This window comes from Zingiber officinale, chromosome 1B (genome assembly GCF_018446385.1).
Source record: "Zingiber officinale cultivar Zhangliang chromosome 1B, Zo_v1.1, whole genome shotgun sequence".
Taxonomy (NCBI): domain Eukaryota; kingdom Viridiplantae; phylum Streptophyta; class Magnoliopsida; order Zingiberales; family Zingiberaceae; genus Zingiber; species Zingiber officinale.
In genome coordinates, this window is record NC_055986.1 from 67,174,544 (window position 1) to 67,246,632 (window position 72,089).

The window sequence follows — 72,089 nt, forward strand, 5'->3', positions numbered from 1 at the left end:
AAGCCTATTCAAAAATCTTTGAAAAATCTTTGGAAAATTAATTTCAAAATACTTTGAAAAATACTTGAAAATCTTGCTCCCCTAAATTTACGAGACTTACAAGAATATGGAATTAGCCCTGAAGGAAATGGAGATTTAAGCTTGAGCATGCTCATACTTTAGGGCTCTGATACCTGAACAAAACAATCTTGATAACTTAAAATCTATTTAACCTCATGCTTGGACTTAAAGACCAACTAAAATAAATAACCTAAATTAAACATTTAGTCACTCCCTCTTTATCAAAAAAAATATATATATATAAAAAAAAAATAACAAATTCTTACTCCTATCTTTTCAAAATTAAGTTTTAACGCTAAGTACCTTTTAAACTGAACCTACATTCTCAAAATTCATTGTTTGCAAAAGGCTTAGCTAAAGTGACTCATATAGCAACCTTCAAACTTTCTCAAACTTAGCCACCTTATAAATTTTAACTCTAAATGCTAAAATACTTTTCTAAGTTAAAAAGTATTAAAAAGCATATTTCTTTACTTGCAAAATTTAACTCATGGCTTTCAAAAGACTTTTGCTAAGTAAATTGAGACTTCAAATTTCTTTACAAACAATTTGGCTCCAAAATTTTTTTTAAAAAAAAAAATCTAGCTAAGTTTTTCTAACTTTAGTTAGGTATGTCTTTCTAGAAACAACCAAGTCTCTAAAGTGGCTAAAGGCATCATTCGAAATCATCCATATATTAGCCTTTTAAACTTAGGTGAAAATTTTTTCGTTTAACTATGTTTCACAAGCCTTCTTCTACCTTCTCTCAAAAAGATTGTTTTCTTAAAATCTTAAATCTTGCTTTCAACTGATTTTTTATATATGGCAAAGGGGGAGAGTAGAAGAAAATTCAAAGAATTAAATAAAATTCAAAGAAATTCAAATTTTAAAAAGTGAGCTTTTATTAAGGGGGAGTCTTTATATAAAGGGGGAGCTCTGCACTTAATTTAGCTCTGCACTTAACTATAATTATGCTTGTATTTTCATGCTTATCTTTTAATGGCATTATTTTCTTAACTTTGAATTTTTGTTGCCATAATCAAAAAGGGGGAGATTGTTGGTGCAGGAAGCATCCGACGATCGAACCTAAGTTTTGATAATGGCAAAGGGATTCAAAGTTAAGATTCTCTGTTATCTAACATATTGAATGAGTATTTCAGGAAAGTCCTAACTGCGGTTAGGCAGGTGAAAACCCTAGGGGGTGGTAACCCTAGGTCCTAGGGGGTGGTAACCCTAGGTGGAGAAAAGTCCTAGCTGCGGTTAGGCAAAAGAAAAACCCTAGGGGGTGGTAACCCTAGGTCATAGGGGATGGTAACCCAATGCGGAAAGTCTTGGAAGGTCGATGGCTTCAAGAAAAAGTCCTAGGGGGTGGTAACCCTAGGTGGAAAGTCCTGGTGTCGCGAACCAGGTGAAAGACTAGACTAGACGAGGAAGTGGATGTCCAGCAGAAAGTCCGGAAGCATCGAGTGCTGAGCAAAAGTCCAGTCGATCTGGAGGATCGACTGGCAACAAGTAAATCTCTTGAGTGGAGTAGGTGAGGATGCGTTCCCCGTAGAGGGAACAGTAGGCGTCGGGTCGACCTAGGGTTTCCGGTCGGAAACCCGAAGTCAGACTCGGACAGTCCGGAGACTGTCTATACTTCATTTATCATGTTTATTGTGCTAACTTTGTGTTGTAGGATATTTTTTGGGACTAACGTATCTTGCAGGTGCAAAGGAGCAACCTAAAGCCTCGGATGAACAGTGTCCGAGGCGCCTCCATGGAGCTTGGAGGCGCCTCGGGTGCAAAAGATGAGCTGGCTGCGAAAGTTCATCGAAGGCGCCTTGAAGGGAGTATAAGGCGCCTTGGAAGGCGCCTTGAGCAGGGTATAAGGCGCCTCCAAGGGATGAAGTTCGACCAGTTCAGATCTGATCCACGCGGAAGACTAGGCAACATGGAGGCGCCTTGAACAGCCTTCAAGGCGCCTTGAACACCCTTTATAAGGGGGTTTCGACCAGCATCTCAATGAATAAACTTCTGAGCTTTCCTTCTTCAACGTGCTGCTAACAAAGTCATTCCGAAGTGCTGTTGCAACATTCCGATGACCCGGAGATTCGTTTTTCTCTTCTTTAAGTTGTCGGTACAAAGTTATTCTAATTGTTGTTACATTTTGTAATCTGTAATTCTTATCGAGCTTATAGTTGTTGCCCACCGGAAGCGATCAAGGATCGCGGGCCTTCGAGTAGGAGTCGCCTTAGGCTCCGAACGAAGTAAATCCCTTTGTGTCTTTGTGTTTATTTTATTCCGCTGCATTTTAATTACTCCGATAGTTTTCCGATAATCGAACAAATAGCCACGAGCGCTATTCACCCCCCCCCTCTACCGCTTCTCGATCCAACAACATATTCCTTGTGCCACTGTCTATTCAGAAATCGGCTACTCTTGCCCTTTTGTTTAAAAGCCTCACAGAATAAATTTCAGAACTCTTTCAAGAATCAACATCCTTCATCTTCAAATTCATTCTTGCAGATTTTCCATATCTACAGCTTCTAGCTCCTTATAGAGTTGCAACAACATGATTTTAAAATTCTGAAGTTACTGGCTTCTTTCTATACTTCTGATCACCTACTAATGGCAGGCATGATAATGAAAAATCAGATCCAATTGAACTCTTTCTGTTTAGAAGCTTGCAACAGAATCTACCACATGGCATATTAAAGAAACAAACCATAGTAGCAAATTGGAAACTTGAAGATCTTTAAAATTCTGCATTTTCAAGTCCTGTGTTCTTTTTAATTTCCAGATCTCATGACAATCCAAATTTTCAATTCAATGAAGGCTTGGAAAGAATGACACAATTATCACAAATCACTCTACACAATTTTCAGCTTCAATACATGTTATTCTTCTAGCTTAAAAACTGCTTTTCCACTGCTGAAATTATCTTGATTCCAATTGCTGAAACTGAAATCTGGAAAACTAGAATTCAGCAAAACAACTTAGAATCTGAAACTTCTAGTAACAAATTAGAGGAACAGAAGGAACCATAGATGGTTCTTAAACTTGAATAGTCATTTGGCACAAACAATTCCCAAAATGGCACACTCCTGTCACTTTTTTTTTCATTCCACTTCTTAATTCCTTTACTGTCCATTCATCAAAAAGTATTTCTAATTATTTCTTTACTTCAACAAGAGCAAGGATAATCTAATTGCATAAAAATTTTAGCTCCAAAATTTCACTAAGCAACTCAATCGTCAAGTAATTGTGCCAAAATATTCATCATCTCATCATCTCTCCCCCACATTAAAACCTTGTCCATCTAATCAATCCAACTCATCAAGATAGTCAACCAAAACCCTCAATGAAATGGACCAAGCAAAGATCATCAAGAATTAAAATGCTAGAGGAGAATGTATAAAGAAAATTGTGAGGAAAGGAATTTGAAAGTATGAAGGGAAACAAAATTGACAAAATCCTCAATTTCCATACACACAAATGCTATTGTGACTTTGAAAAGAAACTAAGCAAGTTCTAGAGTTTCAATTGTTGTAAGTGCATGTCACACAAAAGAAAATAATTAGGTAAAGGCTTTAAGTGGTCCTCTCTAGGTATTTTCATGCCACCAACTCAATTAATCAAATTGGAATCCACTACCTCATTAACTAATATCATGTAAGAAAAGCATCCACTCATGTCTCATGACCTAAAATTGATGATCAAATTTAAGAAGCTTTTACCATCTTAAAAATATTACTAAAACAAATTCATGGAGAATTTTATTCAAATAACATGCTATGTATACCAAACTAAATGCAATGTATGGAAGCAATTGTGGAAATAAAATGTAAAATGTAAAATCAAAGTGCAATTGCAAAGTATGAAGCCAAAGAAACGTATAACGAATTTATTAGACACAAAACTAAACACAAAGCATGAATTAAAATGCAAGAGCAAGCAAAATTGGAACTAACTCCCCTTTCATTCTCGGTGGTTGAAGAAGGTTTAGAAGAAGAAGCCACCCCGGAAATGGAGTAATCATGGTTCCACTTAAATTCTTTTTATTCATCCTTTTTCCCTTGAAAACTTTTTCCGGAGGTCGTAGACGGTTCAGTTTTAACACCCACTCCGGAAGCTTAATTTCTCCTACCACATCAATAAAAGAAAATACCTCCCATATACATGTGGGGTAAAAAGAAAATAGGAGAATATTAGTGTGGGTAAAATATATATCAAGAAATGAATCACAACTAATAAAATCAACAAATGGTACCTCTATAAAATTCTCTGAAAAATTATACAAAATACTCACCTTGTCATCTTGAGAGGTACCTAGAGTGGTGATTGTTACCTCTTTTTCATCAAATAAATGCTCAGACTCCAGTTCAGGTGAATGTACAACTTCATGTAGTGATTCTTGGGTGCTTGGCTCCATAGCACAAGTCCCTACACTTACATCTTCATCATCATCATCAAAGTCAGCTGACCCTTGAGGTATTGCTTCCAGTAAGCAATCCCCTACACTTAAATCATCTTTTGCAACAAGACCTGCATCATTCACATCTTCTACAGCAACATTATTAGTAGAATCAGAAATTTTAACAACTACATCATCATCACAAATAATTCTAGAAAAATCTTGCGAAGAAATGGAAGTAGGGGCAGGCCTGACAAGGGCTCCACAATCCATCTCCTCACTGGCGTTTTGTGCTTGTAACTAATTGATGGATAATGCAATCTGATCTAACTAACTCTGAATATTCTATATCCTTGCAAATTGTTGCTCTTGATGCTCACTCATTTGTTGCATAACTTCATTACATTCCCACATTGATTCTTCAATTTGTTCTTGTACTTCCTCATACCTATTCCGCTGCTCCATAGGTGGGTAGTACTGAGTCTGAGGCTGAAAATACTAAGTTTGAGGCTGATAAAAATAACTCTGACTCCAATCTCCAAAATACGGATAATATGGATCCATGGTTGCTGAATTTCCTGTTCTTACACTGAAAAAATAGCAAATTAAATCAGAAGACTCAGGAACAAATAAAATCAACACATGAATATATAATCATGAAAGCAATCAAAACAACAATCCTAAAATTACTAAACATTACATATTACAATTTCCCCGGCAACGACGCCAAAATTTGGTAAGGCGAATCTGTCACATCCGCTAATCAAATTGTACAAATGTATTTTTCCACTGAACCCCTTAATTTCACAATAACGTTGTAGTAACGAGCCCAGGATCGCTCTCGAGGAATCAACAGTATGATGTAATCTAGGATTGCCTTTTTATTCCTATTTTTGGGGTTTTCGATATAAAAATGGAGTTGGGAGTTTTAAAGCTTTGAATATAAATCTACAAAGGAAAACACAGCAGTAAAGAAATTAATCTAAAGCATAACTAAAACCTACCTATGTGCCAATAATCAAACCTTAACACATTGTCACTCCTACATTGAGATTAAATTATTGACACACTCTTAAACTAAGCATAAACAACAAGACATGAATGAATACGTTCTAAAGCAGAAATTAAACCTTAACTATAGAAACTAAAATATTTAACAGTGATACAACTTAAGCTAAGCAAGATTAAGAACAATTTCAAACTCAATTGAAACTAATTATCTAAGACACTTGAATTAAAACAATTAAGCTAAAAACTATGATTACTGAATCGAAATAGCATAACTGAATTCTAAATCTTTCAACAATAAAATGAATGCAAAAATTAAACCCTAAACCATCTCAACTCCAAATCTCTTCTCACGACAATTTCTCCTTACCGTCACACAAGGAAACAACGGAGAACACTCCAACTATAATCAGAGAAGACAACCTCAGTAGCTACACTCAGCTCAGCCTTCACCAACACCATCGGAGACCACTCCAAACAGAACTAATGAAGATCGAAGCTGCCAACTCCAGAAATCTGCAAATCTGCGAACTTCGTTCTGATGTAGAGTCGATGGTGGATGAAATGTTGTCGGAATGGTTGAGTAGCAGTGGAGGAACACCGCCAAAGCTCTCGGATGGAAGCGAAACCACCGATTGGAGGAACATCTCGGAATCGGCGGCGCGGTAGAACAAAAGTTTGCAGACACAATTCTCGCTGTAGGACCACCTTGGAGCGAGGTCAGATCGCCGGAAGCTGAACGCTAGTAGTTGGGAGCATCGTCGCCGATGAATTCGCCGGAAAATAGATCGGGAAGAGGAGATGGTGGTCGGAATCTCGGAGAACGCCGCGGGACGCGAAGAATGGCGCTGTGGAGAATCGACACTGGAAAACACTGTAGCTTCTGTGTTTTGAATCTGTTCCAGATCTGAACCGACGGCTGGGATCAATTTGGAGCTAAATCAACGGTGAAAGTTTGCCCAAAATCTGATCTGAAGGTACTGATCTTGATCTAGGATCTGGATCTACTCTCCCTTAGGTCGGATCGTCCAGATCATCACTGGATGGTCCAGATCTGCCCAGTCTTCAATGAACGGTCCAGATTTGATTCGGCTTGATCAATGGCTAGATGAACTCAGATCTGGATCAAAACTTCTGGATCTTCATCAATGGCTCAGATCTGCTCCCCATTAGGTTGGATCGTCCAGATCTTCAACAGATGGTTCAAATCTCTGCTATTCTTGATGAACGGCCCAAATCAACCCAAAGCTTGATCTTCTCGTTTAAATTCTGGTTCGAGCCCAATTTCGGTCCAAATAGATCCAAATCTAAGATCCTTTGATGCCTACAAAATAAGAATCAAATATTAGCATCAAATAGCACAAAAATAAGATAATTTGCAATTAAGTCCAAAAATACACACTATGCACAAAATGTGATGTAACCATGATTTTAACCTATGAAATCAACATCAAACCATGCATATATGAATCAAAATAATGCAGTAAAATCATGGTTATCAGTAGCCCTAGCAACAGGGGCAATTAGGGAAGCCTATCTGGTCTAGTGGCTGAAGATCAAGCCGGAGAATTTCTCAGGCACCAGTGAACCATGGGATGCTCAAGCCTGGTTCAAAACACTGGAGAGTACGATGGAGCTTCTGGACTGGCCAGAACAGGAGAAGGTGAAGTGCGCCTCTTTCTGCCTGACTAGAGACGCACGTATGTGGTGGGAGAAAATTAAAGCGAAGCGCCCAGTGAATCTGATGACATGGGCTGACTTCGAAAGGGAATTCTTCGAAGAGTTTTTCCACATGTGGGTCACAAACCGCCACTACGACGAGTTCACTGAATTTCGTCAGGGCAACCTTTCAGTCGAATAAGCCGTGAGGAAATTCAACAGACTGGCTCGTCTATGCTCCGAACTAGTCAGCACTGAAAGAGAATGAGTCCGGTTGATGCTCAAGATGTTAAGGCCGGAAATAGTAATGAACGTGGCCAGCAGTGTCCATAGGTCGCAGACTACAGAAGAACTAGTGAGCAGTGCTTTAACCACCGAGCATTATCAAAATAGTATCAAACAGCAGAAGCAAGTCCTCTCAAAGTCGAAAGGCCAAGGAGGCTCAGGTACTCAGAAACACCAGGGCCACAGCTCCCACGGCTCTAACTGGAAAGGGAACTCCAACAACAAACGCAAACCAGGGAGTTACCCAAAAGGAGGACCAGCTAGTAAACAACCCAGCTATCCCAAGTATTCCACTTGTGGAAAATTTCACCCAAGAGTTTGTCGCAATGGCACCCGAGGATGTTTCAAATGTGGCCAGGAGGGACATATGGCTAAACAATGCCCAAACAAGACCAGCCTTCCTCCACCACAGCTGATTCAGTACGAGGTCAAGCCAGTACAGTTGCACCAGATGCAGGCTACTTTAGATGGTCCACACATCAGCCAAGGCAGACTGGAAGCCCCCTCAGTCGCGACAAATGCAAGGATCTACTCACTGACCAGAGAAGACGTAGCGAATGCCTCGACAGTTGTTACAGGTCAAATTAGTATTTTACAGCAAAGTGCAACTGTCTTATTCGATACTGGGGAAACCCATTCTTATATATCCAGGGCATTCGCCGAAAAGATAGCAATACCCCCAGAGGTATTCAGTGGTCAGTTTATGACGACGCTACCCTCGGGAGAAATTATGGCATCTACGCACTGGCTTAGAGCAGTGCCAGTCATTATAGCAGACAGAGAGCTTTTTGGCGATATGATAGTGCTAGATATGGCTGACTACGATGTCATCATGGGAATGGACTTTCTGATCAAGTACGTTGCTTCCATAGAGTGTCGTAAACAGAAAGTTATATTCTAACCCGAAGCAGGAGTGCAGTTTGAGTACAGAGAGAGCCAAAGAGAAGAGCCAAGAAGTTTCTCTCAGCTCTGAAAGCACAGAAACTACTGGATTCAGGATGTATGGGATTCTTAGCCCATGTAGTCAGTACCAGCCAGGACAAGGACCGAAAACTAGAAGAGGTCCGAGTCGTATGTGACTATCCAACTGTCTTTCCTAAGGAATTACCAGGCCTAGCACCAGACAGGGAGATAGAATTCGAGATAGAACTTATTCCTGTTAAAAATCCCATCTCTAAAGCACCCTACCGCATGGCTCCAGCAGAACTGAAGGAACTTCAGGAGCAACTACAGGAGCTGCTTGACAAGGGCTTCATACGTCCTAGTCACTCACCATGGGGAGCGCCTGTATTGTTCGTGAAGAAGAAGGACGGTAGCATGCGCCTGTGTTTAGATTACAGAGCACTAAACCAAATCACGATTAAGAACAGGTATCCTCTTCCCAGAATAGATGACCTGTTTGATCAGCTAAAGGGAGCAGCAGTGTTCTCTAAGATAGATCTCAGATCGGGATATCACCAAGTGAAGGTTAAAGAGGGTGATATACCCAAGACGACTTTCAGGACTAGATACGGACACTATGAGTTCGTAGTCATGCCCTTTGGCGTGACAAATGCTCCAACTACTTTCATGGACCTCATGAATAGGGTATTCAGGGAATACATAGATAAGTTCATTATCGTATTCATCGATGACATCCTTATCTATTCCAGAACTTAGGAAGAACACGCAGAGCACCTGAAGATAGTACTGCAGACCCTTCAGCAGAACCAGCTGTACGCCAAGTTCACGAAATGTGAATTCTGGCTCGATCAGGTAGCCTTCCTAGGTCACATTATCTCCAAGGATGGTATTATGGTAGACCCCAGTAAAATAGAAGCTGTGAGTAACTTGAAAAGACCCAAGAACGCTAGTGAGATCAGAAGCTTTTTGGGACTAGCAGGTTATTACAGAAAGTTCGTAGAGGATGTCTCCAAGATAGCCTCCCCACTAACAGCTCTTACCAGGAAGAACAGAAAATTTCAGTGGACAGAGGACTGTAAGAACAATTTCATGGAGCTCAAAAGAAGATTGACCAGTGCTCCCATTCTGACGCTACCAGAAAACACAGATAGCTTTGATATTTATAGCGATGCCTCTAAATTGGGACTAGGAGCAGTACTGATGCAAAATGGCAAGGTGATCGCCTATGCCTCCAGACAACTCAAGGACTATGAGAGGAACTACCCTACTCATGATCTTGAGCTTGCAGCAGTCGTTTTTGCTCTCAAAATTTGGAGACACTACTTGTATGGAGCTCAGTGTAGAGTGTATACAGATCATCAGAGTCTGAAGTATTTCTTCACTCAGAAGGATCTGAATATGCGACAGCACAGATGGCTTGAGCTAGTCAAAGACTATGACATAGACATCCTCTACCATCTAGGAAAAGCCAATAAGGTGGCGGACGCACTTAGCATGAAGTCCAGTGTAATACCCACTAAGCTTGTAAGATAAATATATGAATGTGGGATTTTGCCTTAGAAAATAATAGGAAGTGAGTTGAACCAAAAAGGAAATAAAAATAAATAAAAATAGGAAGAGGTCAAGGATTGAACCATGAACCTCTTATATTATATTTCATAGAATTAATGGGTAATAACCAGTTGGGATAGGAATAAGATATTGATAGCAAAGGAGGGAAACTTATGATAAAGGTAAGAGTAAAAGCTAGCCAAAAGAAAATAAGAAAAGAGCAAGAGAAAGGCAACTTGCCTTCCTCCCTTCCTCTCCCTCTTCCTCTTTGATTTTGCCGAAAATAAAAGAGGTTAATTAAGGGGATTCATTCCCCCTTATTTCACCATGAATGATGAGGATGTCCACTAAAGGGAGTCTTGGTCATCTTACATAGTAGGCATGACTCGCATGTCTCATATGATTTAAAATCAAATGAGTCCAGCAAACCATCTTTATGGAGTTGGGATAAGCGTTTGTCATTTATATGACATAAGCGACAATGCCACATATAGGTTTGGTTCATGTCATTTGACTTGAACCTCTTGGTACTTATGTTATAGATAGAGTTCTCAAGGTCTAGAATATAGGGTCCGTTCATCAGAGGTGCACTACAATAGAACATATCATTTAAATAAACTGAACAACATTTGTTCTTTATTATAAATGAAAAGCCTTTCTTGTCTAAACAAGAAACTGATATAATGTTCTTAGTCAAAGCAGGCACATAACAACAATCATCCAATTCTAGTACAAGCCCAGAGGGCAGAGATAGAGAATAAGTTCCTACAACAATAGCAGCAACCCATGCTCCATTGCCTACTCGTAGGTTCACCTCGCCCTTCGTCAATGCCCTGCTATTTCTCAGTGCATACACATTAGTACAAATGTGAGAAGCACATATGGTATCTAATACCCATGATGAAGAAATAGATAGATTGACTTCTATAACATATATACCTGAAGTGGAAGTCTCACTTCTCTTCTTCTTAAGATCTTCCAGGTAGATTTTGCAGTTCCACTTCCAGTGCCCGGACTGACCGCAGTGGAAGCAGGTAGCATCCTTGGCGACCCCTCCTTTGGGTTTCAGTGCCTTGCCTTTGCCCTTGGCTTGGGACTTTCCCTTACCTTTAGGCTTGCCCTTGCCTTTGCCCTTTTGCACCATCAAAATGGAGTTGGGCTTAACCTTCTTAAGGTTGATCTCAGCAGTTCTCAACATACTCAGAAGCTCAGGCAGTGACTTGTCAATTTCATTCATGTTATAATTTAGAATGAATTTGTAACACCCACGAAATATTTGAGCTATACATATGTAACGCCCGCCCTCCCTGCAACTCAAAGGGACGGGGCTACTTACTTACTTAACTATTCCAGGATACATGCATATTTAAAATTTCTTTCTTATAACATAAAGCAGCGAAAATGTCATAAAGTTATACTGGAATGTAACATAAATACAATGGTTCATGTCAAACATAACAAAACATTATAGCAGGTTTTATTTGTCTCAGCCGAGCCACTGCCACACACACCTCCTTGCCTCTCCTGCAGCTCCCTTAGGTCTTCCATCCCTTGCCTTTATCTGTGGTACAAGAAAGTAAGCTATGAGCACATGAGCTCAGTAAGATTCTTTCCTACTCACAAAAACCGTATCTCAAGCATAATCATATAAGCATATCATCATTGAAAACATAATCATCTATCAATATGAAATGTGAGCATAATTTCTGATTATGACATATCTTTATAAACCATGTTTCTAACATATCATAAATAAAGGAATCATATGAGAAGAGTCATGAGAAGCATAACATATCATCAGATTACATGAAACATAGAAAAACCATATCATATATGAATGGGTGCATTATGCAAAATGTCCTTTTAAAACATATTCCATGTCGAGTGCAAGATGTTTTTAAACATATCTTTTAATACTTGAACATAATATCATCATCATGAGGGCCCGGCTTGTACCACATACATACATAAATGCGCGCAATCCCTAGGATAGGGTAGCTAGCCCCGAACCTACTAGGGATCTAGACCCGTTCATAGTCTGTCGGCCTAGGGGCGTACTTAGGAGCCCATCCCTTTTTACTAGACTCGTTCATAGTCCGTCAGTCTAGGGGCGCTTATGGAGCCCACCCTTGGTACAGGCCATACAAAGTAAAGTACATGTCATGCATATCATATCATCATAATTGTCATATCATATCATCATAGATGTCATGCTCTTGTCTTAACATGAAGAGTGCTCTTAATCCCAACTTAAGGGAAGCAACTCTTTGCCATTTTCTTATCATATCATAAGGCATACATTCTTGGCACATGGCCATCATATAAAACCATTATCATGCTTGGTTCATAAGCTTACATAAATGAGTGTGCAACATATTTGAAATCATACATGCTTGAGTACATAGTCATCATAAGAATCATATCATGCATAATTCATAACATACATAATCAAACATGTTACTGGTCTTATCATAAAGCATGCATACTTAAACATAAAATATATCATAAGGGTCATCATCATGCATAACTCGTGAGCATCCTTAATTAAGTACATAACTTATCGTAGGCAACCATAATCATACATGGAAAATATTTACTAGCATCTCCTAGTTCATATTCTAGTATGTGAGACACCTAGCAAAGTCATGATTGGGTCTCTAACCCTAGTTTTATATGGTGGCCGAAAGTTACCATGCTTAGTTTTAGGTTACAACAACATATAAGCATGTGAACCTTAGATTAATTTCATATCATAAACTATAAAGAATATCATGAGCATAGGTAGTAGGTTCTAAGCTTCCTAGGCCTTTTAACTTGGTTGTGGCCGAACCTTTAAGTGCATGAAACTAAGTTCTATATGAGCATAAAACAGCAACTACTTTCATGTCATATCATAAAGAAAATTCATGGCTTGCTAAGTTTAAGTTAAACTTTCTTGAATCCTGGGTTATAGAGTTCATAACAAAAGATAACTTTTAAGCAACATACACATGAATACTTAGCAAATTTCATAACATATCATAAGAAGTCTATGAACATATTAAATTAGGTTTTGAGTCTCATGAACCCTAAAACCACATTATAGCCGAAACATCATATAACAAAAAGTAAACTTCTAAGCAACATATGAACATAAATACTTAGCCAATTTGATAACATATCATAAAGAAGTCCTATGAGCATGCTAGATTAGGTTTTGAGCTTTATGGAACCCTAAAACCTTATCATGGCCGAAACTTCATAAGTCAAGAATATAAACTTCTAAGCAACATGTAACATGAACACCTAGCTAATTCCATCATATATCGTAAAGAAGTCTATGAGCATACTAAATTAGGTTTGGAGCTTCATGAACCCTAAGAATTCATCATGGTCGAAACTTCATCAAGTAGGAAATGAACTTCTAAGCAACATATAAGCATGAGTTTCTAGCACATTTTACAACATATCATAAAAAGTCTATGAGCATAGTAACTTAGGTTTTTGAGCTTCTTGAACCCTTAAAATTTATCATGGCCGAAACATCATACAACAAGAAGTAGACTTCTAAGCAACCTTTGAACATGAATACCTAGCCAATTTGATAACATATCACAAGGAAGCGTATGAATATGCTAAATTAGGTTTGGAGCTTTATGAAACCCTAAAACTCTATCATGGCCGAAACTTCATAAACTAAGAAGTAAACTTATAAGCAACATGTAAACATAAATCTCTAACTAATTTCATAACATATCATATGGAGATCTATGAGCATACTAACTTAGGTTTTGGAGCTTCATGAACCCTAAAATTTCCATTGTGGACGAAACTTTCTCAAGCAAGAGTTAAACTTTTAAACAACATATAAACATGAATCCCTAGCTAAATTCATAACACATCATAAATAAATCCATGAGCATGTTAAATTAAGTTTTAAGCTTCATGAACCCTACAATTTCATCATGGCCAAAACTTCCTCAAGCAAGAAAATGACTTCTAGACAACATATAAACATGAATCTCTAGCTAATTTCATAACACATCATAAATAAGTCCATGAGCATGTTAAATTAAGTTTTAAGCTTCATGAACCCTACAATTTCATCATGACCGAAACTTATAAAAGAAAAGAGAAGGTCAATAAACATATTCATAAGAAGATCAAGCTTAAAACATCATACACATAATTTTTTTATAACTAAATTCATATCATAACCTACTAAGATTCATGAGCATGGTTTCTTCTCTTTTTATTTTTAATTTCAAGAGTTCAAATCTTTCGAAATACCGTAAGCGACTTGTACCACAGGTGAGGGAATACTTACTTCCTTGTTTGATTTACTTAAGGGAAATATCTTGCTTGTGGAGCCTTCCTAGAGAGGGGTCCTCCTTTGTTTTTGGATTTCGGCAAGGAGAGGTGAGGAGGGGCTCTTGGTCACGGTGAGGAGGAGGAAGAGGAGAAAATGAGTTTTCTTCTTTAAATTTTCTCTTTTATTCATCATGAGAGAAGGAAGGGAAAATGTACTTTTCCTTCTCCTTTCTTTTACTTCTCCTTAATGAAAAGATGAAGCAAGAATCCTCTTTTCTTTTGAGAGAGAGAAGGCAACTCTAACTTCTCCTTCTCAATGAAAAAAAATAACTCTTTTCTTATTCTTAACTATATTGTCACTTCTTTTTTTAACAATAATTTTTCTTGGTATCTTGGTTAACACATACATATATCTAGTAAGAGATTCAAGGTTCAAGCCTTGGTCATCTCTTTTTGGTTCTATTTTATTTCATTATTTTTTTTGCAATTTTACACATAAGCCTATTATTTTTATTCATGATAAAATATATTTAAAATCTTGCTAAGTACTCCATGGGTGTTACAACATATGGGTATTCTATTTTAGAGTAAAAAGGGAAATGGAAATAGAATCAAAAAGAAAGAGAAGTTAAGGCTTGAACCATGAACCTCTCATAATAGATTTGTGTATGATAACCACCAGAGTAATGAATGATATATGAATAACAAGGAATAGAAATTTTAGTTAAAAGTAAGAGTATGATTAAGAAAGGGAGCAAGAGAAAATCAAGTGGCTTTCCTTCTCTTCCTCTTGGTTAAGAGAAGAAGCAAGCAAAAGACAAGTTGTTTTTTTTCTTTCTTCTCTCTATTTTCGTGGGAATGAAGAGGGTGAGAGAATAGAGGAGTCAAGGGGATGAATTGGGACATGTTTTATCCTCATTGAGAATAAATAGGAATGAGAAGAGAAAGGAGAGAAAGTTTGGCTACTTCTTCCTCCTTCTTCTTCCTCCTTCTTCCTCCTCCACCGAGACCTAAACCTCTCCCTCTCTCATTCCCGAAAATCAAAGCTAAGGTTTTCTTGCTAAGAAAACTAATTCACAAGAAGGAGTCCTCAAGATCTACTCCTTACAAGCAAGAGAAGAAAAGGGAGAACTAGGAAGAGAAGCTTCTTCTTCCTCTTAACAAGATTTCTTTATTTTAAAAACTAAGTAAGGAGTTGTAAGTATCCCCTCACCTGTGGTACAAGTAGTTCACGTGTTTTTCCATGAGGTTAGATTGCTTAAAAACCTAGGGTTACTCCTTGAACTTTCGGCCATGATGAGATTAAAGGCCTAGGAAAGTTAAAAATTTGATTTAACATGCTCATGACTTTCTTAGGATAAGATATGAAGTTAACATGATATTCTTATGCTTGTATGTTGTTTAGAGCTTAATTTCATGCTCCTTGAACTTTCGGCCATGATGGAATTAAAGACCTAGGAAAGCTTAAAATTTGATTTAACATGCTTATGACTTTCCTTAAGATATGATATGAAATTAACATGATATTCTTATGCTTGTATGTTGTTTAGAGTTTAGTTTCATGCTCCTTGAACTTTCGGCCATGATGGGATTAAGGGCCTAGGAAAGCTTAAAATTTGATTTAACATGCTCATGACTTTCCTTATGATATGATATGAAGTTAACATGATATTCTTATGCTTGTATGTTGTTTAGAACTTAGTTTTATGCTCCTTAATATTCGGCCACAACAAGATTGAAATACCTAGGAAGCTTAGAACCTAAACAAAATATGCTTATGATGTTCCTTATAGTATATGATATGAAATTGGTTTAGGGTTCATATGCTTTTATGCCACTTGTAACCTAGGTTCATGCTTTACAAGTTTCAGCCATAACTAGATTAAAAGACCTAGGAAGCTTAGAACCTAACTAAATATGCTCATGATGTTCTTTATGATAAATGTTATGAAATTGATTTAGGGTTCATATGCTTTTATGTTGCTTGTACCCTAGGGTAATACCTTGCATGTTTCGGCTTCCCTATGGAATTTGGTGATTGAGATCCAATTATGATTCATTATGTGCCTCACATGCGATGATATGAGTTAAGAGATGTTAGTTAATGATACCATGCATGATTATGTTTCCCTATGATATGTTATATGCTCATTTATGTATGCTTATGAACCATGCATGTTAATGTCTCTTATGATGTGCTATATGCTCAAGTATGCATGCTTTATGATATGACAAGTAATATGCTCATTTATGTATGCTTATGAACCATGCATGATAATGTCTCTTATGATGTGCTATATGCTCAAGTATGCATGCTTTATGATATGACAAGCAAAGGCCTAAGAGTTGCTTCCCTATTAGTTGGGACTAAGAGCACTCTTTATGATATGACAAGTAAAGGCCTAAGAGTTGTTTCCCTTCTTGTTGGGACTAATAGCACCTTTCATGATATGACAAAATATGATATGCTATGTTATGACATGAACCATGATATGCTATTTTACTTTGTATGGCTTGTACCAGGGATGGGCTCCTAAACGCCCCTAGGTCGATGGTCTATGAAACGGGCCTAGTAAAAAGGGATGGACTCCTTAGTACGCCCCTAGGTCGATGGTTTATGAAACGGGCCTAGTTCCCTTGTAGGTTCGGGACTAGCTACCCCGTCCTAGGGATTGCGCATATTTATGATATGTGGTACATAGCTGGGCCCCCTCATGTTAAGATTATGTTTAAGTATTATATGATATTATTTTAAAGACATTTTGCACATGACATGATGCATGTTTTTAAAAGACATCTTGCATATACTCTTATGATATGATATGATTGACATGATGCTCTTTTATGATATTGTATGATATGATATGATGCTCTTTTATGACATGATATGATATGACATGATACTCTTTTACGATATGATATAATATGACATGATGCTCTTTTATGATATTTTATGATATGATATAATGCTCTTTTATGACATGATATGATATGACATGATACTCTTTTACGATATGATATAACATGACATGATGCTCTTTTATGATATGATATGATGTTTTGTTTGTAGAATGTTATGATATGTTATGATGCTCTTTTACATGATATGATGTTTTAGATGATTATATCTGCATGCTATATGCTTATGTGATTATGCTATGATATACGATTTTTGTGAGTAGGAAAGGATCTTACTAAGCCTATGTGCTTATAGTTACTTTTCCTTGTACTGCAGATAAAGGCAAAGGATGGGTGAACTAAGGGAGCAGCAGGAGAGGTAAGAGATGTGTGTGGTAGTGGCTCGGCTAAGGAAAAGACCTGCTTATATTAATTTATGCACGATATGAACTATGTCTATCTTATGTTAATGTTTTGCATGATTTCTTGACACTTGTTCATGTTAATGATAGAAATTGACTTCATGACCTCATTCACTTAGAGGTATACAAGAATATATAAATAAGTACTTCCGCTGCTTTAGAAAAGAAATTTTAATATGCATGTATGTTCCCCGTACAGTAACCCCGCCCTTCTAGCAGGAAGGGCGGGCGTTACAGAATTGACTATAGCAATCGGGCAAGGATTGCAAGATTAGGTCAGTGGCCAGCTCTTGGCAAAGCGGGAATCCCAACCTCTGTAGGTTTTCTATGTACCCAATCATTTTGAGTACATAGGGGCCTATAGGAGTCCCATCTTGCATCTTGCACTGAAATAGTGCCTTAGAGATCTTGAATCTCTCGTACCTCGCTTGTTCTTGATATAGTTGACGAAGATGTTCAACCATATCATAAGCGCTCATCAACTCGTGTTGCTTCTGAAGCTCAGAGTTCATGGTCGCGAGCATAAGACATGACACATCTAATGCGTCATTGATAATGAGCATTTTTATTGATTGTTTTGGCTCTTAGACTTAGCATTTTTACCTTCTCACATGGTTAATATTGTGTTTATATTACATTTTGTGAGTTGAATATATTTTGGACTTAATTGCAAATTTCCTACAAATTATGAAATTTAATTTCATGTTTTTATTATGTGGTTTTGTAGGAAATTCAAAGAGCCATGGATTAGGGTCGAGCTAGATCAAATTTGACTTGATTTGGAGGTCAAACGGAGAAGATCAAGCTAAATTAATCTGAACCGTTGATCCTGATCTAGAGAGATCTTGCTCCTTCATTCAGATCTAAGTGATCCAGCCCTTCATCCTGATTTAAAGCGATCTGGACCGTTGATCGAGATCAAGGCATCCAAGGGTTCATCTAAGAAGTGGAGCTCCAATTCAAATCCAAAAGCCTACTCTTCAAATTCAATCTTCAAGCCCAATCCAAAAGCCCATTTTTCAAGCTCAATTTTAAAAACCCAATTTTCCATCTCTTATTGGATCCGGATCCCATCAACCAAATCCAAAAAACCTCACCTCCTAACCCAAACCCGGCAACCCGTTAAGAAACCTTTTCTCACCCGCACGGCACAGTACCCACGCCCTCTTCTTCCCGACATCTCTCTGCTCGCGTCTCTTTCTCGCGTTTGCTAGGGCACAGCGCCCCTTTCTCTTCTTCTTCCTTTTCTCCGGCCGGCGGCTTCTTCTCTTCCCTTGCCGCCGGCCGGCCAGCTCTTCCCAACCTCCTCTTCTGCGATCTGCTCCAAGCGGCGACGGCAGCAAACGCCGGCGGCTCCTTTGAAGCAACGACCTCAACTAGGGTTTCTATTCGGTGAGGAGTTCTTCTCCGGCAAGCATCCCTCTTCATCCCTTCCTCAGTGTAGCTTCTCTTGCGGACGGTGTTCCGAAAGCAGCGGGTTCCAACAAAGGAAGCCGGCTGTCCCTTCTTCTCCGGTGAATTTCTTCTGCTTCCATCACTGAGCAATGTTTTGTGGCTTCCTGCGGACGGTGTTCCGAAGGCAGGAACTCCAGCAACTTTAGTCTACAATTCCGGCAGAAGCAAGTGGCATCTCAGTGTGTCAATTTACAGTACATCACTGTTCTTTCTTAATTTTGTGTGGCTGTTGAGAGTTGTAGATCAAAGGTTCTGTCATTGTGTTGTTGTCCACCGGGGCTGGTGTTCCAAATCCGGGTCTCCATGTGACGACGGAGGTAGTCGATTGATGGTTGATCGCAGGAGAGTGGTTTGGATAGTTTAAGTTTACTTTCCTTTTGAATGTTTTATGTTCAGTTAATTTAGTTTACTTTCTTGTTTAACTTAGGTGTTCTTTTCTTATCTATGTTTGATTGTTTAGTTTTGTATTTCATTTATGCATGATTGTATTATTTTTGAAGATTATTTAAGTGTAGGGGAATACCTACTGGAAGCATTACCTCAAGAATCACCAAGAGTTGAAGATGTAAGTGTAGGGACTTGTGCTATGGAGCCAAGCACCCAAGAATCACTACATGAAGATGTACATACACCAGAACTAGAGTCTGAGCCATTAGTTGATGAGATAGAGGTAACAAGCACCACTCCAGGTACCTTTCAAGATGACAAGGTGAGTATTTGTTGTAATTTTTCAGAAAATTTAATTGAGGTACAAATTATTGATTTTATTAGATGTGATGCATTTCTTGATATATGTTTTACCCACACTAATATTCTCCTATTTTATTTTTATCCCACACGCATGTGGGAGGTGTTTTCTTTTATTGATGTTGTAGGGGAACATAAGCTTCCGGAGTGGGTGCTAAAACTGAACCTATTAAGACCTCCAAAAAGAATTTTGAAAGGAAAAAGGATGAATAAAAAGAATTTGTGTGGGAACTATGATTACTCCACTTCCGGGGTGGCTTCTTTTGCTAGACCATCTTCAACCACCGGGAATGAAAGGGGAGTTAGTTCCAATTTTGCTTGCTCTTGCATTTTAATTCATGCTTTGTGTTTAGTTTTTCTCTAATAAATTAGTTATACATTTCTTTGGTTCTATACTTTACATTTGCACTTTGTTTTTACATTTTGCATTTTGCTTTCATACTTTACATTTTGTTAGTGCATAGCAATTCATTTGAATAAAATTCACCATGGGAATTTTCTAAGTAATATTTGTAAGATGGTAAAAGTCTCTTAAATTTGACCATCAATTTTAGGTCATTTAACATGATTGGATGCTTTTCTTACATGATATTGGTTAAAATGGTGGTGAATTCCAATTTGATTAATGGAGTTGGTGGCATGAAAATACCTAGAGAGGACCATTTAAAGCCTACAATTTATTTAATTTCTTTTGTGTGGCATGCACTTACAACAATTGAACTCTAGAACTTGCTTAGCTTCTTTTCAAGGTCACAATAGCATATGTATGCATGGAGATGAAGGATTATTTTCATTCTTGATCCCTTGTAAATTCCAATTCCCTACTTCATAAGTTTCTTAAAACATTTTCCTCTTGCATTGTAACCTTTGATCATCTTTGCTTGCTTTATTTTGTTGAGAGTATGGATTAATTGCTTGATGAGTTTACTCGACCAAGAGGTGGATAAAGGTTAAGTGTGGGGGAGAATTGCATATGCTTGAGATTCATGGAGGATTTTTTTTTTTTTTTGGAAGTTCTTGAACTTGTGAAATTAAGTTGATGGCTGCATTGCTTGAGGTTAAGGATGCTTATCAATTTTGGAGCAGAATTCTCAATTCTTTTTGCAGTTTAATTGAAATCTGAGAAGTTGCTATTTAGAATTCTGCAGAAAATTGAAGGTATCAAAATTGTGCCGGAATTCAGGAGAAGTTTTGAAACCAATGTGAAACTCAAGTTAAGTGCTGATTAGTGCTGTAAAAAAAAAACTATTCTAGCATCCATGGCATCTATAAACTGTGTAACAGGATTTCAGAATGAGGAATGACTGAACAAGGCAGGAAATTCAAAAACAAAATAAAAAAAAGTGAGCCTTTGTAATTACTGAAAGGTGATTTTAATAGATCAAAATTCGGAATTCAAATGGTGGTAATTATTTCATCAACAAAGTACTTTAATATAGTATCATTTCCTTTGAGAAGGTGAGAAAAAGGGCAGCAATTGGAACTTTTAACAGTGAGGTGATAAAGCTGGAAACAGAATTCAGAACATATGGAAACAAGTTGAGCAACTTTTTCATTATCAGCCTTAAGATCTTTGGGAAGTTATTGAAACTCTTGCATTTCCAGCAGCAAATGTGGATTACTTTCTTTCCAATCCTCTACAAATTTGCTAGATAGGAATTTGAAAGTATCAAGTTGCTGGAATTCTTGAATTGCAGTAAACCTTCTAAGTGATGCTATAAGCTGAGATAAAATGTGAAATGAGGCTATCATTTGACTTAATGATTGAAAAGTTCTATGGAAATAAATTGTTCAAGCTTGTAGTGAAGCTAATTGCAAAGATGAGGGAATAGGTTGATAAATTAAGGATATGAAGGGAAAAGAGATCTGAAACATGTTTAAAACAGTGAGGTGAAAAACAGATTTCAATTTTGAATTGTATCAAGTGTGTGTCCACTTTTATCAGCAGGCTTCAAATCATTAAGAAACGTAAATGAAGATCTGGTATTTTCAGTAACAAATGGTGGTTAATTTGGTTATTGTTGTGCTCTATTTTTGGCAAGAGAATTCTTCATGTAGCATACCTACATGGCTGCTGAAATGGAAAACTGTAAGTGCTGAAACATGGATCTGCGGCTGAAAACCTGATCAAAGAGCAGGATTTGAACTTCAATTAGTGATTGCCATTCAATTCAAGAAGCATTCCTTATGATATAATAAGGTTTTTAAAGGAAAATTGGAACTGATGTCAGCCAATTGATACTTAAAGCAGTAAAGAGATGAAGGCTGAGAAAAGTCTACTTTAAATCTGTGTGGAATCAAATCTGTTATTTTCAAATCACAAATGGGAGCATGTTCCAGCTAATTATGAGAGGAAGCTCAGCAGATTTAAAAGGTTGTGTGTCTTGTGCCAAAGATTTCCGAGAGTTCTATAGATCAAAATCCTGAAATCTGAAATCTGTAATCTGTGTGCTGCTGGAAGTTGTGTAATTTCCAGAACCTAGAAAGACTTTAAAGATGTAAAATTTCAGTGATTCAATTCAGAGCTGAATGATACTCTTTGTCAAATTTGATTCTTCATGTTTCAAACAAATTCCCTCAAGGAAGAGTATCAAATTTCTGAAACTGCTACTCAAATGCAGAAATCAGGAGTTGATGATGTTGATTCAAAGAGCTGTGTGCACTGTTTCTTAACAGATGCTGCTGTAGTTGATCAATGGAGCTAATGTGCATGAGTATAGAGCAAGAAAAGTTAATAGTAGGGAGTGTTCAGGTTGACACAGGAACTTTGAAATTGCAAATTCAGATAGAGCAGAATTTCAGAGGTTGAGTATTAAGTTGAGGACACATTGTATCATGATTTTTGGATAGCTATCCAATTGAAGAAGATGTCCCTACAATTCTGCACAACAAGAATCTCTGAACCCAGCAATGGCTTGTTCTGAAAAGAAGTTGTCTGCTATTAAATTTCAGCAATTCTGTTTGCTGAACTTTGCTTGTTATAGACAGTTACAAGATCCTGAAATCTGTGGAAGAGGTTTATTGAGAAAGGAAGAAAATTACAAAATGAAGTAATGAGAATCTGTAGAAAATTGAGGCTGCAGTAATATGTAAATGAAGAGCTTAGTGTCAATGTTGTGCCAAAGATGTATGCTCTTTTCAATCAGCAGCAACATGAAGTTTAACCTCTACCAATTCAGTGACAAAGTGTGGTTTTCTTTTAAAGGAAGCTTTGCCCTCTCATTAACAATTAGAAGTGATGAAGTGCAGGAATGCAATGGTGTAAAATTTTCTCTGATCAGGAGCAAGAAACTGAAACTGTAACACAAAGAAAAGGCTGTGGAAATCTGCAGAATTGTAGTGCAGAGTTGAAAAATCTGTATCAGTTTTGTATCAAGATTTGGAAGCAATATCCAAATGAGTGGAGGCTTAATTGAATATTAAGAAGGTGCTGAAAACAAATGGTATGCTGTCTTTCATGCAATCTGCAAAACAAGGAAGGATGATTTCATACAGAATTCATCCTGGACACAAAGAAATGTCAGGACAGGGGGGTTGTTGTGGCTACTGGAAATTGATCACAATGGACTATAATGGGGAATTCAATTGGTGGTAATTACTTCTTCAAAGAAGCACTTGAGTGGAGTATCATTTATTTTGAAAGTTGAAGAAAAGGGCAGCGATTGGTATTTTTAACAGTGGTGAAAATGCTGGAAACCGAATTCAGTTTACATGATTTCAAGAGTGTGTGTATCAAGTGTGTGCAACTCTTCTTTATCAGACCTTGGAACCCTTGGGGAAGAAATTGAACCTCTTGAATTTCCAGCAGCATTTGTTGTTTAACTTCTTTCTATTCTTTTCAAACCTGTTGGATATAATTCGGATGGTATCAATAGTGCAGAATTCTGAAATTGCAGTAGCTTTCTAAGTGATGTTATTGGCTGAAACAAGATGGAAATCAAGCTATTGTTTGATTTAATGATTGTAAAAGTTCTATGGGAATAATTGATGAAGCTTGAAGTGAGAAAGCAGTAACATCAGATGAGAATATTAAGTGTACAAATCTGAAATCCAGAATTTTGTGGGGTGCAGAATTATGCAATTCTGATAAGCTGAAAGCTGTAAAGTTGAGAGATGAGTAAAAGAAAATTCAGAAATGAAACCAAGAAAAGGAGAAGCTTACATGATGTTTTGTAACGTGAATCAACAAATGAAATTACCACTGAGAAGCAGTAAACCAGGAAATGCAGATTTTGCAAAATGAATTTGGCCTTTGTGTGCCAATTTGAGAATTGAATTTCATGAGCTAGAGCTGCTGAAACCTGGAAAGCTTTTGAGCATGCATTGTAAAGGGTATTAAGAGACAAGATGAAGAAGTAATGAAATTTCTTGTGGCTAAACAGTTACATTTTGATACAAAGTCTAGAAATCTGTATTTTACTGCATAAATAGAGTTCAAGTAAATTAGTTCATGAATAAGTCGAAATCTAGCTGTTATTTGAGTGGTGATTAATGAACATCTTGCTTCTCCAGAGATACAAGACTCTTAGACAAGAAATTTGATACCAAACAAGGAAACAAAAACTGAAAACTGAAGATTGAATTAAATCTACAGTTTTGGTATTAAAGCTGTTATTTGGTATTGAAGCAGCAGAAAGTTAAAGTTTAAGCTGAAGTTTTGTGCCATTGCAGTAAAAGAGGTTACTGCAAGTCAAGTTCAGAAGAGGAAGTTGCAGGATTTTAGAAGCTATACGACTCTGCACATTGATGTTAAATGCTAATGATAGAATAGATGGAACTTGGCATATGTTAGAGGAGGAAGAGATGCAGGAATGTTAATTGCATCTAGTAATTGTTAGTTAGAGCCCTAGAGTCAATCATTTGATGATTGTATGGACTCATGTATATCATATTCATGTATATATATTAAGGAATTTGGTTTTTGGTTATTATGCTTATTTGTATTAGTGCCAGATAAAATAAGTATAGTAACGTCCTAGAGTAGAAAGGTTCTTACCTATATCAATCGATTGGTTGAATCGATAGTGAGATGATATAGGGAACACTACTCTAAATCATTCCTAGTCGAGTATTAACATTAAGGGACAATGTTAATACAATAAGACTAGCATGTAGGTCAGCTCGATGACTTGATCTCACAAGTCATGGATATAGAGATATCAAGCTGACACATGAGTATGCATTAGAGAATGTATACTGAATGACCCGCCATGAGAAAGTATCATGGATCGTTATATGAGTGTCATATACTTTCTCATGTGGCTATTAGTATGACTATTAGTCCTTTGACCTGAAGTCACCATGGATCCCTACATAAGGAGTTATGTACTTTGGTTTCATCAAACGTCACCCGTAACAGGGTGGACTATAAAGGCGATTACTGGGTATGTAATAAATTATGCAGAGGGATGTGAGTGATGTAGATGGGATCTATCCCTCCCATATGATGGGAGCGACATCAATATTCTTGATAGAGTTAGACCACGAAGTGCATAGCCATGCCCAAATGAGTCAACATGAGATGTTGAGCTCATTTGATCGAGTGAGTCTACTTGGAGTTCAAGATTTAGATTGATTAGAGGATGATCAATCTAGATGTCAAGGATAGAAGGACATTTGACATATTTTGTGAGGAGTCACAATTGGTAGTCACAAGGTGATGTCGGATCTCGACATTCTTGTAACTTGGGTAGTAATGATGTATTGCTAGATACCGCTCATTACTTATGCTCCTAAATGGGTTTAGGGCATTGCCAACGTTACAAGAACCTATAGGGTCACACACTAAGGACAATTAGATGGAGATTTGGTTCATATGATGAACCAAGAGGATTAGATTCATTTGATGAATCATATTGGATTAAGAGTAATCCAAATTGGGCTAATTGAGTTGGACTCAAGTTGATTCATGTATTCAATGAGTCTAATTTAGATTATGACTCATTAAATCAACTTAATTTAATGAATTAGATTCATTATATTAAGTTGGCTTGAATCATATGGTTGGATTAGATCAACCATGAGAGAGATTTGATCAGGTTTGACTTGATTTGAGAGGAAGAGAAAAAGTCATGTTTGACTTGACTTCAAACATGACTTTTTGCCACATCACTAATTAGTTGGCAAGATGTGGACCAATAGGATTGCTCCACATCATCAATGTGTGCCACCTCATGGAGGTTACAAGCCTCCATAGCATTTAATGTTGTCGGCCCACATAAATGAGGAGGTTACACTTGTTGCCATGTCATTTAGTGAGGTGGCAAGATGTGGACCAATAGTGTTGATCCACATCATCCTAGAGTGCCACCTCATGGGGGTTACAACTCTTAATGGTCTCCACATTAATTGGAATTAATGGGGGTTACACCTCCTAGAGTGGCCGGCCACTTGATGGCTAAGGGGTTTTTTGAATTTCCTCTAATTGATTCATTCACTCTTCTTCTCCCTTGGGTGCTCTCTCTTCTCCTTCTCCCATTCCTTGGCCGAACACTCCATTGGTGCTAGCACACCTTGTGTTTTGGTCATCTCCTTCTACTTGTGTCCGTGTGGATACATATAGAGGTTGTCTACTTTGACAATTAGAGATCCGGCGACATCTTGGACAAGCGGGAACGCGAAGGGCTTCGCTACAAGGGTAATGATCTTAAATTTAGTGTAGATCTAAAGTTTTTACAAACTCGTACAAGAAAAGGTTTTTCGATAATTTTGTTTACGAATCTTTGCACGATATCCATGGCTTTGGGTGACTCGGGGTTTCCGCGACGCGAAAAAGCGATTTTCGCAGCCTGAAGAACCCAACAGTAAGGAAGCTGTAACTCAAGAAGTTTGATAGGACATCACAGATACTGACATTTCAGTGAAGTAAGCTTCTTGAAAGTAGAATATAAAAGAACAACATAATATAAAATTCAACAATGCATTCTGAAATTGAATTAGCAGGAAACATGAATAATAAAGTGCCAAGTTTTGAATGTAGTACCAGAAATGATGAGGAGGTTGCTGAAGTTTTGAAGGAAATGCCACGTGTTTAGTGAACAAGAGCTGGAAATTCAGAAATGCAGAATTTTGTATCAATGGTGTGCCAAAATTCATAAATCTTACAAGTTTGTATAGAAGCTGTTATGTTTTGAATTCTTGTGCTACACCTAATGGGAATTATTTAGAGGTATTCTCTGTTTAGTATTTCTATGCCTTAAATTTTTTGAAGATGCAAACTTTGAGGAAACTGGAAGCAACCACTGAATTACTGAGCAGGACTCAACTTCTTTACCAAGTGTTGATGTTCTTTCTAATTTGCATTGTTGTAAATTGAAGCTCCAATCATTACGGTACTAAATGAATTTGAGATACTTTGAATTTGAATTCTGGAGAATATCTGCTGGAATTTGGAAAGCAGAGGAATGGTTGTTATTAGTGAGCTATTGGAAAGACTGGAGCAATGGCAGTAATTCAGAAATGACAGATGCAGTGCTGAATTTTAGTTAGCAGCTGGAGCAAAGACAAGAATTCAAATTTTGTTATATTGGTGGTTGTTTCTGTCCGAAGCTTGAGGTCATTCATAAGAAGGAAGGGTAGCAGTGATAATGACCATTAATATAGCTGATGAAGAACTTGCTGAATGTTCAGGAAATTGGAATTCATAGATTCTGAAATTCTTGATATTTTAGAAGCTGCACTGCAGTGCAAGAATTGAGCTTTTATGAAGAAATTACAGACTTTCAATTTTCAACATCAAACAAAAAAAAAATCATTGTCATACAAATTCTGATGGTGAAGACTGCATTTTATGAACTCAACAACTGGATGAGAAGACTCTGAGATGTGTTTAGCTACTGGAATTTGCAGCATTAGATCTGATCCTATTTTTGCTGAACTTTTCCCAGCATCTAGGTCTTAGCATTAGGGCATCAAGTTCCACCCTTTAGATTCTAGCCATATAAATGCTTTCTTGTTGATCAGCAAGGAAAAAAATCTGGATATCAGTGTTTCTGTATTTAAACAACTTGTTGCGAGTTATGATCATTGAAGAACTAAGTGGAGCTCTAAACAAATGGTGTTTCAATTGTCCAAGTGTTCTATAGATTGGAATTTGGATCAATTCAAATTCTGAAACCTGGAATCTGGAAACTGAGTTTACAGTTTCAGAATCAGTCTAATGCTGGGAATTGCAGAATTGACCTGATAAATGCCCTTCCAATTAATCAACATTTCTGGAAGGGAAAAATTATTTTAACAGTAAGAGCAGAACTCATTTTTGTGCCAATTGAAGATGAAAATTCTATTCAGGATTGTTTAGAACTTAATCTATTGTTTATTCAGTGCTAAATGAGACGCATGGACAAGCTTAACTTTTCAATTCTCAAGCTAAGCTTACTTTGAATTCCAAGGTTTGATACTGTGATCTGGAATCAGAATCAAAAAGTTTGAATCAACATCAATTTTGTGTTTGGTTTTGATTTGTATCTATCATGGATAAAAGGTGTTTGGATGCATGCAAATTCAATGGTAATTATAATCTGAAAAGGTCTAATGGCTGGAATTGCAATATGAAATCTTAGCATTGAGTTGATATATTTTTGAAAGTATAGTTCTTAGTTGTTGAGCTAATTTTTTTTGCTGAAAGTTCCTGTTCTGAAATCTGATACTTCATTTCTTATTTTAACTAGTGAAATGCAGCTGCAGGAATGAAAAATGTTTGTGTATCTTATGGTGCAATTGAACATTTTGTTTGGTGTTTAGGTATGAATGCTGAAAATGTCTTTGAACAGTGCTCTTGCAGGGCTGAATTTGGTCCCTGAAATCAGAGATTTAAATTTGTAATTATACAGAAATGCAGAAATAAACTCTTATCTCTAACTTGTATCAAGTTGTTACGTTGTTTCTAGATCAGTGAAATGCTCAAGCAGAGTCTGAAAAGCTGTAACTGATTCAATTTGTTGGAGTTAGAATGTAAAAGCTGCAACTATATGTTATTGCAATCTTTGATAACAACACATTCTACTATGGAATTTCAGAATATGTAGAAAAACAGAAAGAAAAGAGAAATATGCAGAATGAGGACAAGGAAACAGTGGGGACATTGTATCAAGTTTGTGGTTACATGTTGTGTTTTATTGTCCGAAATGGCCATATTTTAAGTGGGGGGGAGGGACATCTTCTTCATGATTTGAGATTATTTTTGAGTTTCAAATGTTGAAAAAACAGTGAATAACAAAACAGTGGCAAAAGAGTATCAAGAGTGGAAGATAGAGTATCAAGATTTTTGGTTTGCTATCAAATTGAAGGGGAGGTTAGCTTGGTCTTTTGAATTGATAAAAACAAATGGTATTCATCTCTTTTCACATCAAAATGGTCAACTCATCAAGTATATTCCCCCAATACTCTAATCTTCTCAATTTTTCATTAAATACTTTTCTTTTGCCTATTTCATTCACTTCCATTGTTCTTTTTGCTTCCATTTCAATTCTTCATGATAATATCCTTTTGATTCATGTATGCTATGTTTATAGTGGTGGAGAAGTAGAAAATAAGCAAGCTTATGGTAGTGAAATGTTGTGAGTTGCATTGAGTGAGCTCCACTTATACACATTTTTGAGTGTGCACTACAACAAAATCGCTCATACACATCGGTTTTCCACCGGTGTCTATTTGATTTTCGACCGATGTCTATGAAGCCGATGTTAAAAGTCTGTCATTTTAGACATCGGGTTAAAACCGGTGTAGTATCACTTAACGACACTGGTTTTCGAATCGGTTATTAACCGGTGTAGTATCACTTAACGACACCGTTTCATACACGGTGTAAAACCGATGTAATATTGTATGTTAATAACACCAGTTTTGGCAGCGGTAAATGACCGATGTAATATTACTTTATAACACCGGTTTTACATCGGTGGAAAACCGATGTAATATGTATTTTTTCTAACAGCACAGATTTGATTTTAAAACCGACAATAACAAAAAAAAATACACAAATATTCACAAATTGTACAAATATTCTTCATTCAATAATATCCATAAAATACACAAATATTCACAAATTATATAAATAATCTTCTTACAACAATATCCATAAAATACCCAAACATTCTTTTTACATCAAAAGCTAGCTAATAAATATCAAAATCAAGGTAGAACATTCTTTTAACACATCAAGGTAGAACCGCACTTCAAATGTAATCTAGCATGCATTCAGCCCACTCGAACCGCACTTCATCAATTTCAACTCTGGAGTACTTGAGATTTGTAAACTGTAAAAACACATAAATCCACCATATGTCAAATAACTAAAACAAATGTGTACATGTATCAAATAAAATAGAATACTGAGTTTTTAAAGGCTGTTGTGCAAGATAACGAATATAACATAGGAAAACACATCAGAAATCACTGCATGAGGACCGCTGCGATCAAATGTTCCCGTGCGGCCCCAACAGTTATTGCAATAACATAGGAAAACAAATTTGTGACCCATAGGAAAACATAGGAAAAATACCATTTATGATATATTCAGGAGAGATGTAGCCACTGTCATATCGTAGAAATATAAAATAAGTATATATGACATAATATGAAAAATAAAAATATTGATGATTCAAATTGTTTATGCTCACTAGGTTTCGACGACTCTTTTGGTAATTGATACGGATTCATCTCCTCCAAATATCCTAGCCATGCCAAAATCTGATATTTTGGGATTCATATTTTTGTCAAGAAGAATGTTACTAGCTTTAAGATCCCTATGAATAATCCTTAACCTTGAATCATGGTGAAGATAAAGTAGACCTCGAGCGACACCGAGAATGATGTTGTACCTTGCTCTCCAATCCAGTAATACAGTTTGAACTTCATCTGAACACAACAAGCAATCATTTAAATCTAATTAATCTATCCTTTCAGATAGTTTCAGATCATGTAAATTGACAGAGATCTAGATCAGCTAACCAAACAGAAAGTTGTCCAAGCTTCCATTGGACATGTATTCATAGATCAAGAGTCTTTCCCCTCCTTGGATGCAACAGCCAAGAAGCTTAACAAGATTTCGATGTTGCAGCTTCGCGATCAATGTGATCTCATTTTTGAATTCATCCACTCCTTGTGACGATGTCTTAGATAATCTTTTCACTGCTATCTCTTGATCGTCTCCCAATTTACCCTGCACACAATCAAATGTCTCAAACAATTATGTGATACTACTAAACCCCAAATACAGTATTCCGTACCTTGTATACAGGGCCAAAGCCTCCTTGACCAAGCTTGTTGTCTGCTGAGAAGTCATCGGTTGCGTCTTTAATTGTAGTCAAGTCAAACAATGGCAATTCCATGTCCTTTTCTTCTGCTTCATAGTCAATATGAGAACCTACATGTGCCACAAATTAAAGTCTTTTAGAATATATGTAAGCCAAGTAAAAGTAGTTAGGATGAGAATGAACAATAATACTTGTCTTCTTCCTCCTCCAAATCGAGTAAGCAACACAAGCAAGGAAAAGAATTGCCGGTGGAAGAATCACAAACATTAAGATATTACGATTAGCATGACGGGCTTCAGATGGTGATGCTGAAAGATTACAACAGTTTATAACAGAATAAGTAAAAAGACTGCAACATATATAGATTTTGATATATTCAGTTTTGCTTAGTTGCTCGCAAATATTTGCCGTTTCATATCTGACATAAAGATCTTGTCCTAGCCCACTGCCATTCACGGTGATATCAGTGAGATCCTCTGTCCATATTAAGCAGCCACTGCCACTGCCACTCCCATTCCCACTTATGATCGATGCGGCATATGCTCTGCATGCGCAGTTGCTCAAGCAAAAAAACCTGCACTCCTCAAAGTTCCAGTTTGCATTGAGTACTGTCGATCTGGACGCGTCGGGCAACTTCGTGACACTCAGTCTGAAGAATTCATCGGTATTATTTAGACAGTCCAAAGGCTTCGTCCTCATGCAGCCGGCTTCTCCGACCAGCATGTCCCAGTTATGTTGATTCCTCGGATGAAACCCACGCAAGCATGTGCACGGCGGCGAGATGTTGGAGCTGCAATAACTGTTGGGGCCGCACGGGAACATTTGATCGCAGTGGTCCTTGGGCAACACAAATTTGTTTTCCTATGTTATATTCGTGACCACCTCTCTGTGACCCAACAGCTGCAATAACGAATCCACCTCTCTGTGACCCATTCTAACAAACAGGTAACGTGCAACTCTCTACAACTTGTTCATCATGGAAAACACAACACAACTCAACCTCAAATCATCGAACACCAGCCAAAATCTCTAGGAAAACCTACTGTGAACACATCAGAAATCACTGTCAAACAATTTTGGGTAACATACGCAAACCAAGCAGTAACCTTCAACCGAAACCTCCAACAAGAACACATCCCACCGAGAAGAATCCAACCCGAATCGTATACAAAGAAAAACCAATCAAACACATCCACAGAAGAGGAAAACATATCGAAAGCGTCTACAAAAGAAGTAAATCAAAACATCTCCAGGAAGAACAATCAAAGCCTTTACCAGAAGAAAACCAGTCGAAATCCATACCAAATCCTCACTTTCTATAGGTTTTCCACCCCACTATACCTCATGGATTTCGAGTTATCACAGGTAGATACACTTGCCTCTTTCTTCTTCGTCTCGCCTCCACTCGTCCTCGCGTTGTGCCCCGTCAGCTGTGGCGCCGCCTGCGAAGCTCAGCTAGGCAGCGAAATGGCGCGACGAGTGGCTCTGTCGACTCGGGAAAAATGGAAAGAAGAGAAGGGTCGGCGGAATCGGGCAGGGAGATGTGACGAGGAAATGAACCCACTGTTCAAAGGGGACGGCGACGGCGAGAAATCGAGGGAGCGGAAGTTGAGGCGGCGCCAGCAGCTAGGGTCGAGGGAGGCGCGGTACCAGGACTTGCAGACGAAGGGGACGTCGACGGCGAGATCTCCGAGGGCGAGACGACGGAAGGGGAAGAGGGAGATGAGGCTGAGGTTTAGGTTTATGTTGAGAGAAGGGGCACGATATTGGTTTAGGTTTGGAGGGAATTTTGTGAAGTCTTGTAAATTTTGGCCGGTGAAAAAATTAAATTATTTAAGAAGGGGTTTATTAACATCGGATTTTAAAAATCGATGTTAAAATCGGTGTCTATTAACCAAAAAAAGGGCGCTTATAGACATCGCCTAAAAAACCGATGTCTATGAGCTAAAATCTGCGCTCATAGACACCGATTTTTAGAAAAACCGGTGTAAAATACTCAAAGACTTCGGTTTTAGCCTAAAACCGATGTTGTTCCACTGATGTCTATGAGCGATTTTGTTGTAGTGGTGAGAGATAGATTAGGTAAATCTTTTGTGAGATTGCATCTTGCTTAATTTTTCAATTGGATTGAAACTACCATACTTATTGATTATTGTTTGGATGGTATGCATGATTGTTTGTGATCTTTAGATGGTCTTAGTTAAATTCTTTTTACCATTTTTAGTTATTACTAGGGAAATTTCTATGGAGATGATTTTTAGTTTTCTTTACTTGCACGGGACGTTCAAGACTAAGTGTGGGGGATTTGATAACCATGATTTTACTGTATTATTTTGATTCATATATGCATGGTTTGATGTTGATTTCATAGGTTAAAATCATGGTTACATCACATTTTGTGCATTGTGTGTATTTTTGGACTTAATTGCAAATTATTTTATTTTCATATTATTTGATGCTAATATTTGATTCTTATTTTGTAGGCATCAAAGGATCTTGAATTTGGATCTATTTGGACCGAAATTGGGCTCAAATCGGAGTTCAAACAAGAAGATCAAGCTTTGAAGTATTATGGGCCGTTCATCAAGAATAGGACAGCTCTGGACCATCCGTTGAAGATCTGGCCGATCCAACCTAATGGGGAGCAGATCTAATCCATTGATGAAAATCCAGAAGTTTTGATCCAGATCTGAGTTCATCCAGCCATTGATCCAGCTGGATTAATCTGGGTCGTTCATTGAAGATTGTCAGATCTGGGCTATCCAGTGATGATCTGATCAATCCGACCTACGGGAGGGTAGATCCAGACCCTAGATCAAGATCAGTACCTTCAGATCGGATTTTGGGCAAACTTTCACCGTTGATTTAGCTCCAAATCAATCCCAGCCGTCGGTTAAGATCTGGGACAGATTCAAAACACAGAAGCTACAGTGTTTTCCAGTGTCGATCCCCTACGCTGTTCTTCGTCCCGAGGCGCGACATCTTCCGGATTTCGGCCCCATTCCTTCTCCGATCATCCTCTCGAGCTTCTAGCTTGGTGGAAGACTTCTTAGCAGCTCATCCCGATCATCTGGAGCACCGGCGAGTGTTCTCTCCGGCGAAAAATCTGCTCACGGCGACTTCTCTGTTTTCGCCAGATTTGGAGGTGGTCTTCCAAATCTGCGCTCCGATTCCCATCAGTGACGCTTGGAGGTGGTCCGCCGGCGTTATTGAGCTTCATTCGACGCTCATCCGCAGTCCACATTTTCACTTCAGATCCAGAGAGCTCCGGTAGCAGATTTCCAGTATTTTCGGCATTTTCTTGGGTTCGGGTTGTTTCCAACGTGTCGGGGGTGGTTGATATAACCTAAAATCTATATTAAATGTCACAAATAGGCTTAACAAATTAACAATTTAATATTTCACTGAACCCCTTAATTAAACAATAATGTTGTAGTAACGAGCCCAGGATCGATCCGAGGAACCAACGATAGAATGTAATTTAGGATTGGCTTTATTTCCTATTTTTGGGGTTTTCGATATAAAAATGGAGTTGGGGGTTTAAGCTTTAAATCTAAATCTAACAGAGGAAAAACACAGCAATTAAGAAATTAATCTAAAGCAAGAGTGAAACATAACTATGTGCCAATGAACAAATCATTACGCATTATCACACTACGTTGTGATAAATCCATCAACACATATCAAACTAAGGATGAAATTACGAGACTCAAATAAATCTGATCTAAAGCAAGATGTAAACCTAATTTAGCACTTAAACACTAAACAATTAACCAAGCACAAATAAAACTTAAACTAAGCTTCAACAAGGAAAGAAATGCTACCTACTTGCATAAAAATATAACGAACATTAAAAGAAATCTGTCTAAGCTATAAAACAGTAAGAAAAAGAACTAAAATGAAATAAAATGGTAAACCAATCCATTCTCACAATCAATTCCACAAGTTTCACACTCAAGCCGTCACACAAGAGTGCCAAAGTCGAAACTACCCAACTTTGGACCTCAGTGGAGATTCTAAGCTGCAAATCAGTTCGAGGAATGCTCACAAGTGCCGACGGACCACTGATAACCATGATTTTACTGTATTATTTTGATTCATATATGCATGGTTTGATGTTGATTTCATAGGTTAAAATCATGGTTACATCACATTTTGTGCATTGTGTGTATTTTTGGACTTAAATGTAAATTACTTTATTTATATATTATTTGATGCTAATATTTGATTCTTATTTTGTAGGCATCAAAGGATCTTGAATTTGGATCTATTTGGACCGAAATTGGGCTCAAATCGGAGTTCAAACAAGAAGATCAAGTTTTGAAGCATTATGGGCCGTTCATCAAGAATAGGACAGATCTAGACCATCCGTTGAAGATCTGGCCGATCCAACCTAATGGGGAGCAGATCTAAGCCATTGATGAAGATCCAGAAGTTTTGATCCAGATCTGAGTTCATCCAGCCATTGATCCAGCCGGATTAATCTGGGCCGTTCATTGAAGATTGTCAGATCTGGGCTATCCAGTGATGATCTTATCAATCCGACCTACGGGAGGGTAGATCCTGACCCTAGATCAAGATCAGTACCTTCAGATCAGATTTTGGGCAAACTTTCACCGTTGATTTAGCTCCAAATCAATCTCAGCCGTCGGTTCAGATCTGGGACAGATTCAAAACACAGAAGCTACAGTGTTTCCAGTGTCGATCCCCTGCCCTGTTCTTCGTCCCGCGGCGCGGCATCTTCCGGATTTCGGCCCCATTCCTTCTCCGATCATCCTCTCGAGCTTCTAGCTTGGTGGAAGACTTCTTAGCAGCTCATCCCGATCATCTGGAGCACCGGTGAGTGTTCTCTCCGGCGGAAAATCTGCTCACGGCGACTTCTCTGTTTTCGCTAGATTTGGAGGTGGTCTTCCAAATCTGCGCTCCGATTCCCATCAGTGACGCTTGGAGGTGGTCCGCCGGCGTTATTGAGCTTCATTCGACGCTCATCCACAGTCCACATTTTCACTTCAGATCCAGAGAGCTCCGGTAACAGATTTCCAGTATTTTCGGCATTTTCTTGGGTTCGGGTTGTTTCCAGCGTGTCGGGGGTGGTCCGTCGGCACTTGTGAGCATTCCTCGAACTGATTTGCAGCTTAGAATCTCCACTAAGGTTCAAAGTTGGGTAGTTTCGACTTTGGCACTCTTGTGTGACGGCTTGAGTGTGAAACTTGTGGAATTGATTGTGAGAATGGATTGGTTTACCATTTTATTTCATTTTAGTTCTTTTTCTTACTGTTTTATAGCTTAGACAGATTTCTTTTAATGTTCGTTATATTTTTATGCAAGTAGTTAGCATTTCTTTCCTTGTTGAAGCTTAGTTTAAGTTTTATTTGTGCTTGGTTAATTGTTTAGTGTTTAAGTGCTAAATTAGGTTTACATCTTGCTTTAGATCAGATTTATTTGAGTCTCGTAATTTCATCCTTAGTTTGATGTGTGTTGATGGATTTATCACAACGTAGTGTGACAATGCGTAATGATTTGTTCATTGGCACATAGTTATGTTTCAATCTTGCTTTAGATTAATTTCTTAATTGCTGTGTTTTTCCTCTGTTAGATTTAGATTTAAAGCTTAAACCCCCAACTCCATTTTTATATCGAAAACCCCAAAAATAGGAAATAAAGACAATCCTAAATTACATTCTACCGTTGGTTCCTCGGATCGATCCTGGGATCGTTACTACAACATTATTGTTTAATTAAGGGGTTCAGTGAAATATTAAATTGTTAATTTGATAAGCCTATTTGTGACATTTAATATAGATTTTAGGTTATATCAAATTTTGGCGCTGTTGCCGGGGATGGTCCGTCGGCACTTGTGAGCATTCCTCGAGCTGATACGCCACTGAGATGCTCCACTAAGGTCCGAAATTGGGTGGTTTCGATTTTGGTTCTCTTGTGTGACGGCAAGAGTATGAAGTTTGTGAATTGGTTGTGAGTTGGATCGGTTAGGGTTTTTTTCATTTTGTTATTGTTTTTTTTACAGCTTAGAACAGATTCATTTGATGTTTGTTATGATTTTAGCAAGTAATTTAGTATTTCATTACCTTGTTGAAGCTTAGTTTAAGTTTTATTTGATGCCTGATTAATTGTTTAGTTGGGTAGTTTTAAGTTAGGGTTTTCATTTTGCTTTAGATCAAATTTAATTTGATATTTGCTATTTCAATCTTAGTTTAAGTGTGTGTTAATAATTTAATTACAACGTAGAGTGACAATTCGTTTGGGTTTGATTATTGGCACAAAGGTAGGTTTCAGTTATGCTTTAGATTAATTTCTTTACTGCTGTATTTTCCTTTGTAGATTTATATTCAAAGCTTTAAAACCCCCAACTCCATTTTTATATCGAAAACCCCAAAAATAGGAAATAAAGACAATCCTAGATTACATCAGACTGTGATTCCTCGAGAGCGATCCTGGGCTCGTTACTACGACATTATTGCAAAATTAAGGGGTTCAGTGAAATATACATTTGTACAATTTGATTAGCGGATGTGACAGATTCGCTTATCAAATTTTGGCGCCGTTGCCGAGAACACTGTATGCAATAATGAAGCTCCTGGAGTGGACACTCCAACTGAACCGTCTTCGGCCACCGGAGAAAATTTTTGAGGAGTCGGAGGTGGAGGGAGCGATCCTCACGTCATCTACATTCATCCCACTTCCAGAATGGCTTCTGGAACTGAATCGACTCCGACCACCAGAATTTCAGGGGAGTCTGTTCCATCTTATTTTTTCTTTTTATTTTTACTTGTATATATTTCTTTACTTTGTTTGTTTGGTTTACTTTTGCTTGATAGTTTATTTTTAGTTTGTCTAGTCGGGTTTTTCATAATAAATTCTCTATGCGTTCTTTTTATTATCTTAGAAATTGTGAAAGCTAGTTAAATTTGATTGTCAAGTTTGATGATTTATTGTCATGATTGGATTCTTGGATTGCATGTGATTACAACTTGATAATGAATTTCATGTTGGTAGATTGAGATGATAATTTTGATATACCTAGTGAGGATATTTTTAAGCCTATTATTCCTATTGATGTGTGATGCACTTGTGGTTAATGCTACTCTAGAACTTGCTTAATTCTTTCAAGACCACATTATCATAGGTTTACATGATTTTTATGAAGGCTATCTCACTTTCTTTCATTCATCCTTTTATTATCACATGCTTCTTGAATAAATTCATATCATCCATCATTTCATTCTTTTCTCTCTTCCATTTATTTCCATTTATTTTACTCTATTACTCTCTTGGGATGTGGATATCTTGGATGTTACATGATGAGTGTTTCGCCCGAGATGGACAAAAATTTAAGTGTGGGGGGAGAGAAATAGCTTAATGGAATTTAAGGAAAGCATAGGTAAACCATGCTTGATCACCATAGGTAAACCATGCTTGATCACCATAGGTAAACCATGCTTTGTATCTATTATTTGAGCTATTGATGATGTTGTATAATGTTGCACAACATGTTGGAAAAAAAATGGGAAAAAAAACAAATCAGAAAAAAAAAGAAAAAAAAAAAAAAAAAAAAAGAGAAAAACAAAAGAAATTAAAAAAAAAAGGAAAAAAAAATTGAAAAAAAAAAGAGCTTTAACATGTTGTGCCCTTTTGTATTTGTGTGTGATAGAGTTTTTTAGAGAGACAATCTTAATTATAGCAACATATAGATTTTATTGTATATCATGAGCGAATGTTTATTGAAAAGCTATCGTAGAGATTGTTCACATTTTTATTGAGTTTTTAGAACTAGCTTGGAAGTTGGATGTATTACTTTTGGGGCATTATTCTTTTGTACTCATCTATGTGACATTCCAATATATCCATGTTTTCCACCATTACCTTGTTTTACCTTCCTTATTTCTTTTCTTATACTATTATTTGCTTGATTCATGTTTCTCTTATATAAATAAGCCTTCATTATTTTATTGTGCACTCTTATGTATATAGTGGTGGAGAGTAGAAGAAATCAAGCTTATGGTAGTGCATTTATCATGAGTAGCTTGAGTGAGCTCCATTATTGCATTTATATAAGAGGAGAGCCACTATTACTTGCCTTGTGAGATTATTTTGTTATCATTCTCATTTTATCAATTATGGATTGAAGTTATCATGCTTGTTAATTAATGTATGAATTGAATCCATGATTGCTTTGGTCATTTGAATTTGACAATCCTAGATAACTCTCTATTACTATTTTCTATGTATGATTGAGAATTGCTAGGGGAATTCATCTTAGTTATTTTCTTGTTTTATTTTACTTGCTCGAGACGAGTGGTAAAGCGAATCTGTCACATCCGCTAATCAAATTAATAATTTAATATTTTATTCACTGAACCCCTTAATTTTGCAATAACGTTGTAGTAACGAGCCCAGGATTGATCTGAGGAACCAACGGTAGAATGTAATTTAGGATTGTCTTTTATTCCTATTTTTGGGGTTTTCGATATAAAAATGGAGTTGAGGGTTTTAAAGCTTTGAATATAAATCTACAAAGGAAAACACAGCAGTAAAGAAATTAATCTAAAGCATAACTAAAATCTACTTGTGTGCCAACAATTAAACCCAAACGCATTGTCACTCTACGTTGTGATTAAATTATTAACACGCACTTAAACTAAGATATAAAATAGCAAGACACAATTAAATCTGATCTAAAGCAAGATGTAAACCCTAACTATGTACTTAAACTCTAAACAATTAACCAAGCACAAATTAAACTTAAACTAAGCTTCAACAAGGAAAGAAATGCTAACTACTTGCATAAAAATATAACAAAACATAAAAGTAATCTGTTCTAAGCTGTAAAAACAATAACAAAATGAATTAAAACCCTAACCAATCTAATCTCACAATCAATCTAACAAAGCTTCACACTCTTGCCGTCACACAAGAGTGCCTAAGTCGAAACCACCCGACTCTGAACCTCAATGAAGATTCTAAGCTGCAAATCAGTTCGAAGAATGCTCACAAGTGCCGACGGACCACCCCCGGCGAGCTAAGAACACCCAAAACCCCATGAATGGCCAAAAATGCTGGAAATCTGCATTCCGGAGCTCTCTGAATCTGAGATGATGTAGCGGACTGCGGATGGCATCGGATGAAGCTCAATAACGCCGGCGGACCACCTCCAAGCGTCACTGAATGGAATCGGAGCGCAGATTTGGAAGACCACCTCCAAATCTGGCGAAAACAGAGAATGCCGGAAGTGCAGAATTCACCGGAGGGAACACCCGCCGGAGGCTCCAGATGATCGGGATGTGCTGCCGAGAAACTCTCCACCAAGGTTGAAGCTCGATAGATTTGATCGGAGAAGGAAAGGGGTCGGAATCCGGAGAAACGCCGCGGGACGAAGAAGAACAGCGCTGTGGAGTCGACGAAGGAAGCTGGGTACTGTAGCTTCTGTTTTGAATCAGATCTGGATCTGAACGGACGGCTGGGATTGATTTGGAGCTAAATCAACGGTGAAGGTTTGCCCAAAATCCTATCTGAAGGTACTGATGTTGATCTAGGGTCTGGATCTACTCTCCCGTAGGTCAGATCGATCAGATCATCACTGGATGGCCCGGATCTGCACAGTCTTCATTGAACGGTCCAGATTAATCCGGCTGGATCAATGGCTGGATGAACTCAGATCTGGATCAAAACTTCTGGATCTTCATCAATGGCTAATATCTGCTCCCCATTAGGTTGGATCGGCCAGATCTTCAACGGATGGTCCAGATCTGTCCTATTCTTGATAAACGGCCCAAATCGACCCAAAGCTTGATCTTGTCTTTTGAACTCCGATTCGAGCCCAATTCCGGTCCAAATAGATCCAAATCTAAGATCCTTTGATGCCTACAAAATAAGAATCAAATATTAGCATCAAATAACACCAAAAATAATATAATTTGTAATTAAGTCTAAAAATACACACTATGCACAAAATGTGATATAACCATGATTTAAACTATGAAATCAACATCAAACCATGCATATATGAATCAAAATAATGCAGTAAAATCATGGTTATCAAATCCCCCACACTTAGTCTTGAACGTCCCGTGAAAATAAAGAAAACTCAAAATCATCTCCATAGAAAATTCCCTAGCAATACCTAGAAGATAGTAAAAAGAATTTAATTAAGACCATCTAAAGATCACAAACAATTATGAATACAATCCAAATAATAATCAGTAGGTACGGTAGTTTCAATCCAATTGAAAAACTAAGCAAGTTGCAATCTCACAAGGGATTTACCTAATCTATCTCTCACACTCAAGCATGTGTATAAGTGGAGCTCACTCAATGCAACTCACAACATTTCACTACCATAAGCTTGCTTATTTTCTAATTCTCCACCACTATAAACATAGCATACATGAATCAAAAGGAATTTATCATGAAGAATTGAAATAGAAGCAAGAAGAGCAATAAAAGTGAATGAAAATGGCAAAAGAAAAGTATTTAATGAAGAAAATGAGAAGATGAGAGTATTGGAGGAATATACTTGATGAGTTGACCATTTTGATGTGAAAAGAGATGAATACCATTTGTCATTACCAATTCAACATATCAAGCTAATCTCTCCTTCAATTTGATGGCAAACAAAGAATCTTGATACTCTATCTTCCACCTTTGACACACTCTTGATGTGCCAATTTTCTAAATTTTTCTACTTCACTGTTTTTCCACTTCAATTCTAACATTTGGAAGCTCAAATAATCAATCAACTAACAAAGAACGCACTCCCCCACACTTAAACTTTGGTCGTCTCGGACAATGAAAACACCACATGTATCCAATGTATTCACACTCTAGAAAAGCCACTGCTTTCTCTGTTTCTGCTGCAGATTCTGTATTACTTCATTTTGCAAAGCTGAACATGGTCCTTGAAATCAGGAATTTAATGGATTGGTTCCGGATCAGCTTCCAGCTTGACTAAACTCATAGAATTCAGTAATGAAATGCAGCTACCAAACCAGAATTCAACTAGAATTTTCAGAATCAGCCTAAACTTTAACCAAACAAATGTGCAGCTATAAATTTTAGAATATAGTCTCACTGAGTTCACAGAAATCCTGCTCTAACAATTCACACATCAACTAACAATTCATTTCTAAATTAACTCAATCCAATCGAAGTGGATACATCATAGTTTCAGAAATCCGAAATCAATTGTGAATCTGTTGCTGCTATAATCTGTTGTTTCCAAATAAATCAGTTGCTCAACAGAATTAAATCTGTTCCTGCTGTATTCTGTGCCGCCCAGATAGATCTCAGATCTTCTAACATTGCTCTGATTTATTTTCAGAATCGATTTCAGCATGCATTGCTGAATTTTGAACATTCCAGCAGCTTCTTGCTCTTCACAGATTTGCTACAACACAATTTCAAAATTCTGGAATTACTGGTTTTAGATTCTGCATTTCAGTTTGAAGTTACTGGTGTCATATCTATACTTCTGAAACTTTTAGTTTGAAAAGAATTATGGAATAAGATGAGAAACATTTGTTACATAGAGTGCAGGATCTTCACTAAATTCCTCAATAAATTGAGAGCCACATCTTTTGCTCTTCCAAAATCTGATTAACTTGATACGAATCCCAATTGCTTAAACATTTCAGCATTTGTTACTTCAGAAATCAGTGCCAGTCAGTATTTCAGAATATCAATTCTTGCCCAAACTGAAAAGAGATGAAATTCATAATGTTACTAATCAAATCACCATAGAAGTTTAGCACTAGACATGTACTTATTGATACATTGGTTTCATTTCTACAAATGCTGCAGAAATTTTCAGTCTGGATTCTGTTTACAAATAACACTTGCTGTCTGCACATTCTGAAAATTGTAAACATACCATCTCAGAAATAAAATCTATGAAGCATCAATTACAGCCAATGAATTCATAAATAGCTTAGCTCAACAAGGACTCTCATTTGGCACTGGGATAATAGAAAATTGAATTCCAATCAATGCTTGTTCAAATACAGTCTCTGAAGTTGGCACAAACAAAATAAATTTAGCTTAAAGATCAAACACATTCAGTAGAATCTGTCTTCAAGATATCAGTTATGCATTCACAGAATTGCAGAATCAAATTCTGTTTTGCTAATTTCAGAATATGTAAACTCACAAAATTCCAGCTTATCTAATAAACAATTTTGTTAAACAAGTCAATCCCATTCAACATTTGATTGCTTAGCGTATCAATTCAATGAGGAAAAATTCAACTTCAATCAATTCTTACTCTAAGTTCCAAATTCAGTTTCAACAATGATGTTGAAAATCTTGATTCATAAATCAAATTCAAACAAAATTTCAGAATTCAAGTTCAGAAATTGACGTTCAAGGGATCCACTAAATACTGGTTAAGCAGGAATTACATCAATGAGTTCCAAGTCATTGCTGATAAGAAATGGCACTTGGATTTCTCACAAGCAATTGCATCAAATTCAGCTTAAGAATTTCACTTCCAGCAGAATATTTCCCAGGTTGAGTATCAACACTTTCATTTCTTGCAGTCTCAAAGTTTTGCACACAAAAGAAACACAAACTTTACACATTAGTGACTTAAGTTGATACATTCTTTCACAGCAGCAATCTTCAACTACTGCAGCCACTAGCTGGAATTTCCAGAAATCCAATATATAATCCAATTCAAAATCTTACATCCTGATCAGCAAATATATTGATAAGTTTGTATCATTGCATTACTGATTTCCAATTTCTGAGAAGATGTATGTTCCAAAATTCAGCATTTAGTTTCAGTTTTCCTCTAATAACTTGCAAACAACATTTCATTCCCAAAATCTGCAAAACAGCTCCAAAAAAAACTACAAGACAGCTTCCAATCACAACTTCATTCTGATTAATGTGTTGCATTCTGATTAATGTCCACCACCAGTTTAGCTTCATATCCCTTTTGGTTTATTCCTACATCCCCAACTTTTTCACAATTTCCTGCAGATTACAGCTTCTGGATCCAGTAAGTTGAGTTACTGAATTTCAGTTTCATAGTTGCAGAATTTATAGAGGTAAGGCTGAAATACCATTTGTTCTGTATCATCCTGGAGTTAGCTCTGATTACTTTCTTGTTTAGATGTTGCTACTAATCTTTTGATACTCCTTTGATATAAAGTTCCAGCATTTCTCATATACCCTCTTAAATTCAGTAAGCTACAGCTCTTGTCTCATGTCAGAAATTCCACTTCTCTCAAATTCTCTGCACTCCAATTCAGCAACCCATTTCAGACTTTCAGAAACTGAACAAAAGAAATCAGCTTCAAAGAAGTTCAAGAAGTCTTTTTCAGGATGTCAAATTTAAACTTAAAACTTCCTGCATTACAAGAGTTGCATTTAGCATAGAAAACCTCTGTTCATTTCTGTTTTTACAGCAAAGATCCTTTTTTTTTTTTTTTTTTTCAGGAATCCAGTAGCTTGACACCATGTAGCTCATTTTAGTGTATTTCCGAATTCCCTGTTCAACCCCTGACTTTAAATTTCAGAATCTGTACAAGGTGATAAAAATTCAGCATTTTGGTCTTTAGTTTCAGAAATGGAATTTGACTTCAATGAAGCTTCAAGGACCTTATAGAAAGACTATCAATTGTCACTAAAACTGGTTAGAAGCTATTGATGCCAACACTCCATTTGTGCACACATTTATTTTCATTGTTTCTGAATTCTGTTCTACATTTTTACCTCACTGTTTTGAGTGTCAAGTGCTGCCCTTGCTTCAACTCTCCTATCTCAGTTGAAAATTAATACCAAAAGCTATATCCTAATCAGCCACTCCACATGTAAGTCAATATTTCAGCATTTCCAAACCTTCTTGCCACATAATTTTGAATGTATCAACATAGTATCAAGACTTAAAATTCAAAGCAATTGGAACTTGCTCTTGACATGATAAAACTCAAGAAATTAAATCATTTAGCACACAATCTTAAGAGCACTCATTCATTGCAATATATTTTCAACATTTTCTAAAACAGTAGCACCCCAACCTAAAAATTTTGTCCATCATCGATCAATCTAACTCATCAAGATAGTCAACCAAAACCCTCATTGAAATGGACCAAGCAAAGTAATCAAGAATTTAAATGCTTGAAGAAAATATTTTAAGAAATTGTGGGGAAAGAAATTAGGAATTAGGATGGATCAAGAATGACAAAAATCCTTCATTTCCACGTATACATATGCAATTGTGATTTTGAGAAGAAACTAAGCAAATTCTAGAGTTTCAATTGCTATGAGTGCATGTCACACAAAGATAAAATAGAGTATAGGATTAAAGTGGACCTCACTAGGTAATATTCATGCAAACAAGCTCAATCAATCAAATTGGAATTCCCTACCATTTTAACCAATATCATATAAGAAAGGCATCCAATCATGTTAAATGACCTAAATTTAATGATCAAATTTAAGAAACTTTTACCATCTTACAAATATTACTTAGAAAATTCCCATGGTGACTTTTATTCAAAAGACATGCTATGTATACCAATTAAATGCAAAGTATGGAATCAAATGTGGAAATAAAATGCAAAATGTAAAAACAAAGTGCAAATGCAAAGTATAGAACTAAAGAAATGTATCAAGAACTTATTAGACACAAAGCATGAATTAAAATGCAAAAGCAAGCAAAATTGGAACTAACTCCCCTTTCATTTCCCGGTGGTTGAAGAAGGTTTAGAAGAAGAAGTCACCCCGGAAGTGGAGTAATCAAAGTTCCGCTCAAATTCTTCTTATTCATCCTTTTTCCATTCAAAATTCTCTCTGGAGGTCTAAGACGGTTCAGTTTAAGCACCCACTCCGGAAGCTTAATTTCTCCTACCACATCAATAAAAGGAAACACCTCCCACACACATGTGGGATAAAAAGAAAATAGGAGAAAATTAGTGTGAGTAAAAGATATTTCAAGAAATGATTCACATCTAATAAAATCAATAAATGGTACCTCTATAAAATTCTCTGAAAAATTACACATAATACTCACCTTGTCATCTTGGGAAGTACTTGGAGTAGTGATTGTTACCTCTTTTTCCTCAAATAAATGCTCAGACTCCAGTTCTGGCGAATGTTCAACTTCATGTAGTGATTCTTGGGTGCTTGGCTCCATAGCACAAGTCCCTACACTTACATCTTTAACTCTTGGTGATTCTTGAGGTAATGCTCCCAGTAAGCAATCCCCTACACTTAAATCATCTTCTGCAACAAGACCTGCATCATTCACATCATCTAAAGCAACAACATCAGTAGAATCAATAATTTGAACAATTACATCATCATCACAAATAATATTAGAAAATTCTTGTGAAGAAATAGAAGTAGTGTCAGGCCTGACAAGATCTCCACAATCCACCTCTTCACTGGCTCTTTGTAACTGATTGATGGACGATGCTATCTGATCTAACTGACTCTATATATTCTGTATCCTTGCAAATTGTTGCTCTTGATGCTCTCTCATTTGTTGTATAATATCATTGCATTTCCACATTGATTCTTCAATTTGTTCTTGTGCATCCTCATACCTATTCTGTTGCTCCATAGGTAAGTAGGGCTGATAGGACTGAGTCTGAGGTTGATAAAAATAATTCTCCATCCCATCTCCAAAATACTGATAATATGGATCCATGGTTTCTGAATTTCCTGTTCTTACACTGAAACACTAACAAATAAAATCAGAAGACTCAGGAACAAATAAAATCAAACACATGGATATATAAACATGAAATCAATCAAAACAATCCTAAAATTACTAAACATTGCTTTTTTTTTTAATTCCCCGGCAACGGCGCCAAAATTTGGTAAAGCGAATCTGTCACATCCGCTAATCAAATTAACAATTTAATATTTTATTCACTGAACCCCTTAATTTTGCAATAACGTTGTAGTAACGAGCCCAGGATCGATCCGAGGAACCAACGGTATAATGTAATTTAGGATTGTCTTTTATTCCTATTTTTGGGGTTTTCGATATAAAAATGGAGTTGGGGGTTTTAAAGCTTTGAATATAAATCTACAAAGGAAAACACAGCAGTAAAGAAATTAATCTAAAGCATAACTAAAATCTACTTGTGTGCCAACAATTAAACCCAAACGCATTGTCACTCTACGTTGTGATTAAATTATTAACACGCACTTAAACTAAGATATAAAATAGCAAGACACAATTAAATCTGATCTAAAGCAAGATGTAAACCCTAACTATGTACTTAAACTCTAAACAATTAACCAAGCACAAATTAAACTTAAACTAAGCTTCAACAAGGAAAGAAATGCTAACTACTTGCATAAAAATATAACAAAACATAAAAGTAATCTGTTCTAAGCTGTAAAAACAATAACAAAATGAATTAAAACCCTAACCAATCCAATCTCACAATCAATCTAACAAAGCTTCACACTCTTGCCGTCACACAAGAGTGCCTAAGTCGAAACCACCCGACTCTGGACCTCAATGAAGATTCTAAGCTGCAAATCAGTTCGAAGAATGCTCACAAGTGCCGACGGACCACCCCCGGCGAGCTAAGAACACCCAAAACCCCATGAATGGCCAAAAATGCTGGAAATCTGCATTCCGGAGCTCTCTGGATCTGAGATGATGTAGCGGACTGCGGATGGCTTCGGATGAAGCTCAATAATGCCGGCGGACCACCTCCAAGCGTCACTGAATGGAATCGGAGCGCAGATTTGGAAGACCACCTCCAAATCTGGTGAAAACAGAGAATGCGGGAAGTGCAGAATTCACCGGAGGGAACACCCGCCGGAGGCTCCAGATGATCGGGATGTGCTGCCGAGAAACTCTCCACCAAGGTTGAAGCTCGATAGATTTGATCGGAGAAGGAAAGGGGTCGGAATCCGGAGAAACGCCGCGGGATGAAGAAGAACAGCGCTGTGGAGTCGACGAAGGAAGCTGGGTACTGTAGCTTCTGTTTTGAATCAGATCTGGATCTGAACGGACGGCTGGGATTGATTTGGAGCTAAATCAACGGTGAAAGTTTGCCCAAAATCCGATCTGAAGGTACTGATGTTGATCTAGGGTCTGGATCTACTCTCCCGTAGGTCGGATCGATCAGATCATCACTGGATAGCCCGGATCTGCACAGTCTTCATTGAACGGTCCAGATTAATCCGGCTGGATCAATGGCTGGATGAACTCAGATCTGGATCAAAACTTCTGGATCTTCATCAATGGCTAATATCTGCTCCCCATTAGGTTGGATCGGCCAGATCTTCAACGGATGGTCCAGATCTGTCCTATTCTTGATAAACGGCCCAAATCGACCCAAAGCTTGATCTTGTCTTTTGAACTCCGATTCGAGCCCAATTCCGGTCCAAATAGATCCAAATCTAAGATCCTTTGATGCCTACAAAATAAGAATCAAATATTAGCATCAAATAACACCAAAAATAATATAATTTGTAATTAAGTCTAAAAATACACACTATGCACAAAATGTGATATAACCATGATTTAAACTATGAAATCAACATCAAACCATGCATATATGAATCAAAATAATGCAGTAAAATCATGGTTATCAACGAGCAAGAATAAGTGTGGGGGAGTTGATAATGAGCATTTTTATTGATTGTTTTGGCTCTTAGACTTAGCATTTTTACCTTCTCACATGGTTAATATTGTGTTTATATTACATTTTGTGAGTTGAATATATTTTAGACTTAATTGCAAATTTCCTACAAATTATGAAATTTAATTTCATGTTTTTATTATGTGGTTTTGTAGGAAATTCAAAGAGCCATGGATTAGGGTCGAGCTAGATCAAATTTGACTTGATTTGGAGGTCAAACGGAGGAGATCAAGCTAAATTAATCTGAACCGTTAATCCTGATCTAGAGAGATCTTGCTCCTTCATTCAGATCTAAGTGATCCAGCCCTTCATCCTGATTTAAAGCGATCTGGACCGTTGATCGAGATCAAGGCATCCAAGGGTTCATCTAAGAAGTGGAGCTCCAATTCAAATCCAAAAGCCTACTCTTCAAATTCAATCTTCAAGCCCAATCCAAAAGCCCATTTTTCAGGCTCAATTTTAAAAACCCAATTTTCCATCTCTTATTGGATCCGGATCCCATCAACCAAATCCAAAAAACCTCACCTCCTAACCCAAACCCGGCAACCCGTTAAGAAACCTTTTCTCACCCTCACGGCACAGTACCCGCACCCTCTTCTTCCCGACATCTCTCTGCTCGCGTCTCTTTCTTGCGTCTGCTAGGGCACAGCGCCCCTTTCTCTTCTTCTTCCTTTTCTCCGGCCGGCAGCTTCTTCTCTTCCCTTGCCGTCGGCCGGCCAGCTCTTCCCAACCTTGTAACACCCCTAGAAAGCCTAGATAAGAAAGTAAGGATAATGTGAGTTTGAAGGTAGTGAAAAGAAGGTGAAATATTCTAAGTTGAATATTAAGATGGGAAGGATTTAGATGATTAAAACTTTATGAAAGAAAATAAAGTTGAGAATATAAATCATCTATATTTATAATACATGGAATTAATGTAAATAAAAGGAATGATTTAAAATTTTCCGCTGTTATAGTATAACTAAAGCATGTACGTAAGTAGTATAAGATCGTAGCGCCGCCCTTGGGTAAGAAGGGTGGGCGTTACAGGTGGTATCAGAGCCAAGTCTTGCCAGCTCACTACACACACATCAAGCTCCTTCCTGTCGCTCCAAGTAAGTACAGTTGCTTAATTTATTTATATGCAAAAATTAGTATGATACTCTAGGATACATGAATAATAGCCTAGGAAGGATACCTTAAGTTATACCCTAGAGAAGGGTGCATGATGACAAGTATGTGTTAAAAATAGTATGATACTCTAGGATGCATGAATGGTAGCCTAGGAAGGATACCTTAAGTTATACCCTAGAAAATGGTGCATGATGATAAGTAGGTGATATTCTAGGATGCATGAATGGTAGCCTAGATACAAGAACCTTAGGCTATAACATAAGAGGAATAATGAATCTTTAAAATCTTGTAGAAATGGACTATATCCCGTTTGAATACGATCCCGAGGATGTAGAATATTTTGGCGAATACCTCGAGTTCGCGGATGAACCCGATATGCTAGAATACTTCGACAACTATGTGAGCGACTCGGAATCTCCGGAACACGGCGAGTTTGGAGAGGAAGATCTCGAGGAAATCGAGGAAGGGAATTCGGACAATAATGAAGATGAAGATTCAGAAATTATGGAATATTATGAAGGAGAGAACGAGTTTTCTGAGATGGGCGAGGATGAATTTAACCTTGTTGAATACATGGAAATGGGTTTCAACCCCAACGATATAATAGACTTCGAGTGGGGACTGAACAACCTCGAGGGGGAACTAAACGAAGACCCGATGGAACCGGACGAACATGTTGAAGAAGACGAGGGAATGGATGAAGAGACAATAATCGACCCGGAAGAGGCATCGGAGATTCAACCTCCGATAATGCCTGATCCACCCCAGAATGATCTGGGCAAGTCGATACAGGTTGGGTTGATGATGACTACTGCTATCATGTCCTTTATGGCAGGAGTAGTCACAACCTACCTGGCCTTTTAAGAGAAGAAGTTATGAACAAAAAAAAATGTAATAAAAGCTTTTGATGAATAAAAAGAGTAGAAATGGTATCAATTTAAGCATGAGTCAAGTAAAAATGATAATACCATCGGCTAGATCTTGACGCGTATGAATGGTAAGGTAATCTAAAGATGATATGACAACCTAAGAAAGAATACCTCAACGATAACCCAAACATGGCATGAAACCTAGACATGATATGTTAAGATATTCATGCATAAATGATAACTTAGACTAATCTTATTATCATTTAGGAAAATAAGTATGACTAGAAGACGAAATGCCAGAACGGAGGAGACCGTACCTCCACCTGATTGGGCACATGTAGTTACTGAGCTACAACGACAGCTTATTGCTGCCATGATGAATCAACAAGGGAATCCTGCTACCCCAAATCAGAATAATACGCCAACCATACCAGTAGTTGAACCGGAGCCAGTAGCAGCACCGGTGCCACTAGTGAATCTGGCACCGGTAGTTCGTCAAGAGGCGTATCTGATCCAGTGGCAAAGACTGAGGCCAGAGAAATTCTCTGGTAATTGTGAAGCATGGGACGCACAAGCTTGGTTTAAGACAATGGAGAGCATGATAGAACTATTGGACTGGCCTGAGCATGAAAAGGTCAAATGCGTATCATTCTGTCTCACGGGAGACGCCCGAATGTGGTGGGACAGAGTGAAAGTGAAAAGACCAGTAAACCAAATGAGTTGGGCAGATTTTGAGACGGAATTCTTCGAAGAATTCTTCCACACTCGGGTGACAAGTAGGCACTATGATGAATTCACCGAATTTCGGCAAGGTGACCTAACGGTAGAAGAAGCGATGAAAAGATTCAACCGCCTGGCACGACTATGCCCGGAATTAGTTAGGACGGAGGGAGAAAGGGTCAGGCTTATGCTAAAGATGCTCAGACCCGAGATAGTACTTAATGTGGCCGACGGAGTTAACAGGCCGCGGACCATAGAGGAGTTAATTAGCAGTGCCCTGAATACTGAACACTACCTGAAGGCACTAGGCAAGGACAAGAAGCAAGCTCAGATGGAAGAACTGGAAAATATCAAGGCCAACTGGAAAGGGAACCACGGTGGAAAGGGAAAGCGACGGAACGACACTAAGAATGGTCCGTCCAACAAGCAGCTCAAGTTTTCTCAGTGCAATACATGTGGGAAGAAACATCCAGGAACATGTCGTACGAGCACTAATAAGTGTTACAACTGTGGGATAGAGGGTCATAAAGCAAAAGACTGTCGTAAGGGCAAAATTAAATGCTACGACTGTGGACTGGAAGGACATCTATCTAGAGACTGCCCTACCAAAACTAAAGCACCACAGTATGTTCTGAATCAAGGTGGTCCCGCAAGGTTACACCAACTGCAGACTTCTATTGAGGGACCTTCAATGAGTCAAGGGAGATTGGAAGCTCCACCAACGTCTAAGGAATCTGAGCAGAAATTGTCATTCTAAGTTCGGGGACGAACTTTCAATAGTTTATGTAACACCCCTAGAAAGCCTAGATAAGAAAGTAAGGATAATGAGAGTTTGAAGGTAGTGAAAAGAAGGTGTAAATATTCTAAGTTGAATATTAAGATGGGAAGGATTTAGATGATTAAAACTTTATGAAAGAAAATAAAGTTGAGAATATAAATCATCTATATTTATAATACATGGAATTAATGTAAACAAAAGGAAGGAATATGAGATAATATATATGTGTATGAAATATTTATGCATAATGCATAATATGGTGATATATGAATTATTATGTACAAAAGAATATCAATAATATGTTAGAAGAGAAATAGGATTGAACCTTGGACCTCTTGTAAGGAACATGTATAGGATATCAAAAGGCATAGGAGAATTATTGATAAGGAGAGAAAGGACTAAGTAGTTAAGAATAAGAAAGGATTCTTTTTACTTAAAAGGAAAAGGAAGTAAAAAGAAGTAAAAATATACATAACCAAGTTTTGATCCTTGGTTCTCTTATGGATGCATGCATATGTTAACCAAGTGTGATAGGAGAGGATATTGTAAGAGGAGAGATAGGAATTTTAATTAAAGGAAAGAAAAGAGAGAAATTAAAGGAAAGAAAAGAGAGAACTCAAGAAGCATTTCTCTAGAATATTCTTATCATTAAAGAGGAGAAATAAATAAGGAGGATGAATCAAGTCAAGTTTTCCTCCCCTCATTTTAGTATAAATAGGCATGGAGGGGTGGCTTCATCCTCAACTCACTCTCCTCCTCTTCTCCTAGAGGTGCCGAGACACTCCCTCTTTTCTTTCTTTCTTTTTGTTGCCGAGCAACACAAGAGGAAGAAGCCTCCTCTTCTTCCTCCTCCTCTCCACCAAAAGACCTAGCCACTTCTTCCTCCATTGGTGCCGAGCAAAGCAAGCAAGGAAGAAAGGTCCACAAGCAAGTTCTCAACTCTAGGAAACTTAAGCAAAGAAGGTAAGCTTCCCCTCACCTGTGGTACAAGGCTTCTTATGTATTTTCAGATTTTTTTTATGAGGATTTTTAAAGCTAGAAACAAATTTAAGAAATGAAATTATGTTATGTAATATGCCATGATATGTTATAGCATAGGAAATGCTATACATAATGAGAAGAAATGAAATTATGTTATGTAATATGCTATGATATGTTATAGCATAGGAAATGCTTTACATAATGAGAAGAAATGAAATTATGTTACGTAACATGCCATGATATGTTATAGCATAGGAAATGCTATACATAATGAGAAGAAATGAAATTATGTTATGTAATATGCTATGATATGTTATAGCATAGGAAATGCTATACATAATGAGAAGAAATGAAATTATGTTATGTAATATGCTATGATATGTTATAGCATAGGAAATGCTTTACATAATGAGAAGAAATGAAATTATGTTATGTAATATGCTATGATATGTTATAGCATAGGAAATGCTTTACATAATGAGAAGAAATGAAATTATGTTACGTAACATACCATGATATGTTATAGCATAGGAAATGCTATACATAATGAGAAGAAATGAAATTATGTTATGTAATATGCTATGATATGTTATAGCATAGGAAATGCTATACATAATGAGAAGAAATGAAATTATGTTATGTAATATGCTATGATATGTTATAGCATAGGAAATGCTATACATAATGAGAAGAAATGAAATTATGTTATGTAATATGCTATGTTATGTTATGAAATTATGTTATGTAATATGCTATGATATGTTATAGCATAGGAAATGCTATACATAATGAGAAGAAATGAAATTATGTTATGTAATATGCTATGTTATGTTATAGCATAGGAAATGCTTTACATAATGAGAAGAAATGAAATTATGTTACGTAACATGCCATGATATGTTATAGCATAGGAAATGCTATACATAATGAGAAGAAATGAAATTATATTATGTAATATGCCATGATATGTTATAGCATAGGAAATGCTATACATAATGAAAAGAAATGAAAAAGGAAATGCATGAAAGATTGTTAGGGACATGATATGATAGTTATGCATGATAAGTTATTTTTGGTTTGTACCAAGGGTGGGCTCCGTAAACGCCCCGGGGTCGATGGAGTAAGACTCGGGCCTCGTCAGTAATGGGCCTCTGAGTGCCCTAGGTCAATGGAGTAAGACTCGGGCCTAGTATGTATGCATGGTAGGGTTCAAGAATTGCTACCTTGAACCTACCTATGAAGCGCGCGCATTATGTATGTGGTACAAACCGGGATCCCCTCTAATGATGATATTAATTTCAAGTACTTATAAGTATAAGTTTTCAAATTCATGATGCATTGCCTACATATGTGCTTGAATTATCTGATGATTAGATATAATGTCATGTGATATTATGATATGAATATGAATATGATACCCTTGTATGTCGTATGCTTATGATACCTCGCATGATATTGATATGCAATGATATGAATTCGGTTTTAGTGAGTAGGAAAGGAACTTACTGAGCCATGAGTGCTCATAGCTTACTTTCCTTGTACCGCAGATATATGGGAAAGCTGGATGAACGACGGAGCAGCAGGAGGAGCAGATAGTGATGTGTGTGGTGGTGGCTCGGCAAGAACGATTCGGACAAATTAATATTTTTAATTATATGATCAATATATGCACATTCGAACTAATCAGAATATGTGATATCATGCTTATTTAAGTAAAAGGAATGATTTAAAATTTTCCGCTGTTATAGTATAACTAAAGCATGTACGTAAGTAGTATAAGATCGTAGCGCCGCCCTTGGGTAAGAAGGGTGGGCGTTACAAACCTCCTCTTCTGCGATCTGCTCCAAGCGGCGACGGCAGCAAACGCCGGCGGCTCCTTTGAAGCGACGACCTCAACTAGGGTTTCTATTCGGCGAGGCGTTCTTCTCCGGCAAGCATCCCTCTTCATCCCTTCCTCAGTGTAGCTTCTCCTGCGGACGGTGTTCCGAAAGCAGCGGGTTCCAACAGAGGAAGTCGGCTGTCCCTTCTTCTCCGGCGAATTTCTTCTGCTTCCATCACTGAGCAATGTTTTGTGGCTTCCTGCGGACGGTGTTCCGAAGGCAGGAACTCCAGCAACTTCAGTCTACAATTCCGGCAGAAGCAAGTGGCATCTCAGTGTGTCAATTTACAGTACATCACTGTTCTTTCTTAATTTTGTGTGGCTGTTGAGAGTTGTAGATCAAAGGTTCTGTCATTGTGTTGTTGTCCACCGGGGCTGGTGTTCCAAATCCGGGTCTCCATGTGACGACGGAGGTAGTCGATTGATGGTTGATCGCAGGAGAGTGGTTTGGATAGTTTAAGTTTACTTTTCTTTTGAATGTTTTATGTTCAATTAATTTAGTTTACTTTCTTGTTTAACTTAGGTGTTCTTTTCTTATCTATGTTTGATTGTTTAGTTTTGTATTTCATTTATGCATGATTGTTAATCTTGTCTTATAGTGTGACAATATGGTACAAGTTTAATTTTTATACATAATTAGATTTTGTTTAATTTCTACAAAGTTGTTTAGTTAATTGTCTTTGTTTGATTGTTGCTTTCTTTATGCATGTTTGAGTTCTTTGTTATGTTTCATGTTATTCCCATTGATAGATATTCTTGTATCGTAGTGTGACAATGAGATGTAGGAAAATCTTCAATGGTTAGTTAGGGTAGACATAGCTTTATTACTTGCATTGTCTTCCATTATTTAGATTAGATTTCATTTGATGTTTCGCTATTTCATTCTCTAGATTAATCGTGATGATGATTAACCCATAGCGTAGAGTGACAATACGTTGTGGATTAATTATTGGCACCTAGTTAGATTTCATTGCAGTATTAGATTAGTTTCTTTCTTGTTCTGCTTTTCATTTCTTAGATTTAGAATTAAAATCCAAAACCCCATTTCCATATTGAAAATCCCAAAAATAGAAATAACATTCGATCCTAAGTTTACCATCCTATCGTTGCTTTCGATGGCGAACGACCCGAGTCATTTCTATGCTACATTAGCGTAGGAGGGGTTTGGTACTTCATTGTTTGATGCCTAATTCGCGACAAATTGGGCCGTAATCAGTCATCTTGATGCTTCTTGTAAGCACACGATTAGCTCGCGTGGCAGTGACAGGAGGTGCCTCAGGAATGGGCTGCTCCAGGACGTACAGTTTTCATTCCTGTGTGAGAACTATTCTCAGGTTCCTGTACCAATCCAGGAAGTTAGCTCTATTGAGCTTATCCTTGTTGATGACAGAACGCAGGGAGAAGGAGTTCGTGTTTGACGACATGGTAATCTACAACAGAAAAATGCAGAAAAATAAATATCATATTTCAATTAATCATCTAATTAGGCCTTTAATTAAATGATACTCCCACTGAATTCTACAATTCATGTGGGACAAGATCCACATCATACTACGCCTTGAGTTAGCTTTGGCTAAATCGCCCAAGACCCAGTATGATCGGTAGGTAACTAATTACCAATTACATCTCTATGTAAATCTTGTTTATAGGATCAAGATATATTAGTATAATGTACCTTAAAATAAAATATATTACCTAAAATGAAATCAAAATAAACCAAATGATTCAACCTTAACCTCAAAAATTAAACCTTCTAAACTAAATACAAACCTAAAAAATAAAATGAAATTAAAAACTAAGCTTAAATCAAGTAGATATGAAATTAATCTAAACACCAAATATAATCAAGTTTATTATAAATATAAAGTAAATTGACACAAACCTAAAACATAAACCTAAAGTTTAATAATTCATGGGGAGGCTCCAAATTAATTGGTACCTCTGAAATTATAATTTACCCTGTTGGGTAATTAGGACTAGGTTAAATAGGGACAAAAGTTTAACTTGACAAATAGTATTAGAGAAATTTTGAATGATAGTAGGTTAGGGAAACTTGTCAATGCATATCTAGGAAGATATGGTTTTGACCTGGTACATTTAGCTTAGTAGAACTAACTGAAACTACCCTTTACTAATCCTAGCTGGTTAGACCAAAGTTTTGTACTAAGTTTAGTAGGCAGAACTATTTAGAAAATTTTGAAGGTATAGTTACTCTAATGATGTCCAGGTGACTTACCAAAGCTTAGACGTTTATCCAAAAAATGTCTGTTTGTTGAAGCCAAAGCTAAATTAAAATCTAACACAAGTTAAGAAAAACCCTAAAATATAACTTAACTCATATTACAAAACTATAGGAATCCTTTGCTTGAAAACTTAGACTAGGTGACATGAATAAGGATAAAAATCAAATCAAAATTAAATTAAATTAAATTGATTAAATTAAACTTAAAATAAAATTAAAATTTAAACATAACTTAAAATTAAAAACAAAATAAAAAAAATTAAGTTAACTTTAAGATAAACTTTTTACTCCTATTTTTTAGGGATCTAAATGGATTGTGGATAGTGGATAGTGGTTGCTCTCGACACATGTCCGGAGATCAAACAATATTCACAAACCTGACATTCAAAATACTAGGAATAGTTATCTTTGGAAATAATGACAAACTTAAGGTAATTAGATTAGGTAATATTTAACTAGAAGCTAATTTCATTATTCATAAAGTACTAGTTGAAAATTTTAAATTCATCTTGCTCAGTGTTAGTCAATCATGTGATTCAGAGTATAAGGTTAGGTTTACATCCACTAAATATTTAATTAAATACATGAAAGATAGCATAATAAAATTATAAAGATTTAGGAGTAATAATATTTACACAATAAACCAAGCCAGCACCTCACTTAAGTGTCACTTGCCACAAAAGGAGGAAACTTAGCTATGGCATAGAAGACTATCTCACACTCACTTTAGAAACCTCACCAAACTAAATAGCTTAGTTAGAGGACTACTAAAACTACCTAACTTAGACTCAATAATTTATAATGTGTGTTAACAAAGAAAACAAACCAAATCAACCCATAAACCAACTAATCAAACTAAAACCCATTCAACACTTGAATTATTACACCTAGATTTATTTGACTCACATGGGATTAAATCTATTAATGGAAATTTATACTATCTAGTAATAATTGATTATTACTCAAGATTCACTTGGGTAAAATTATTAAAAAATAAGGATGAAACATTTTGAAATATTTAGTGATTTTTGTAAACAAATTAAAAATGAAAAAGACTAAAAAAATAAAAGAATTAGGAGTGATAATGGTGGGAAATTTAAAAATCATAGGTTTACTAAATTTTGCTTAGAAAATGGGTACCATCAAGAATTTTGGTGTCCTAATACACCTTAATAAAATGGAATAGTTGAAAGAAAATAAAATAGAACCCTCCAAGAAGTCATTAGGATATTGTTTAATAAATACTGACTACCAAAATATTTTTAGGCAGAAGCCATTAGGATATTGTACAACTTACTATGTACAAAATATAACAACAATAAATAAGAAATATAATAAAATCCCATTTGAAATCTACTATAATAAATTACCCAATATTAAATACTTTAAGGTATTTGGATCTCCAGTTTACATATTAAATACAAAAGAATACTTAAAAAAATTTACCTCAAAAGTAGAAAATGGAATATTTATAGGGTACTCTCTAAAAGTAGAGGATATAGAGTTTACAATAAAACTACTCTAAGAATTGAGGAAACAGCCAATGTAAAATTTGATGAAAATACTAATTCTAAAGAATCCAACTCAACTCAACCTCAATACTAACCAATTGATTTTGTTAGAGTTAGCACTAATCTAGGGGGAGTAAGTGAAAACCAAAATCAAATAGAAGAATACGAAGATGAACAAAATCAACCCCAAGAAAATGAACAAATACAAACTGAGCCTAGAACAATAAGAATCAACTCAAATCACCCAATTGAACAAATTATAGGTGACCGAGACCTAAGAGTTCAAACAAGATCATCTTTCAAAAACCTAAGTCAAATTTTCTTAATTTCTAAAATTGAACCAAAAATAGTAAAAGAATCCCTACTTGACCCAAACTGGATTATAGCCATGTAGAAAAAACTGGCCCAATTTGAAAGAAATGAAGCCTGGAATTTAGTACCATTACCTAATAATAAAAAGGTAATAGAAACAAAATGGATGTTTAGAAATAAACTAAGTGAAAATGAAAAAATTGTTAGAAATAAAGCTAGACTAGTAGCTAAAGGGTTTACTCAAGTAGAGAGACTTGACTATGAAGAAAAACCTATGCCCTAGTAGCCATACTTGAAACTATTAAAATGCTACTAAGCTATGCGGTCCATAAAAGATTTAAACTTTATGAAATGGATGTTAAATATGCTTTCTTAAATGGGCTAATAAAAGAAAAGGTTTATGTAAGCCAACTATCTGGGTTTAGAGTCTAGACCATTTTGACCATGTTTTTAAACTTGTAACAACCCAAATTTCCTCATTTTGAGCCCTAATAGTACTTAAAAATATTTAGAAATGATTTATAAAAATTCTAGAGATTTTTATAAATTTTTAGAGTATTTTTATGTAATTTTTGGAGTTCGTTTGATATTTTTACCAAAAGAAACAAGTTGCAAAAAATAAAGAAAATTAGCCGAGATTCGAACCTGCAACCTTCAGCCAAACCAAGGCTTAAGAAAATCCGGCTGACCAAGTGGTCAAGCAGGCAATTCTATTTAGAAAAGGTAGCAAAATTTATTTAAGATAGTTAACAGAATATTGGATTATAAAAGGGATAAGTTGATGTTGGATTTGTCTGTTTAGAAAAGGTAGCGAATTTATTTAAGATAGTTAATAGAATATTGGATTATAAAAGAGATAAGTTGATGTTGAATTTGTCTGTTTAGAAAAGGTAGCAAATTTATTTAAGATAGTTAACAGAAATATTAAGTTGTAAAAAGGGAGAACTTAGGGATTATTTTCCAAAACCTAAACCTCTCCTCTCCTTTTCTCTCCCGATGGCACAACGTCTCCTGTTTGGGCGAGGGAAAAAAGGGGGGGATCTAGGGTTCCTCTCCGGCGGCTGGCCAAGGGCCTAGAAGCCCTTTTTGTTCGGTTATGAGTCCAAGAAGCAAGGTAAGTGCTTCTCACCTGCAGTAGGAGTAGTTTCGGACCTTTGTTCTTCTTGAATTCGAAGCATGAGAAGCGCTTATAGTGCAAATTTTTAATTAAGCCTATAGTGCAGAATTTTAATTAAACTTATAGTGCAGATTTTAATTAAGCTTGTAGTGCAGATTTTTAATTAAGCCTATAGTGCATATTTTAATTAAGCTTGTAGTGCAGATTTTTATGTAGGCTTACAGTGCAAATTTTAGTTAAGCTTATAGTGCAGATTTTTATGTAGGCTTATAGTGCAGATTTTAATTAAGCTTGTAGTGCAAAATTTTAATTAAGCCTATAGTGCAGATTTTAATTAAGCTTATAGTGCAGATTTTTAATTAAACTTATAGTGTAGATTTTAATTAAGCCTATAGTGTAGATTTTAATTAAGCTTATAGTGCAGATTTTTAATTAAGCTTATAGTGAAGATTTTATTTAAGTTTATAGTGCAGATTTTAATTAAGTCTATAGTGCAGATTTCAATCAAGCTTATAGTGCAGATTTTTATGTAAGCTTATAGCGCAGATTTTAATTAAGCTTATAGTGCAGATTTCTTTAGGCAGATTTCTTTAGAGCTTGTAGTGCAGATTTCTTAAGAGCTTATGGTACAGATTTCTTTAAAGTTTATAGTGCAGATTTTTGGTGGAACTTGTAGTGTAGATTTTTGGTGGAATTTATAGTGCAGATTTTTTGTGGAACGTGTAGTGCAGATTTTTGGTGGAACTTATAGTGCAGTTTTTAAAGAAAAAGATTATAGTGCAGTTTGGTTAAGTATTATAATGCAGAATTTATGTTTGCATAGTATGCAGAAATAGTGTAGCATAGAATGTAGAATCTTGATTAGTATAGTATGCAGAATTTTGATTAGCATAGTATGCAAATTTTTATTTATGCATTTCAAAGTTAGAATTTGTTTAAACATTTCAGTTTTTAAAGAAGCATTCTTTTATTAGAAGTATTAACAAGTGTAAGAAAGATAAAGAAAATAAAGAGAAAGGCCAAGGCCTTAAGTAGATCCCAAAGTCAAGACTTTAGGGATTTTGGCACACAAGGTGCTTAAAGAAAATGCCGAGACATTATATATTAGAAGTAATAAAAGATAACAAGTATTTTACTTTATTTAAGAGGCTAGTACCCGACTTCCGAGGTTGTCATTAAACAAATCCAGATGTCCAATTCCGAGGTCATGGCCCTGGTAGACCGAGGTATGCTCTTTTAGGGTTGGTGGCTCGCTACCCCAACCTATTAGGGAATGCGCATAAGATGGTACTACGCTTGGGCCCAAGAAGAAAGTTGATTATTATTTTGAAGTATTAAAGTATAAGTTTTTAAACAAGTGAAATAAGATTCAGAAAGTGTTTAAAATTCAGCAAGATTATGCTAGTATGATTATATAGATTTATTTTACATGTTTAGCATTTCAGTATGTTTCTTTTGCTTGTAGATGAGCATGAGTAGTTTTCCTTTTGAGCATTCAGCTTTTAGATTTCAGTATATTCACATGTATATTCGAGTTTTGTGAGTTAGATAGTGCTTACTAAGTAATTTTGCTTATAGATGCATTTTTCTCTTACTGCAGATAAAGGAAAGGAAAAGTTATAGCAAAGGAAGGCGACAAGGAGGTGCGGATGGATGTGTGATGCCTGGACTATAGAAGCCTTGGGACCTAGCATAAGAATTTATTAAGATTGTCATTTATTAAGAATGTATTAGATGAGTCATTTAGTCTTCCGCTGCTAGTTAATTGTATGTTTTGAGTTCTCCGAGAGTTTTAGGAATTTCTATCAACATGTGAACAATGATAGTTAAGTAAAGTTAGTAGTCCAGTAGCGCTCCGCCCTCGTAGACTAGTAGTGAGGAGGGTGGGGTGTTACAAAACTAAAGAAAGTTTTGTATGGTCTTAAACAAGCACCTAGGGCCTGATATAAAAGATTAACCTCCTATTTAATTTCTAAAGGATTCAACCAAATAAAATTAATCTGACCATATTCGTAAAATCACTTAAACAAGATATTTTCATAGCCCAAGTATATGTAGATGATATAATTTTTAGTCCAACAAACTCAAAATTTTTGTAAGAATTTATAACCTTAATGAAACAAAAATTTTAAATGAGCCTAATAAGTAAACTAACCTATTTCTTAGGATTAAAATTTAAACAAACAAATGAAAAAAAATTATGTTTACTAACAAAAATACATAAAAGAATTACTTAAAAAATTTAGAATGAAAAATACCAAAGAAATAAAAACACCAATGGTAACTAACACAACTTTAGATAGTGATCCAAATGGAAACCAATATATCTAAAATATTACAAGAATGCCATAGGCAACCTTTTATACTTAACTACAAGTTGACCTGATATTTTATTTACAGTTAGTATGTGTGCTATATATCAAACCTGCACTAAAGAGCCCCACCTAACAAATGTTAACAGAGTTTTTAGATATCTAAAAGGCACAACAAAAGTAGGAATTTGGTACCCTATAACACATAACTCAGATTATGTTAGCTGTAAACTAGATCGTAAAAGTATAAGTGGTGGATGTCAATTACTTAGATCATCACTTGTCAGCTGGTTTAGTATAAAACAACATTGTATTGCTTTATCTACTATTGAAGCCTAGTACATAACAATGGATGAGTGTGTAGTACAATTGTTATGGATGATACACACAATGAAAGACTTTAACTTAGAATATAAAAATGTAAAATTTCACATTGATAATATCAGTTCAATCAACTTAACCAAAAATTCAGTGCATCATTCAAGAACCAAACATATTGAAATCAAACATCACTTCATTAGAGATTACGTCGTCAAAGGAGACATTGAACTCAACTATGTTGAATCCAAATTAAATCTAACTAACATCTTCAATAACCACTACCATAATCTGAATTCAGTAACCTATAAAGACGACTGAGAATGTGCACAATAGACTAGGACTCTTGTTATCAAATAACTTTTCAAGTGGTTTGCAAATTCTAGGAAAATTCTTTACTTATGTTTTCTAAAAATGTCCCATTTCTCTAGTGTTGCAAAATTATTTTGGCCTTAGTCTAGATCAAACCCATAGAAAGTGTAGGATCATTACGCTGGAAGGCATAGCGCTCGTAGCTTTCATGTTCATTTTAAAACTCGAGAATAACGGCAGTAGAAATAAAAAAAGAAAGAAAGAATGAGACAACACTAACACACAAAGAGTTACTTGGTTCAGAGTCTGTGGTGACTCCTACTCCAAGGCTCACACGTGAGAGTACTTTTGATTGGCAATCATTAATCAAACGGAAGATTACAAGTATAATTTTAACTTAAGTACATGCAATTTGAAATGTAAACAATACCAACGACTTGGAGAATCAAATCTTTAGTGCAGTCGTCGTTGGAGCAGCTTTCGAGTGTCGTAAAGGTTTTATTATTGGAGCAACACCCTGAAGCAGAAGATGCTTAGAATGTCATTTCTAAGGTGCTGGTCAAATCCTCCTTTTATAGCCCACTCTGAGCTCTTGGAACACCCCCCTCCCCTCGGTGCCCCCATAGGGCTAACATGGCGTGCTCTCATCGAAACTCAATCCGGCAAAAGTTATTCACCACTGGGCACCCGGACCACCCTTGGGCATCCAGACTATGACGTAGCCCGACCAACCAGAGTTCTCTAGCTCACCGCTAAAGGCATCTGATCGATTCTATCTCGGGTTCTTGGACCACTCTCGGGCCCTCCCAGACGCTCAGACAACTTTTTCCCGCAACTCTTTTCCTATAAAACAGAGTTAGTCCAGGCAAGTTTTCCTGCAAAAAAGAGTTAGACCATGCAATAAACAATATATATAATGTATGATTTTAATGGCCTCTAGACTATCCAATCCTGACTTTTAGTTTTGCTAAAATTTTAGATCAGACTGATGCCTACTGTTCCCTTTTTGGGGAACATGTCCTCACTTACTTCTCTATAGAGAGTTTACCTTTTGTCAGATCAGTCTGCTAGACCGTCTTAGCATCCAAGACTTTAGGACTTCATGTTGAATGTCCAATCCACAATCCGTCCAATCTTCCATCTGGTGTCCGCAACCACTAGGATTTTCACCTGGCCTCCTCAACTCTAGGATTTCTCCCAATGTCCTCGTCCCACCAAGACTTTGCCCAGTCGCAGATAGGACTTTCGACCTACCTAGCTTCAACTAAGACTTTTCCTTTACCTAAGATCACTTAGGACTTTCCTACAAACTCAGCCACACTTGTAAGATCACAAGATAGCTTAACTTTTAACCCCTTTCCATTATCAAAACATAGGTTCGACTGTCTGGTGCTCCCTACATCAACAAAAAGCATGATCTTATAAATCTATAGAACAAACATCTAACAAATACACTAGGTCTACCTTTATTATGTATTCAAAAATATAGAATGGTGTGAGATGCGTAGGCCTGTTGGCTAGACTTCAAATGCTTGTATCAGTGCATCAAAACAAGTATATGCTATAAATACAATAGTATATTGATCAAATTAAGTAACTTGACTAACTGATAAGCGAAGCCTGTCACACCCGCTAATCAAATTAATAATATAATATTCACTTAACCCCTTAATTTCGCAATAATGTTGTAGTAACGAGCCCAGGATCGATCTCTCGAGGAATAAACGGTAGGATGTAATCTTAGGATCGTATTTATTCCTATTTTTGGGGTTTTTAATATGAAAATGGGGTTTTGAACTTTGAATCTAAATCTAACAAAGGAAAATCACAGCAAATAAGAAATTAATCTAAAGCAATAGTGAAACCTAACTAAGTGCCAATGATCAAACCATAACGCATTGTCACCCTACATCATAATTAAACCATCAACACACTTAGACTAAATATGAAATAACAAGACGCAATTAAATCTGATCTAAAGCGTAATCAAAACCCTAACTTAGAAATTAAGCACTTAACAATTAACTAAGCATCAAACAAGAATTAAACTAAATTGTATCAATGAAATTACAACTACCAAACATGAATTAAACTTCAACAAAACAAAGAAATGCTAAATTACAATGATTAGAACTTAACAAACATAAAAGGAATCTGTTAAAAGCTATAAAAAAAATAGTAACAAAGCTAAATAAACCCTAACCGATCCAACTCACAACCAATCCATACAAGTTTCACACTCTTGCCGTTACACAAGAGTGCCAAAGTCGAGACCACCCAACTCTGGACCTCAGCGAAGAATATCAGTGGCGTATCAACTCCAAGTATGCTCAACAACGCCGACGGACCACCCCCGACAAGCTAGAACAACCCGGAATCCCATGAATGGCCGAAAAACTGGATTTCTGCTAATCGTAACTCTCTGGATCTGGGATGATGTTGCGGACTGCGGATGGCCATCGGATGAAGCTCAATAACGCCGGCGGACCACCCCCAAGCACCACTGATGGGAATCGGAGTCGTCGATTGGACACCACCTCCAAATCTGGTGAAAACAGAGGAACACCGGGAGCAGATTTCCACCGAAGAGAACACCCAACGACGATTCTAAATGATCGGGATGATGCTGCCAAGAAGCTCTCCACCGAGGTTGAAGCTTGAGAGGTTGATTGGAGAAGGAATCGGGACCGAAATCTCAGAGATGCCGCGGGACGCGAAACTATGCGGAGGAAGAGATCGACGAAGCCTGGAAGCTACTGTAGCTTCTGATATCTTTGGATATTTAGTTAGTAACTAAAGGTGGGACATTTAAGGACTATTTTTAGATGAATATTATTTTTAAAATAATATCAGATTTAGGGGGAAAATATGCTTGGACAACTTAAAAAGTGTTTTGAAAATTATTTTCCAAGTATTTATAAAACTTACATGAAAAATACTTGCAAAAATATTTTGGAAAATACCTTTTTTTTTAAAAAAAAATTGTGTTGATAAAATTCCTTCAAAACTTAGTTTGAAAATTACTTTGAAAACCTATTTTTAAAATGCTTGCAAAATGCTGTGAGAAATGCTTGAAATTTTTTTTAACTTACAAATTTTTGAAAAATATCCATGAAAATACTTTGAAAAGTTTATTAAAATTTACATTAAAAATAATTTAAAAAATCCTTGTAACATGCTTTGTTGAACTTTGTTTGAAAAATATTTTGAAAATATTTCAAAACTAATTTGCTTAAATTCTTTGAAAATATTTTTCAAAATTCTTACAAAGTTTTAAAATTTCCTTTCAAAAATTATACATTTGAAAATTTGAAAAGATTAAACTTTTAAAAATTATTATAAAATTACTTTGCAAATGGATAACTTAAAAGTGTTTTTTAAAAATACTTTAAATTTCAAAAGTGCTTTAAATAAACCTTTAATCTTTTAAAAATTATGCATTAAAACATGTTTTTCAAAGACAAATACTTTTTAAAAACTTCCTTGTAAATAGTTAAAAAGTCTTGAAAAATAGTTGAATTTATTTCATTGAATAATTTTTTGAAAAATATTTAAAAATCTTTGAGTTACTTGGAAAATTGATTTAACAATTTGCAAACTTTTAGAAAAATACTTGAAAATTTTGATTTGCAAATTTTTTCCCATTCAAAAATGTACTTAAAACTTTACATTGAAAATTATTACTCTCCTTAAATATAAACATGAAAAATATTATACTTACTATTTGATTTCACCGGTCCTTTTAGTGTAACTTATTTACAGTTTTGCATTACTTGTGTCTAATGCATTACATTTTTTTTTATGTATGCCAAAGGGGGAGGATACTGGGTTTGGTTAGAAAAATCAACTCACTTTACTTAAATATTGAATTACATGTTTAATGCTTATTTGCATATTTTTTTCTAATTTTAATACAAGTTACCATTATATCAAAAAGGAGAAGATTATTGGTACAGGTTGCACTGATAATCAGCTTTTGATGTATAATAAATAGTTTAAAATTAGATGTGTTATTTGTCTAACCTTTTAACCAAGTGTGCAGGACTTGATGGGTCTAGAGGACTGAAACATCAGGCTAAAGTCCAGCTAGGTTGATAGCTGGCATAAAATCCAGATTGGTTGAGATCTGGCAAAAGGGTATATTTGGGAAACCCTTGACCAGATCCTGATCTCAGGAAGATAGGATCTAATTAATACTATTACCTCATTATGCTAACTTTTTTTTGCAGGATAAACATATTATAGATGTCTAGACTAATTCTTTTTTGCAGGAAAGACATGTTGGAGCAGCGGGGCCGACAAGAGGGGAGGGGTGAATTGCCTGAAAAATAAAGAATACCCTCCTCAAACTTTCAACTCTAAAATAAAAGCAACTATTAAATAAAACAGAAATAAAAGTAAAAAGCAGGAAGGAAGACTCAACAACTGACTTGGTTACAGCAAAGAGGGTTGTTAATCCAAGGCGGTGGAATAACACACTATCAATCTCCTTCTCTGAAGGATGAGAAGACTTTTACACACTAAAAGCTCTTACAAGTTGCTAGGAATTGAATACTTAGTTCAATGAATAATTCCTAGGTCCAGGGGGTCCTTTTATAGCCCTAGGAAACTCTATCTCTAAGGTTGAGGGTGCCTCCGAAGACCATCCGAGGCGCCTCCAATGTGAAGATCGGATAAAGTTCTATCTGATTCCAAATGGCCAGTTTGGCCAGGTCCAAGGCACCTCTAATCGAGGTTGAGGGCGCGTCGGACAAGTTGAGGGCGCCTCGGACGAGTTTGAAGGCGCCTTGTTGAAGGCGCCTTCAGCTCCTTCTTCCAGCTTGTCTTTGTCTTCATTTTGGCTTCCGAAGCTCCGATCGCTTGGGTGATTTCGGCCAATCGAAATAGGGCTCACCCGAACCCAATTTTCGGCCTTCTCCTCGAGCAGGCTTCCAACCCGGCTTCTCGTCTCTCGAACGTCGCGCACATTCTTCTCATCCACTGGTGTACTCTTCTGCAGCTCTCTCATCCTTCGGACGCACCGAGCCCGTCGGCTCCCTTCCCATGCCGTCCTTCTCGTTAGCTGCATCTTCCACTCGACTTCCTGCGCTCCTAAGCTCCTACACACTTAGACACAGGGATCAGATACCAAACAGGACATAACTTAACTTGGTTGATCACATCAAAACAATCATGGGGTCCAACAATCTCCCCCTTTTTGATATGCATCAACCCAATTTCAAGTTAGGGAAAAAATAGACAAATAATAATTTATAGAAATTACTAAACTAATAGTTTAAGCATAAAGATTGTAATAATAGAATTTGTAACACTAAGAGAAAGAAATTTTTAATTTTTTAACTTTCCGACTTAGATCACAGCAAAAATTGGGGTCATAATTTTCAAGTAAAAGTTTTCTAAGGAAAAGTTTAAGTTTTAAAAGAAATATTATTGGAGAATTTTTCTACGTAAAAATTTTATGCGTGAAACATTTTTCTAAGTATAAAAGTATTTTTTGAAGAAAAAAATGTTTGGAAAAACTTTTTAAAGCATTATTTAATTTTAATACTTTACCAGAAAGTTAATTAAATATTTTATTTCAATATTTGGCTTCCAGGTCGTGGCGAGGCACTAGGCTTTCTTAGTTATTGGAGCAACAACCACTTCCTTAGACAAAATCTCATAAAATAATTTTAATGTTTAATTTTCTCGCTGAAAGCTTTAACAAAAAAAATTTAGTCTAGATAGGATTTTGGAACCCAGTAAAGGTTCCTTCTGTTGGTTGCTACTAGGAAAACCCAATGGCTCCACTGTACAAAAATTTTGTACGTGATCTGAACCTTTCCTAGCTACCATGTGTTCTTTTATGTTAAACTTGTATCTCCTGCGGAACTTAACACGTTTGATTCCAAGTTTAACTTATATGTTCTTTTAGGTTTAGATTTGGATCTCCTGCGGAACTTAACACGTTTGATCCAAATCACCTAGGTTATAAATTCAATTAAATATTAGTTTCCAAAATTGGCTTCCAGTACTGTATGACGAGGCACTTGGCCTTCTTGGATATAGGAGCAACCACCACCGACTAAACATAGCCTTTTAAGGAAAGTTAATATTTAATTTTTTTATATAACTCTAGGTTAACCAAAAGGAACAATCAAATCACAAGGAAAAAAATAAAAAGGACACAGCATCGAAATTAAATTCGGAAAACAAGAATCGAATGCCTCTTGTATTTGGTATTTATACAAAGAAAAATTAACTAGTATGATGCGAAAATTAAATACTAGTTATACCTCTTCCTTGTATGCTAAAAACCTTGAGATCTTCTGCCGTATCCCTCGCCTCCTCTTGGACGTTGTGTGGGTGACGATCCTCCAAGATGAACACCACCCGGAGAGCTTCTCCTCCTTCTATAGAATTCGGGCACCACGACCACAAAGGAGCAAAAGAGAGCAAAGGGAAAAGAGGGAGAGGGGCCGGCCACTTGATGATCTCCAACAACACAATATCAATTATTATGTTTTTCAAGGCCTCCCCTTCCCCCCTTTTTATATTAGTTTCCTAACGGAAAATTATGGAAAGAGTTTTATAAAAAATTAGACTCATTCCTATTTCCTTTTAATTTTTTATTTTTATTTCCTTTTAATTAATCAATCCTAGATTGATTTATTAATTAAACAACTATTTGTTGATGTTTAATTATTTGACCGGCCCCTTGCTTGAGCACCAAGCAAGGTGGCCGACCACTTATTAAAAGGGAAAGAAAGAAAATTTTTTATAAAATTTTAAAAGAAGAAAACTTCTAATAAAATTTTACAAACTTTTTTTTTTTCTAATGTGGATATTAAAAGGAAAGTTTTAAAATTTAAAACCAAGTTTTAAAATTTAAAACATCTCTAATAATATTTCTTTTTAAAAGAAAGTTTTATAAATTTTACAACTCTCTTTTAAAACCTTGTGACCTAATTTAAATTAGGAAAATTTTATAAATTTTTAAAATCTCTCTTTTTACAAATTGTAAATATCTGAGGAAATTTAAATATTGCGGCCGGCCCCCTTGCCCAAGGCAAGGGCCGCCCACTTCTAGAGAATATGTGGTCGGCCATTGCTTGGTCACCAAGCAATGAACCGGCCCCTTCTTGGACACCAAGATAGGCTTTTCTTTGGATGGACTTGAGGCTTTATTGAGGCTACAACAGGGACCTAGAGGAGAAATTGGTTTTGGCCTTCCGATAAGCTTGAGTATCCCGTGCTCGCCCTGAACACACAACTCAAGTTCATCGATAATAACTCATTCTACTGGAGAGTTATTACCGCACTACCGCATCAATCCTAAATTACATTATGGGTTCCTTCTTATCATGAGTGTGTTAGTCTCCCTGTGTTTAAGATTACGAATGTCCACTAATTAAGTGAGTTACTGACAACTCATTTAATTAATATCTAGCTCCAAGAGTAGTACCACTCAACTTTATTGTCATGTTGGACTAGGTCCACCTGTAGGGTTTAACATGGCAATCCTTTTGAGCTCCTCTTGGGGACATTCTCAACCTAGATAACTAGGACACAGATTCCTTCTAAAATCAACAACACATACTATAAGTAATATCATTTCTCAACTTATCGGGCATATTGATTTATCGAGCTAAACCTCACCCTTTGATAAGTCAAAGAAATAAATATTAAATTTACATGCTTGTTATTATATTAGGATCAAGAGCACACACTTCCATAATAACTAAGGTCTAGTTCTTTTACTAAGTCAGTACAAAAAGAACTTACCTAAATGATCCTACTCAATACACTTAAAGTGTATCAGTGTAATTTATTAGTCAAGATAAACTAATACTTAATTATACTACGTCTATTCTGATGGTTTGTTCCTTTCCATCTTAGTCGTGAGCAACTGTTTATAATTTATAGAGAACCGACAACATGATCTTCTAAGTGTGACTCCACACTCCATGTTATCTACTATATAAATTACTTGAACAATTACATTTAACAAGTAAATGTAAACATTTGACCAATGTGATTCTTTATTTCAAAATAAATGTGTACAAAAGCTAAACTTTTAAGTATACACTCCAACAATCTCCCTCTTATACTAAAAGTCTAAGTTGCCATATCTGTTGCCATACATCTGATTCCCATCTCCTCCACAGGCCGATCAAAAGATTTCTCCGGAAGGGCCTTAGTGAAAGGATATGCCAGGTCATCTGCTGATGCTATCTTGGCGACGACAACTTCTCCTCGCTTGACGATGTCTCATATCAGGTGGTACTTGCGCTCTATATGTTTACTTGCCTTATGGGCTCGTGGTTCCTTTGAGTTTGCAACTGCTCCACTATTATCACAATAAATTGTGACGATCTTGGGAAAACTAGGAATCACATCTAAGTCCATTAGAAAGTTCCTGAGTCATACAGCTTCTTTGGCTGCCTCAGAGGCTGCCACATCGCATTTCTGCTCAACACTCCTCCATGCAATGGCTCCACCTCCTAAAGTAAACACATAGCCTGAACATACTGTTGTCCCTATCGATTGGAAGTCAGAATCCGTGTAAGGAGTAAATCATCCGCTTGGTAAACTAGCATATAATCTCTAGTCCTTCTCGGTACTTTAATATATGCTTCATGCTCCAATGTCCTTATCGAGGTTACTCGATATCGCTAACCATGCCTACGGTAAAGCGGATATCGGTCTCATACTGACATTGCATACATAAGACTTCCTACAGCATAAGGAACTGCCTTCATGTCCTCAATCTCCTTTGATGTTTTTGGAGACATCTCTTTAGATAAGGCTACTCCATGCCTAAAAGGTAAGAAACCTTTCTTGGAGTTTTGCATGCTAAAACGAGCAAGGATTGTATCTATATATAAAGCTTGGGATATGTACAACATTCTTTTCTTGCGATCCCTTATAACTTTGATCCCAATGATGTGTGCACATTCTCCTAAGTCCTTCATATCAAATTGTTTGGACAACCATACCCTTACGTCTGATAATACCTTGACATTGTTGCCAATTAACAAAATATCATCTACGTATAGTACAAGAAATACAACTATGTTTCCGTTACACATCTTGTATACACAAGACTCA

General features: G+C 36.5%; 1 protein-coding gene and 1 long non-coding RNA gene across 6 annotated transcripts; one reads left to right on the top strand and one right to left on the bottom strand.

Annotated features, from left to right (window-relative positions):
- Nucleotides 1–20,307: 20,307 nt before the first annotated feature.
- On the top strand, nucleotides 20,308–24,582 carry LOC121967683. Its single transcript, XR_006107827.1, has 2 exons — nucleotides 20,308–20,866; nucleotides 20,946–24,582. It is a non-coding gene; the product is annotated as an uncharacterized LOC121967683 (long non-coding RNA).
- A 5,271-nt stretch (nucleotides 24,583–29,853) lies between these two features.
- On the bottom strand, nucleotides 29,854–32,281 carry LOC121967686 (receptor-like serine/threonine-protein kinase SD1-7). 5 transcript variants are annotated; one of them, XM_042518092.1, is made up of 7 exons: nucleotides 31,100–32,281; nucleotides 30,882–31,018; nucleotides 30,604–30,814; nucleotides 30,445–30,510; nucleotides 30,273–30,342; nucleotides 30,155–30,186; nucleotides 29,854–29,909 (listed from the first exon to the last, which is right to left on the bottom strand). In XM_042518092.1, the coding sequence occupies exons 1-7, from the start codon at nucleotides 31,728–31,730 to the stop codon at nucleotides 29,881–29,883; spliced, it is 1,176 nt and encodes a 391-aa protein (XP_042374026.1). In that variant the 5' UTR covers nucleotides 31,731–32,281; the 3' UTR covers nucleotides 29,854–29,880. The 5 variants fall into 5 exon arrangements, with proteins under 5 accessions (XP_042374026.1, XP_042374010.1, XP_042374018.1 ...); XM_042518076.1 differs by having other exon boundaries at nucleotides 30,273–30,510; XM_042518084.1 differs by lacking the exon at nucleotides 29,854–29,909 and having other exon boundaries at nucleotides 29,954–30,186.
- Nucleotides 32,282–72,089: the final 39,808 nt, after the last annotated feature.

Bases quoted from the DNA above. Each gene is read 5' to 3' on its own strand.
- LOC121967686 (XM_042518068.1), bottom strand. From the start codon at position 31,730: ATGTTCCCGTGCGGCCCCAACAGTTATTGCAGCTCCAACATCTCGCCG. The intron at 30,815-30,881 runs GTACGGAATACT...GATTGTGTGCAG, and splicing joins GCTTTGGCCCTGTATACAAG to GGTAAATTGGGAGACGATCA. The intron at 30,511-30,603 runs GTTAGCTGATCT...TGTTGTGTTCAG, and splicing joins CTTGGACAACTTTCTGTTTG to ATGAAGTTCAAACTGTATTA.